Source organism: Humulus lupulus, chromosome X (assembly GCF_963169125.1).
Source record: "Humulus lupulus chromosome X, drHumLupu1.1, whole genome shotgun sequence".
In the NCBI taxonomy this organism is placed as follows: Eukaryota; Viridiplantae; Streptophyta; class Magnoliopsida; order Rosales; family Cannabaceae; genus Humulus; species Humulus lupulus.
This window is the reverse complement of record NC_084802.1, coordinates 15,366,491-15,427,438: the sequence shown is the minus strand read 5'-3', so window position 1 is coordinate 15,427,438 and position 60,948 is coordinate 15,366,491. Positions and strand designations below refer to the sequence as shown.

At 41.5% G+C, this 60,948-nt stretch overlaps 2 protein-coding genes across 2 annotated transcripts; both read right to left on the bottom strand.

Moving 5' to 3' along the window:
• Nucleotides 1-4,886: 4,886 nt before the first annotated feature.
• Nucleotides 4,887-9,485, bottom strand: LOC133807280 (abscisic acid 8'-hydroxylase 3-like). Its single transcript, XM_062245502.1, has 9 exons — nucleotides 9,271-9,485; nucleotides 7,938-8,256; nucleotides 7,365-7,517; nucleotides 7,036-7,293; nucleotides 6,653-6,739; nucleotides 6,356-6,434; nucleotides 6,104-6,210; nucleotides 5,879-5,997; nucleotides 4,887-4,977 (listed from the first exon to the last, which is right to left on the bottom strand). The coding sequence occupies exons 1-9, from the start codon at nucleotides 9,483-9,485 to the stop codon at nucleotides 4,887-4,889; spliced, it is 1,428 nt and encodes a 475-aa protein (XP_062101486.1).
• Nucleotides 9,486-38,386: 28,901 nt separating this feature from the next.
• LOC133805555 (uncharacterized mitochondrial protein AtMg00820-like) lies at nucleotides 38,387-38,782 on the bottom strand. Its single transcript, XM_062243737.1, has one exon. It carries the CDS (start codon nucleotides 38,780-38,782, stop codon nucleotides 38,387-38,389), a length of 396 nt encoding a protein of 131 aa, XP_062099721.1.
• Nucleotides 38,783-60,948: the final 22,166 nt, after the last annotated feature.

Here is a 60,948-nt window from a genome sequence, read left to right as displayed (position 1 = left end):
TTCGGCCTTTAAATGTGGAGTCCAATGTGGTCTTAGATGATTTTCCTAGGTTTAAAGAGTCTATGGTCTCGAGGGGTTGGGTTAATTCGGTCTCTAATATGCTCATGCCATCTCAAAATCTTGTTAGAGAAATTTATTCTAAAATTGACAAACATCTTTTAGAAACATCTAATCCTAATCAGTTTAAGGTGTTTTGATAAGGCAAGTGGTTTCATTTTTCTCCATCTGCTATTGCCAAAGCTCTAAATTTACCTGTGGTTCAGTATCCTATTTTTTGCTCTGACTATTCTCCTGACTTAAACTTGGTTGTTGCTAAATTATCTGGTATTCCTAAATTTAAATGGCTTGATAGTAAGGGTGTCATTCCTGCTACTGCACTAACTTCGTTTTATAGAGTGATTTTTCGAGTTACTCTTACAAATTGGTTGCCCAATACTCACAAGTCCACTATTGGTGCTTCTTTGGCTCGTTTCATGTTTGTTGTTGGCACTGGAGTTTCCATTGACTTGTCTACACTGATATTTGATCGAATTTATAATGAAGCTGTAGCTCGTGGCACTCGGTCATTCTTTCCATTTCCTTGTCTTCTTCATCGTCTGGCTGGGTCTATTTCACCTGAGTTTACTGCTCAAGAAGTATTTTTATCTGTTCCAGACATTGACAATACTCTTCATAGTCTTAAAGTTTCTCAGGTTTTACCTACTATTGACCCAGACTCTGAGAATGTGCTGCCTGGTTTTCCATCATCTGGTTGGCAGTTTATGTTGTTTGATTATCTGCATCAGTTTCATGGTGCTTTTAATGATTTTGTGGATTCTTACAAAAAGGATAGGCAAAGAACTTTGCAATTTGAGTGGAGGGTTATGGCACAGTTGGCTCAACTTCGTGCATCATCTCAGGGGGAGTGTCTTGCTCCAGGCTCATCTGCGTAGGGGGAGTTTGTTCCCTTAGTTCCGTCTCCTGTTCCTCCATTCATGTCTCAGGATCCGCCTTTGTCTCAGTAACTAGTGCTACAATTATGATCACTGAGGGGGGAGATGTCTACTGTTTTTCTGTCTTAGGCCTTTGGTTTGTTCTAGTTTACGTTGTAAGCTTTTGAAGGTTATGGTTGTGTTTGCACTTTTTGGATGTGGAATCTTCTATTTTGGGTACTTATCTTGTTTTTCGATTTACTGACTCTGTTTTCTAGAAGTTTTGTTTTGTCCATCTCTTATTGTTGTGTTTCTTTGGGGTTTATGTTGATCTTAATATGTTTTGCACTGATTATAATTTTTTCCAAAGGGGGAGATTATTAATGTCAGTTTTTAGATCCTGCTTTTGTTTGGAAAAAATTATACATCTTGTTTTGTCTGTGCTACGATATGTTTTATCTCAATATTATGAGTTGTTAATATTGAATTGACGGGGTAGTTGTTTAGTTTAACTAACAGTGCTTTCTTGAGCTAGAAGTTCACACGTGACTGTGTGATGTCACCTAGTCCTGTCATTCTTTCTATAAATAAAATATTGAGCAGAATAGAATCAACTAACTCTGATAGAAAAACCCAAGATCTCGTTTCTTGGTCTTAGCTTTTTGTTGCAGGTGCAAGTGAAAATTTTGAAGAAGAAGCTGAAGATCTCTGCTGGATTTTTGAAGATCAGAAGGGAAGCAAAAGCTTGGATCAGACAACAACTGAAGGGATTTTAGTCAAGTCTTTGAAGGGGGTTCAAAGAGTGTGCTCTGCCGAAGTTTTGCTTTTAGAATTGTTCTTTCACTGATTATTTTATATTTCTTGATTTTGTTGTACAATCAGAATATATACTTTACTTTAGATTGTACAAAGTTTTTGTTAACATTTCTTGAGTTTTTGAAATTGATGTTACTTTGTTTTAATGCTTACATTCATAGAGATTAAGATTCTTTCATTTCCACAAGTAATTTGAATTTGTCATTAGAGTAGCAAATCCATCTTCACTATATAACATATAAATATGTATTATATGAGTTAAAATGACTTGTTTGAACCTATTTATCATTTTTATTTTATTTATGTGGGTTAAATAGGTTATAAATAGGTCCAAAATATAAACATGTCATGTAAGGTTAACACGACCTGTTTAAATACCGTGTTAAATGTGTTGTATCACATTGTAACCTGTTTATAAACGTGTTGTGTTCGGGTTCACATTTAATGACACATTATTTAATCGTGTTTAGTATAATCGTATTATTTAACGCCCAAAATGTGACTACCACTAAGTGGTAGTTGTAGTAAGATCGGCGGTCGATCCACAAGGAGGTAACCTAAAATCAAAAAATTAGTAGAAAATAACACAAAAAGTTAGTAACAAGAAATAAATAAAAAGATGGAAAGAGGTTTAAGATTTTTGTATTGTCTTTTTGATAAAGTGATAAAATGAGGTAAGTGAAATAAATGTAAGATGTAATCAAGAGTTTGAGAAAAGGAAATGTTTCAAGAATCATCCATATGATTGTTTAGTTACTTGGTTACTTGGTTACTTGATTTGCAAAAATACACAAGTAAATAGTTCACATCCCAACATTTACTTGGAAAATCTAACATTAAAGTCCATATTCTTTTCTAACAAAAGTTCACTTGAGTTATAAAGTTATTTACTTTAAACGCACAATGTTAATCTTATGAAAAATCTAAAAATGACAAAATACCCAAATGCAATAAGGCAACAGAAGATTAGACATAAAATTAGGTATCAATATTACTTTTACTAATTAGAAGTACATAGAAAGAGTATGACTAATCCTATATACTATTATCATAAGTAAATAAAGATAACAAAATAAAGATGGAGATGAAAGAACATAAATAACTCAAAAAATTTACATTAAGAACATAGTAAATCAAAGTAGCAAAATAACATCACTAGCATATAGAATCATCCCTAACATTCCTAGGAAGATTAGGCCATTATGCTCATGATTCTCACAAAATTCTAAAAAGAAAATATGAGAAGAAAGTGAATAGAAATTTTGCTATAGTTTCTCTACTATAAAATTACATACATAGTGTGAAGAAGTAGTCCTTATTTATAGAGGGAGAACATGACTAAAAAGATTTTAAACAACAAAATGGGGTTTACAAAATAAATCTGAAATATTAATAATAAAATATGATTTTGAAAAATCACATCTTATTATTAATATTAACCTAGCTATTTTGGTGTATGGTCATTTTTCCCTTTTCTAAAATACCACAAAAACATGAGCTTTAAAACTCAAAATAACAATTTTGCAAAGCCCAATATCCATAAAATATGGGTTGAAAGTGGCTGGTGGCACTGAGTGAGGAGGAGAAGGACTGGGCCTTTGGTTTGGGCCTTCGGGACTGGGCCAAATTCCTCAGAAATGTCACTTTCTTCATTTTCTTTTTCAGTTTTAACCATTGTTTGTTTTATCTTTTTATTAATGTCCAAATGCAATTTGTTTCCTAAAAATTAAACACAAATTAAATTTAAAATTAATATTTTCAATTGTAAAATATATTACAATAAATTCATAAAAATATTAATTAAAACTTAATTTATTTTACACTTTAAAACTAATAAATTTACATTTTTGAGCACTAATCACGTATCATGTTAAAATTGTGTTGACCCGAATTAACGAACATATTTATATATAGGTTTAAGATGTAATTCTGCATTTTTATTAGTCCTGTTCCATTCTGGAATAATTTATAATTTAAGAATAATTTTATATTAATGATCTTGTACGTATTACTCTAAAATGGAACGAGTCCGGTCTCGGAGCGGGACTACATCGACCCCCTGTGTATAAACGATACAACACTCACATAAACTAGATAAAGAGGATGAGTTTAAAAATAAATAATAAAACATTATTTAAATTCATATGTGTTATATATTAATGATACATATGATGAACAATTAAAGAGTTCTAGAAAGAGGAACTACAATTTTTTTTTTTTTATCGTTTAGTCAAAGCATAAATTTTTTGTGACTAAAAATATTTTTACTATTTTTTCTAGTCAGAACAAATTGTAATTTCTATGAGTAATACATATAATGATGTTTTCTCAATCACATTTTTTTTTTCCAATTTTAGTCACAAATTTTATTGTGACTAAAAGATTTTTTGTAGTGAAATTATAAATGAACAAATGAGTATAACTACAAAAGTTGAATGTATGAGTGGCTTAAAACCAAAATATAAGAAATTTAAATTGTTCACTACTTTTGAAATGATGAGTCGTTGAAATTTAAATTGGTCTTTTCTTATGTACTGTTCATGCCTGTATTTGTGTCTATTATCTTAATGTTACTTAGTTTATGTTTAATAATAGTATTTATTACCTTCCTGTTTTGATAGTTCTTTTGACTATTGTCATTGATTGATTTAAGTCTTAATGTATCGTTTGCAAATAAGCTAATTAAGGTTCTTCCACAGGTTCATTTGTTTATGTTTTTTTTGTTGGTATTTTTTACTTTGTAACGGCTTAATTTGTCTGTGTCAAATTTGTAATTGTTCAATTGATTCATTCTTCTTGATATTTCCACACCATTTTAGCTTATATATATTTATATATTTTAATGGATTATTATATATATATATATATATATACTAGTTTAACGTGTACTCCTCTTTTTCTATATATTTGGAGAAAGTGTTTTATTAAACATGTATTAATCGATGATACATACATAATTGCAAACTTTTTTTTTTAATTTATAAATATAAGGATAGAATACATTTTATTTCCTATCATCGATGATTTGGAAGACTCTCATCGATTACGATTTCCCAATAAATACTTAAACCATATTCTTATTATTATGAGCAATATTACTCTGATCTGCACCAATTAATATTTTTCTGGTTTATTCATTTGATTTTTTTTCCCGACGACTCAAAGAGTTTCAACTATAATTGGGTACTTGTTTCTTGGCATTCTCACAAGTGTTGGCTGGACTGAGTCATCCTCATCAAGAGCTTTCCATCTGCAGTGATCACAGAAATCAAAAGTGTGCCATCAAAATTTACCCCAATACTACTACTCAATACAAATTGCTAGTCATTCTTTTTTTTTATATCCTAATAACCCCACATCATTCTTTTTTTTTTTATTTTATAAATATTTTGACGAAAAATTACCATTTTGGTCCCTTTAATTTAAGTTAAAAAAAAAACTAAAAATAACCCTCTATTATTTTAAATATACAAAAATGGCCCCTCCATATGGGATGTTATTTGTTAATCAAATTTCTAAATTAATTTCATATAAACAAAATTAAATATTAATGAATTTTAATTGAGAATATTTTTGTCTTTTTAAAAAAAAAAAATCGACCAAAAAACATACAAAGGGAGTCATTTTTGTCTATATAATATAACATATAGTTATTTTTAATTTTTTTAGAAATCCAGGTTAAACATGGTAATAGACTTAAATTGAAGGGACCAAAAATAGTAATTTTTCTATTTTAGTGAAGCTACAAATATTCCAAAGATGATGATTACGTACTGCCAAAATAAATAATATAGTTTTTAATTAAGGTAGTATATTTTTACTTGATTACATATATATATATATATTTAAATAAAACCAGTTTATAATATGTAAAATTGAAAATCACGCATTATATATTAATATAGATATGTTACTTTTTCCGGTGCTTTAGGTAGAATGTCCGAGAGTTTTTCCGCTCTCATTTTTTGTCATTGCGTTTCGTTAAAGGTATCAACAAAACTACTTTTTTTTTTTTTTTTGCGAAAATAGCAAAAATAAAAACAAATTATGTGACGCACTTTTCCTGATGCGTTTCATGAAAGGTGCCAGAAAATGTGTGTTTTCATGTAGTGAGTACATAATATATATGTTTTATTCTTGATTAATCTTACTTGTATTTGCAAACCAAGTGGTGGATGAATATAGAGATCTCAAGTTTGGCCAGGTTGATTCCAGGACACATACGAGGTCCATTGCCAAATCCAAGAAAGCTATAGGGTCTCAATGGTGTCTGCAGGTTTATTGATCATCACAACAAAACATTATATCTTAATTAATATATCTTCTTTGTACTTATAATTATTAATTGATGATGAGTTTAGTATATAAGAGCTTACATCAAATCTTGAAGGATCAAACTTTTCTGGATTTGGAAAAACTTTCTCGTCATGGTGGATTGAAACAACATCCAAGTTCACTGACCAACCTTTCTTTATTTTGTATCCTGAAAAAGTGAAGATATTGAATAATATATATCCTCTGTTTAATTAAACAAAATATATTTTGGTATATATAGACAGACAAAACAAAACTGGTTTAATTTAATTATGATATATATATATATATATATGTATAGCCTACATTAATACCATCTATTTCAAAATCTTGAGCTGCTTTTCTTGAATACCATGGTAGTATTGTGGCTCTTCGAAGAGTTTCACTAATTACCTGAAAAATAAAAAAATAAAACTCAGTAATATTCCAAGAATTTAGAAAATTATAATGCCACCAAAAAAGTGTCACCTTCGAATTCATAACATTATTAATTGTGAATAAAATCTCTCATGTGTAAAACAATTTGGTAACAAAAATATAATTGGTACAATTAATTTCATAAATATGTATTAGTGATAATTTGGGAATAAAATATTCTCATTAAAACTTACTTTAGCGGTATAAGGCATGTTGTTCACTTCAGCCCATGTGAGACTTGTGCCAGTCTCTCTCTTTGCTTGAATTTGTAAGTGTTCCTCCTAAAATTGAAGAAAAAAACATACATATGAGTCCAATTTTTAATATTTTTCTTGAAACTTTATATGTTAATGGGACATTGTAATCTAATGTATCCCGTGGCCATTTTTGTGCAATAATCTTAAACTGTTGATTCATAAATGATTTTTTTCTAAACAAGCTAATCGAAACTCAAGCGTTGATCGACTTTTGATATCATATTAAGAATATTGTGACGTTCTATCTTAAAATCAATGGATAGCAAGATTATACATTAATTATTAATATACAAAATCTATGAAAAAGAGAAAGATGTTACTCTGAGCTGGTCCAAAACGAGAGGATTTTGTCCAAGGAATTTGACGAGCCATGTAAGAGCAGCAGTTGTGGTATCATGGCCAGCAACAAGAAGAGTTAGTATATTGTCTTTGAGTTGTTTATCAGTGAGCTTATTATCATCTTCTACTAATTTGCTATGTTTTATAAGCAAAGATTCCAAGAAATCTTCTTGAAATCCTTCTCCATTTCTCCTCTTTGAAATGATTGAGTCCAACATTGCATACATCCTATCCCTAGCCTGAAAAAATATATTCACATTAATTGCAATAATATTATATAATTTATTTCTATATAAATATATATAAATACCTTGATGCCACGGTGAAAGGCAGTTCCAGGGATTTTAAAAGGCAAAGAAGCAAAAGAGGAAGAGATGAGCTTGAAATTGGCTCTGAACTTCTCTTGTTCTTCACCAAAGGGCTCCAAGCTCATTATCATATATCCAATCACTTGCAATGTGAACTGCAAAGCCAAATTTTGTGTGTTAACCATAATAACTTATATACTAGTGGATAGTATTAAAGAAGCTGTCATTATTTTTATTTATATGATTACTATACCTATCAGAATTTTTTGTCTGTTTTTGTATACACTAATATGTCTAACTAATAAAATTAAGAAAAATCAAATGTTTTTTCAAATACGCGATCGGTATACATTTATTTTCTTCCAAATATTATCCATCATTGATCACTTAATGAAACCTAACGAAAAAAAAAGCATGCACTAACATACACATAGTGGTTAAATAAGCCATGCAAATAAATTATATAAAAAAAAATCTAACACATGATCAAAATTTCTGATCCAAGCAAATAAAAAAAATAAAAAAATAATTATAATTGATTCATTTAGAGAGATGTGAAGTGTATGAAACTCAACTGTAGAAGCTTCATCAAGAACAAAAACAGTTCTTCCATGCCATTGGTCCAAAGTGGAAATGGTGAGAGTGTTGATGAACTGAAAGTACTTCTTGAGGCCATCAATGGATAAGGGCTCGGCGATAAGGCGGCGGAGACGCTTGTGAGCTTCTCCGGTGGTTTGGAGCAAGCTGGTGGGGCCAAGCACCTGCTGCCCTGTGTAGAATAGGTTCAAACTCACCATTCCATCTTTTCCACTCAATAATATTTTGCTTGCTTCTCTTCCCGTCATAAAAACTGTGAACCTTCCTAATACAAACGACTTGAATACTTTCCCATACCTATTTATCAACATAAAATATAACACCACATTAATTAATTAGGGTATCTTTGGTATTCCATATTATATCATACGGTATATTATTATATTATATATCATATTTTGTATTCACTCGGATTTATATATAAATACACAATATTTTAATAAAAAAGTCAATATCAAATATAATACTATATAAAAATATTTAGTTAATATAATAAAAATGAAAAATAATTTTGTTTTTTTTATATATATATATTGAGTAATTGATGAAAATTACTTCTAATATTTTGCACTATAACCTAATTTTGATAATTTTTTGTAAAATGATCTAAAATTTCAACCAGCTGTCTAGCTGTCGAAGATCATTTTGTAAAAATGATCAAAATTAGACAGAGTACAAAATGACTTTAAAAAATAAGTTATTTTGACAAAGAACCCATATATATATATATTATATACGGTTCATTACCTAATTAAAAACAAGTATCATAATTATGAGTTCTAGGGATGTTTTCTTAGGTTGTTTGGGAAATAAATGGTATTTTTTTGTAATTATTTTATACAACAGTTTTATTTTTTATAATTATTTGTAAAATAGTATTTCATTAATATGCTCAACATCCTACTTAACATACTCACTAATTACCATCTTGTCTGGAAGAGTTATTTTATAAAAAAATTATTAAAAGAATGGCATTTTGTAAAATATTATTACAAGAAAATACTAATTACTTTATTTTCTTTTATTGACACTTTGCACTCTATGATGCTGTTTGACACGTATATTACATTTGAATATTTCATATTTTAATAATATTATAAATAAGTAAGGAAATCTACATATTTAAAAAAAATGTAATAGAGAATGTGAAGAGTAAGAAAAAAAAATTGTATTTAGAAGGTTTTTGAGGAGTTTAAATCATTTAATGGATAATATCAAAGAAAGTAATTAAAAAAACTAATTAAAAGAGATGAGATTCTATGAATTAAAAGAAAAACTAAGAAATATAGTAGTTAAAATATAATTAATTACTTTTGTTGCCTCTTGTTCATGAAGCTGAAAATACCAGATGGACTTGAAAATTCAGATATAAATGAGAAGCTTTCTCCTACAATTGGCCAACCCAATCTACCAGGGATGTCCTCCATGGCTTTTGGAGTTGCCCAAAACAAAATCTGGAACACAAAGAAAACTGAAACCACAAGTGTGGAAACCACACCCATAATCATCAACATGCTTAGCTCCATTTTTGAATAATAAAACACTAAGCTCCTCACACTTTGGATATATATATATTTTTAATTAATTATTTTAGTTGTTCTTCCTAGTAAACAACGGTGTTATATGGATTAGAATAATCATCAAATGAATACAAACAAAAGGAGTATGTGATTCTTGTTTTTTGTTCTTGTGTATTCGATGGATCGATGTATACAAGATTGAAAAATATATAGCTTGGTTTTGTGTATTTGTTTTATTTGTAGATGCTGACTTGAACTGTTTACTTAAATTCTATGCTTGTGTTGTGGGAATGATTTAGTAAATAAAACAAATCTTTTTGGGACTTATTAAATGCTTTTATTTTGTTTCTGATAGTCATCATAATACGAAATTATAAATGTTCTTGCCGGCCCTCTCACCTTGTTTAGTTCTAATAATAATAATAATAATAATAATTTTTAGAAGAAGAATTGTGGTTTACCAAAAAAAAGAAGAAGAAGAAGTAGTTACATTAATACCATCTATATCTTGTGATAACTCTACAAAATAGAGTTATTTTATCACATTTTATATATTAATTGTTGTTTAGTTCTTAAGATTTTTAAGTAATTTATTAAGTTTTTAAGTAATTTTGAATTTATTAGTCTTATTGTAATTTTTTAAAGATTTTTATACGTTTTTCTAGATATTTTTTTTTATAATATGTTGTAGTTTAATTATTTGAAATTAATGTTGTTAAATTAAAAGTTAAAAATGTAATTTTATTGAGCTTAAATGTCAAAGTAAATTAAGTTTTAATTAATATTTTCATGAAACTTATATTGTATATTTTATTATTGAAAATATTTAGTTTTAATTTAGTTTATATCTATTATGTAGTAATTATGATCATTTTTGGGTTGAAAATTCAGAAAAAAAAAAGTAATCCCCAAAGAAAGGAAAAAAATGGCATTATTGAAATACCAAAAGAAAAGCCTGTAGGCCCAACCTGCCCAGCCCGCACCCGCCTGGGCCTGCCTACCCTCCAGATTTCGGCCCTGCCCGCCTCCTACTGCTCCCAGCCCCAAGGTCTGCCTGCTTCCAGCCCGTGTGTGCCCAAGCCAGCAGCAGCATGCAGCCACTAGCCCAGGCCTGCACCTGCCTTAGCCCAGGCTCTCACCTGTCCCAAGCCTTCCCATGCCTACCCAGCTGCCCCCAAGGCCCATACTCCCAGCTCCCAACCCTCCAAGCCCACGCCCTAGCCGCTTGAGCCCACAACTAGCAGATTTTTTCTTGAGCCCACGATTGCCCATTTGTCCCGTAAATTCCAAGTGCCATTTTTTTTACCAAACTTTTCTACATATTTCATCACAAAATTCATCGTTACATCTTAAAATTTACCTATACTTGATATATTTTTATTTATTTAAAATTTAAATTAATCAATTTAATTTATTTAAATTGATTATTTTAATTCTTACATTTGACTATAAATAAGTAGTTTCAAGATCAATTTTGGGGTGCTTAATTTTTTATTACTATCATCTTTTCTACACTTTATCTCTTCTTTTTGGAAGACCATTTTGTGCCAAGTATGTATTTCTTTTGTAATATATTTTGGATTCTAGTTATGTGCTTCTAAACTTTTTCATAAGATTATTAAGATCATGATGGAACAACTTGTAACTAGATCGTATTTATTGTTGTATATTGATTTCTCTTGCAATACAACAAAGTTTATGGATTTTTCTTCTTCATATATGTATTTCATCTTTAACATCTTGTATTTTGGATTGTTAGATGATATTACACTTTGTTCTTCATTTTGCATAACATAATATTCTTTGATTAAGATGTGTCATTAAATTGTACATATCTAATGCTTAGAAGAAAAATATTATGTTTTGCCTTATAAATAATGTTATGTGATTTTTTGTTGTTTCGTGAGGTTGATTCACATTAAAGACTTGAAGTTATGTTTTTTTGAAAAGTGGAAAAAAATCATATCTTTTTAGAAATAATTTGTACTTAAATTATAAATCTATTTGGAAAATGATAGTTTGATTTATTTTAACTATCATTAAAACTCGGGAATCAATATACTAATAAACACGATTAAACTTACATTTTGTGGATTCTAGTATCTTAATAATCTTTCTTTTACAACTTATTTACAAATCATAATTGGTTTATTTTTCTTCTCTTAAATAGCTTTATTTTCAATATTTTATTTTATTTTTTTGACATTAAATCTTATCAATTTTTGGAGCTAAGTTAGAATTTATTTAATTTTGATTTAAAATAGTTTCTTTTTTATTTTAGTCAACTCCTCTGGGTTTGACCTTGTGCTTACACAAACACTACTCCATATGCGATTCGTGCGCTTACAAATTATAAATATTTAAAACATATCCATTGTAGGTCTATCATCTTGCTTTTTATTTTTATTTTTTTTAAATGAAATCTAGCTATATTGCTTTCTTTTGGGTTGGGAAATCCAATATATATGAAAACAAATTAGACTAAATAAGCTTCAATTACTGCATCTCACAAATAAAAATTTAAAAATATTGTGAAATTGTTATTTATACATGTACTTTTATTTATTTATTTCTTATTATTAATTTTTGCATGTAGTATTTTTTTTGGGTCTAACCTAGAAGAGCAAATCTAGCATTACAATTATAATTATGCTTGATTAGCATAGTGATAAATATGTGTAACTTGTGCTTATAGGAAAAAAAAAAGGTAGTTACATGTTGTACACTCTTTTTTTTTAAAAAAGAAATAAGATATAATAAACGAATTTGTATACTCATCTATTATAATTAGGAATTAAAAAGTTTCTTAAATCATGAATTTGAACCTTTCTAATTAAAATAAATAATTAAATAAAAATTGAAGACTTATATTACAATCTTACACATATAAAAAAAATTAGTCAAAAAATATAATAAACTCATTTTTATATTAAAAGATTCTTCCACTGATATTGTTCATTGTTGTGTTCCAACCTACATCTCTTTATGAAGGTGTGTACTTACTAAAATTAAAAATTTGTACATAAATAAAAATTAAAAAACACTACTTTATAGTCTTTTTAGTTAAAGATGATTTTGTAGTGATCACTACAACAAAATACCCATTTTGTATCAGTCAAACGCGTTAGTCAACTGACGCCGTTGATCGAGATTGAGCATTTGTGTCAGTTGGGCACTGCCACAAATACAAGGGCATTTGCGTCAGTACTAACACTGATAGCGTTAATAGGAAAAATTTGCGTCAGTGGCAATATGACGCTGTTAATGGGGAAATTAGCGTCAGTGCCCCACTGACGCAAACCTTCCATTAGCGTCAGTTAGGCACTGACGCAAACACTGTTAGACCCCAATAATACACAACTTCGTCCCCAATTTCCATTTGATCAAAAACTTTCTAAAAAAATTCTCTACGCGAAAACCCTCCACACCAATGCCGCCTCTGACTTACTTGACGCATTTTGGTGAGTTTTTTTTTTCATATTTAAGATTAAATTGATGAATATAATATGTTTATGAAGCTTATACATGGTTTTTTTTTTTTTTGAATTTTTTGTGTAGATTTTTTATTCTTGATAGGGGTTGGGGTTTTTTTTTTTTTTTTTTCTCTGCTTGAGTTTCATTTTGTAGGAGGCACTTGGTGGTGGTTGTGGTGGTCGTCGGGGTCGTGGGGGTGGCTGGGGTCGTGGGAGTGGCTGGGGTTGCAGGGGTCGAGAGGGTGGCTGGGAGCAGGGGTAGCATACGGTGGCTGGCTAGAAGCTGGGTTAGTATTTGCGTAGCATTTTTTTTATTTTTTTTAATGTAGCATTTGTGTCAGTGCCTAACCGTCACAAATGCTAGATTTGTGGCAGTTCCTCACTGACGCAAATGCCTAGAATTTGCATCAGTGGGAAACTGCCACAAATCTAGCATTTGTGACAGTTAGGCACTGACACAAATGCCTAGCATTTGCGTCAATGGGGAACTGCCACAAATCTGGCATTTGTGATAGTTAGGCATTGATGCAAATGCCAGCCTGGTTTGCGTCATGAGATTCCACGTCATATATAAAACTGATGCAAAAACTCAACTGTGCCAGTTAGAAATTGACGCAAATTCCCTTTTTTGTAGTAGTGAATTTTTCTTCAAAAAAATAAAAACTGGGTATATATATATATGATGGGATGCAATAATATAATTTATTTATAATGACAAAAGGAGCAAAAGCATCTAGTAATAAATAAAAATATCAGTGTAAATCATGTTGTAAATGACGAGCAACAACAAGGACATTCGTCTTTGTAGAAAAATGAAATGAATCTCATTAATGAACATAAGGAGATTACAACCTTATATAGTGTAGTTTAACAAGAAGAGTAACTACACTAACACAACTAACAAACTCTAAACAGAAACAACTAACACAACTGAATATAGACAAATTTGTTAATATTGTTATATCTAATATCCCCTAAAACTGAAGTGGGTGATAAAGCCACTGCAAGTTTGCTCCTTAGTAGAAGAAACCAAGAAAAGGAGAAGGCCTTTGTGAAAATATCAACTGCCTGATCTAATGAAGGAACGTGCTTGACTTGAATACATTTTTTGATCATTTTTTCTCTGACAAAATGCAGATCCAATTCAACATGTGTTGTTTGAGCATGCTGAATTAGGTTAGCTGACATGAGTACAATACTAATATTGTCACACCACAGTGTAGGAATGCCATGAAGAGAAACAACTAACTCAGAATGAAGAGATTGCAGCCAAGTGATTTCAGCAGTGAGATTTGCCAAGCTTCTGTACTCAGCTTTAGTGCTGGAGCGTGATACTGTATGTTGCTTCTTGGAGGACCATGAAACAAGATTAGGACCAAAGTAAACACAGTATCCTAAGGCAGACCTACAATCATCAAGATTGGAAGCCCAATCGGTATCACAAAAACCAACTAGCCTGAACTCAAAACATTTGTGAAATTGAAGACCATGATTTAATGTCCCTTTTAAATACTTTAACAATCGTTTAACTGTTTTCCACTGAGCTTGAAAAGGATTTTGCATATATTGAGATACTTTATTCACTACAAATGATATCTCAGGTCTTGTTATAGTAGCATATTACAATGCACCCACAAGACTTCTGTAAAGTGTTGGGTCTTCAAAGGGATCACTACCAAAAACAGACAACTTTTCTCCTTCTGTCATCGATGTTGGTAGAGAATTTGCATATTGAAGCTTAGCCCTGCAAAGTAAATCAATGATATATTTCCTTTGAGGTAAATGAATGCCATAGTTAGTATGTGTAAGCTCAATTCCCAGAAAATAGGAAGCATCTCCCAAGTCCTTTAAAGAGAACGAATTATTGAGTTGAGCAACTAGTTTTTGCATCTCAGTAGTGTTACTTCCTGTCAAGAGTATATCACCCACATAAATGAGTATATAAGTCGTATGAGCAACAATATTTCTAACAAATAGAGAATGGTCTGACCGAGCACTAATGAAACCAAGAGCCAATAGAGTGGCTTTTAGTGTTTGAAACCAAGCCCGAAGAGCTTGTTTAAGACCATTGTTGACGCGGTTCTTCGCCAACGGGTAATTAAGAAAATAAGAGAAAGGGATTAGTGCTAAGTGATGAACTGAAACAGATGAATGATCTTAAAATGAACTGATGATACGACTACGTTTTTAGGTGGTTCAAAGGTTAAAATCCTTCTACTCCACCAGCCAATATTATTGCTATATTTCTTGTATTCTTTACAGGGTATTTCGTTACACAATAGAATCCAACCCTTTGCAACTCCTAGGGTCTCCATATTTATAGGAGAGGGCACCTAGGAGTTGGTAAGGGGGGTCATCCTGTGACCTTCTTACCCATCATGTCACTTCTGTGACATTCATGATTAATTCCAAAAACCTGACAAATGAAGTGTGGTCTAATCAATAGGTAAGGGGGATAATGGGCCACACGGCCCAACCCAGTCGTGGGTGCCTGAACACGCACGTTCATGCTGCGTGTCCGAGAATTCAGGGATATATCAGACACATGATGTCTGATATATGCACGTTTACATTGCATGATTGACTTTATAAAGGGTCACAGCTTCCAACTCCAGCTCGTGCCTCGAGCTGGATGCCTTCTTGACCCGCGGTCTTCATATTTCTGACTCGGCCCTTAAATAATCTTGATAAACCCTTGGCTACCTCGAGCTAAAGAGGTAGGACCTAACAACAGCAGCTCCGGCCATGTGGTATCCACGTGGCTGATATAATTATACCATATCTCAGCTCGCTAATAGCCCATGGATAATTAGGGCGTACATTTTCCCCCCAAGCCTCTGCTCGTGGCACATGACGTCATCTGGGGCCACAGTGGGGGCTTTTAGGCTTCTCCGTGGACTCTCCATACTCCACCCATTACGCAGGCACCGAATACGTGGAGCATCATGGTTGGTAACGGTACGTCTTCCGAGAACCGCATTAAATGGCCTAGCCTATACTCGGCCGTCGTTTTGCCTTTCAAGTGGAGAGCCTCGGATCCCACATCAGAGCAATCCAACGGCCCTCCTCACATGGCCTTTTACATATATAAAAAGGGTGGCCACCTTACGCATGGGCCACCCGTTTATTTGAAAATTTTCTAAATTTCCCATCTTCTTCTCTCTTCTCATCCTAAAATAACCCTCTTTTTCTCCCGGTCACCGCTCCCAACACTCCAGAAGTTCAGGTGCAAGGGATCCTTTGAGGCTTTGGTACCAGCTACTCCGACGAGTCCCCAACCCAGACGACCCCTTCATCCCCTCCACAGTAAAACACTCCGTAAGTTTTCTGACTGTGCACGCTTTGAATTTCTTCTTCACTGTAGCCTAGGTAAATAGTTCCTATAGCTGCATGCAACATACTGTTGGTTTTTTGTGGGTATGAAGGGTGTAGGTTTTTATTTTAGGGCATCGATTATAGAAGAAAACATTTAGGAGCATGGCTCACAGGGACTATTTCTGGGGAAACCTTCTGGGTAGGATTTTTTGGTATGCTTGTTTAAAATATCCAGCCTTTTGGGTGCAAAACCGGGTAGCTTAGGGGACACGCTTCACAGGCGGTTTTCTTCTATAATCGAGTAATTTCGAGTAATTGGGGATCCGTTGGGAGCACAGGCGCGTGTTCACAGAACCGCGTGGTCTCACTCTCCACGGGCTAAGATTACCTCAGCCCGTGCAAAGGAAAAACTTATCTTCAGATTCTTTCTTATGCTTAGGTCGCCCCTTCTAAAATTTCTTCTTTTGTTCGCTAGGTGACCATATGGGACCCAAGAAGAACGCCCCTAAAAAGACCGCAGGAAGCTCGTCCTCCCAACAATCCAAAGGAAAGGAGGTGGTGATAGACTCCTCAATCCCCGCTTTCGGGCCGGCCGTGGAGCGGGAGCTCAAGGTGGCGGCCGATGCTTTCTTCGAGGCTGAGAAGATCGTCTTGAAGATCATTGACCAGGGGAAAGTGAATAAAATATTCCTTTCCCACAATATCGAGCTGGGGAGGGGTGCCCTGATCGCTCGACCTCCCCTAAAAGGTGAGCGGAGCTGTGCGCCGTTCGACGAGGAATACGCGGCTTGGAGTGACGAGCACTTCAAGGCTGGGGCCTTCCTCCCGCTGGACCAATACTTTGTCGACTTCCTCAACTACGTGAAGTTGGCTCCTTTCCAGCTCCCCTCTAACTCGTACCGTTTGTTAGCGGGGCTGAGATATCTGTTCCTGAAGCAGGAATGGGAGATCCCCACCCTGGCGGATATCTTATATTTTTTCTGCCTCAAGGCCAGCCCGGAGCAGCGGGGGCGAGGTGACGGGTTCTACTATCTGACCCGTTTTCTAAACACGGCTGCAGTCATCGAGCTACCCAGCCACCCCAACAACTTCAAAGACCAGTTCTTTATATCCAAGGGTTTTCACAACTGCGAACTTCATTACTTCAACCGTCCTCGTAAGTACCTTTTACTCTTAGCTCGTAAGTTAGGTATTGATTAGCTCCCTTTAATCAGTTTCTGACTTAAAACAATTCTGCAGCCATTTTCGCGAGGACAGACAAGTTTGTGATCCTCGGGAGTCAGTACGAGACACTGACGGGTCTGCCCCCCAGTGAAAAGGACTATCGCCAGCTCATGACAGACGAGACGATGTTGGCATGCAAATTGATCTCTCCAGGCCAAACTTTGGCCCTGAGGAGACCCCGGGTGCCTCCCCCAGCTTGCGAGATGAGGTCCATCCCCGAGGAAGAGGCCGCGGGGGAAGGAGAGGACGAGGTGCCCCTCGTAAGGACGAGGAGGAAGTGGGCGCTGGAGGTCGCCCAAGAAACGGACGAGGAGAGGATCCGGTCCGGAGCAGTCGCAGGTCCCTCTGGGCAAGGTAATCCTTACACGTTCAGGGGCTTAGATAGGGCCACCGTCGATCCTCAGTTAGCTAGGTTTAATCCCAACCAGCCCGTACAACGCCATTGAAACGACCCAGACCTCGACATAACCCTACTCCAGTGTGTCGATCGGCTTGTGCTGGATTACGAGAGTAGCCGCCCTAGGGGTACTGTAGTCGTAGACAACACCTTAGCCTTTAGGTCAGCCTTCTTTGAGGAGTACGGGACTAATCTCCGGTCGTGGCCCTCTCTTCGGGAGGGTACTGTCGCTCCGGGCCTTAGGAAATATGTAGAAGAGTCTAGTCCCGAGCCAGATTCGGACCCATAACCTGTTCCAGCTCACGAGGTCATTGTCTTAGATTCCCCCGCAAGAGCTCCGGGGCCGATGGTCATGACCATAGATTCCTCTTCTAGCTCGAGGGGTAGGATCCCTTTTGATATATACTTAAGTTCCGATTTTTCCTCTTATTTTTGTTGTTCTTGCATAAATGCTAACTTGTATACTAACGTTGTCTTTGTTTTGCCAGAGGATATGTCTTAGCCTAGAAACAAAGACATGAGAGCTATGTTCACCGGAGGGAACTCTTCTGCCAGGGCTTCTAGGCCCATGGTGAAGAAGCTCCAGGTGGCGAAGAAATCCGTTGGGACAACATTCCAGTCCCCTGCAAAGGGGAAAGACCAGACCCCAACTACCCAGGCCAAGGTACCTCCACCTCCTGCAGCAGTGGAGAAGATGCCCCCGCCCCCTCCACAAGCTCCCGCCTTTGTTCGGGATATGGTGACAGAGCCCGGGACTTTGGCAACCGCAGTCCCCGAGGTGCGCATTCCGGTGGACCCCCAGGCCTTGGAGAAAATTCCTGACGTCTTTCGGGGGATGGTGTACGAGACAGCGACCTACACCGTCGACCATTACTACAACGCCACCAAAAGGGTCCTGCGGGCGATCAAAACAAGGTGCCCGGAGAGCGTGATGGAGTCTTCACTGGGAATGGCTCTAATGATAAGCTGGCTTTGCATTTTGTATTCTTTGGTTACCATGCATCGACGTTCTCTCTTTTTTTTTTCTAAGGCAGTTGCGTCTTTGTTTTGTAGGGTGCCTTGGCTCTTCACCGGAGCATATCCAGGTCCAAGGCTCGGCTCGAGGACATGAGGGGCGAGCATTCGGCTGTTTTGGCCGCCCAATAGACTACCTTGGCCGCTCTGAAGACTGCCCAAAAGCAGGAACAGGAGGCTAAGGATGCCTTGGCGGCCGCGCGGGCTGAGCTGGACGCGTCCTGCCCCAAGCTGCAAGAGACTGAGGCTACCAAGGCCGCCCTAGCCTCTGTAACGGCCAAACTCGAGGAGGCCAGGGCTGCCCGGGTCGCACTAGACTCTGCGAAAACTGAGGCCGAGGAGGCCAAGGCCGCCTTGGCAACGGAGAAGGCAGCTTCCAGCTCCGCCATGGAGGATATGCTATACCACTGCTGGGTCTTCAACCCGGATGGCGACTTCTCTTTTCTAGGAGCGGATGCCTGGGAGTCCTTCCGAGAGGGGTTTAAAGCTCGCCTTTAGCAAGAGGCGCCCTCTGAGACCGGGGAGACCTCCACAGCGGCCGAGCAGGAGGGCGAGACGACGACCTCAACGAAGCAGCCCGGTGGAGCCTAGGGCCTTCTTTCTTTTTCTTTTTTGAACACATTTTTTTTTGTAACTTTTGTATGAGGTTTTTTCACCTCGAGACAATTGGCTTTATCAATATATATTTTTAATTGGTTTATATCCTTTTGTCTCTATGCACTTCTATAATAGTCTTAGTTTGTTTTTCTTTTTGTTGGTGCTATGATTGATAATTTTATATTTTTCTAGGAAAAACATATTAACCAATCTTGACCCGACTTCTAAGATAAGTCCTGGTTGCTCCCCGGACATTGTCTTGAAAACTTAGTTCGTGTTAATTCTTGATATAATATCTCGTGCTCTTTAAGAAAAACAACGATCAATCAACTTGAATTAACTTCTAAGTTTTAGGACCTGGTTATGTCCAGGACGTTAGTTTGGAAACTTAGTTTGCGTTAATTTTTATCAATATCTCGTGCTTTTTAAGAAAAACATCGATCAATCGATTTGAATCAACTTCTAAGTTTTAGGACCTGGTTTCATCCAGGGCGTTAATTTGAAAACTTAGTTCGTGTTAATTCTTGACTAATATCCTGTGCTTTTTAAGAAAAACACCGATTAATCAATTTGAATTAACTTCTAAGTTTTAGGACGACCTGGTTACATCCAGGATAAGACTTAGTTCGCGTTAATCCTTTATCAATATCTCGTGTTTTTTAAGAAAAACATCGATCAATCGATTTGAATCAACTTCTAAGCCTTTAAGGCGACCTGGTTATATCCAGGAACCATATGGACCCCAAGTAACTAGGAAAACTTAGTTCGTGTTAATTCTTGACTAATATCTTGTGCTTTTTAAGAAAAACACCGATTAATCAATTTGAATCAACTTCTAAGTTTTGAGAGGACCTGGTTACATCCAGGATAGGACTTAGTTCGCGTTAATCCTTTATCAATATCTCGTGTTTTTTAAGAAAAACATCGATCAATCGATTTGAATCAACTTCTAAGCCTTTAAGGCGACCTGGTTATATCCAGGCACCATATGCCCCCAAAGTAACTAGGAAATCTTAGTTCGTGTTAATTTTTGACTAATATCTTGTGCTTTTTAAGAAAAACACCGATTAATCAATTTGAATCAACTTCTAAGTTTTGAGACGACCTGGTTACATCCAGGATAGGACTTAGTTCGCGTTAATCCTTTATCAATATCTCGTGTTTTTTAAGAAAAACATCGATCAATCGATTTGAATCAACTTCTAAGCCTTTAAGGTGACCTGGTTATATCCAGGCACCATATGCCCCCCAAGTAACTAGGAAAGGGTCTTTCGTGGTTACTTGAGATTACATCCGCAAATATACACAATAATAACCAAAGATTTAATTCTCATTGCTTAACAAACAAACAAAAGTGGCCTTTAAGCCTTATAAGGGTGTTACTGATAATATTTCTTCAAATGGATGGCGTTCCAAGTTCGTGGGACTGCTTCTCCATTGAGCCGAGCTAATTTGTAAGTTCCTTCCTTTATGACCTCGGTGATTTGATATGGCCCTTCCCAGTTCGGTCCCAATACTCCATCTTTGGGATCCTTACCAGCTAAGAAGACTATCCTGAGGACCAGGTTGCCAATGCTAAAGGCGCATTTTTTACCTTTGAGTTGAAATAACGAGTGATTTTTTGCTGGTAATCCGCAAGCTGAAGCTGCGAATTTCCTCGTCTTTCATCAATCAGGTCGAGGGACGCGCAAAGTAGTTCGTGGTTGTGGTCTTGGTCATACGCCTGGACTCTATGCAACGATACCTTAATCTCGACAGGGAGGACTACCTCACTCCCAAAAGTCAGGGAGAAAGGAGTATGACCTGTAGGAGTTCGATGTGAGGTCCGGTATGCCCACAGTACCTGGGGGAGCTGTTCTGGCCAGACCCCCTTGGCTTCGTCTAGCCTCTTCTTAAGGCTCGCCTTTAGCATCTTATAGACAGCCTCGACCTGGCCATTTGCTTGGGGATAGGCCACGGAAGAGAAGCTTTTCACAATGCCGCACCTTTCACAAAATTCAGTGAAGAGGTCACTGTCGAACTGAGTCCCATTGTTGGATACGATTTTCTTCGGCAGCCCGAACCGACAGATAATGCTCTTGACCACAAAGTCGAGGACTTTCTTGGAAGTGATTGTTGCCAAAGGTTCTACCTCAGCCCACTTTGTTAAGTAGTCGATAACCACCACGGCGTAGCGTACCCTGCTCTTTCCAGTAGGGAGGGCGCCAACCAGGTCGATTCCCCAGACCGCAAAGGGCCACGGGGACGAGATCATCTTCAGCTCGACTGGGGGAGCTCGGGCAACTGTGGCAAATCGCTGGCACTTGTCACATTTCTTGACGTACGAGATCGAGTCCTTTGATAGAGTGGGCCAATAATACCCTTGCCTTAAGACTTTTAGGGCCAAGCTTTGCCCCCCAGTGTGATCCTCGCAAAAACCCCCGTGCACTTCCTGCAAGATGGCATTTGCCTCGCCTAGCAAAACACATTGTAAGAGGGGTAGGGAATGCCCACGTCGGTACATCACCCCATCTACTATCGTATACCTTGGAGCCTAGTACATTACCCGCCGTGCGTCATTACGCCCCTCGGGTAACTTTCCTTCGGTGAGATACTCGAGGAGGGGGGTCATCCAGGTCGGTCTGGCGTCGATCATCTCGACCTCCGCCCCGACCTCTTCTATGCTTGGTTTCTCCAAGAACTCTACCGGTACTAACCCTAAGGCCTCCGTCTCCCCGGAGGTAGCGAGCTTAGCGAGGGCGTCTGCGTTAGCGTTCTGCTCTCGAGGTATCTGCTCGATTGAGCCTCGTTCAAATGCGGACAGTTCGACTTTTACCTTGGCCAGGTAAGCAGACATCTTGGCTCCCTGTGCTTGATATTCTCCTAGCACCTGGTTTACCACGAGCTGGGAATCGCTGAAGCATTGAACGGAGCTGGCCTTCAGCTCCTGGGCTACCCTTAGCCCGGCCAGCAAAGCTTCGTATCGGCCTCGTTGTTGGAGGCCTTGAATCCGAATCTCAGCACCGAGTGGAATCTATGCCCTTGTGGGGATATCAAAATGATTCCAGCCCCGGAGCTGTTCTCATTATATGAGCCATCCACGAAGATCTTCCATGACGCCTGGGTCGAGGTGACCTGGGGTGACCCTTCCACAGGATCCTCCCTCAATCCTGTGCACTCTGCCACAAAATCGGCCATGGCCTGACTCTTTATAGCAGTTCGGGGGGTGTACAAAATTTGGAACTGACTGAGTTCGATAGCCCATTTCAACAGGCGTCCCGATGCTTCAGGATTTTGCAAAACCTGCCTTAAAGGTTGATCGGTCATGACGTTTATTGAGTGGGACTGGAAATACGGCCTGAGCTTTCGGGAGGTCGTGATAAGACAGAACGCCAATTTTTCCATCAACGGGTATCGGGATTCGGCTCCGAGAAGTCTCTTGCTGATGTAGTAGACCGGTTTTCAAACCCGGTCTTCTTCACAGACCAATACGGCACTAGCTGCATCTTCTGTGACAGCTAGGTAAAGGAAAATAGGCTCTCCTGCCTTTGGTTTGGAAAATACGGGCGGCTCGGCCAGATGTGCCTTCAGGTCGAGGAAAGCACTCTCGCACTCCTCTGTCCATTCGAACTTCTTATTTCCTCGGAGTAGGTTGTAGAACGGTAGGCACTTGTCGATGGATTTTGAAATAAACCGATTAAGGGTTGCCACCCTTCCTGTCAGGCCTTGAACGTCCTTACGCGACCTAGGTGAGGGAAGCTCGAGCAATGACCTGATCTTGTCGGGGTTCGCCTCGATTCCTATAGTGTTGACAATGAAACCCAAGAATTTTCCAGATGCGACCCCAAAAGTGCACTTCAGTGGGTTAAGCCTCATGCCGTATTCTCTTAGTATCTTGAAGCATTCCTCTAGGTTGGAAACATGGTTATCGGCAGTCTTTGACTTGACCAACATGTCATCAACGTACACTTCCATGTTCTTCCCGATCTGGCTGGCAAACATTCTATTCACCAATCTCTGGTATGTAGCGCCAGTGTTCTTTAGTCCGAACGACATGACCTTGTAACAATAGACGTTAGTTGGGGTCATGAAGCTGGTGTGCTCCTGGTCCGCCGGATTCATGGCAATCTGATTATAGCCTGAGCACGCGTCCATAAAGGACATGAGCTTGTGCCCCGCCGTGGCGTCCACCAATTGGTCGATCCTTGGCAAGGGAAAATAATCTTTGGGGCAGGCTTTATTCAGATCGGAGAAATCGATGCAGGTTCGCCATTTCCCATTGGGCTTCGGGACCAGCACAGGATTGGTGACCCAAACCGAAAACTTGGCTTCACGGATAAAGCCGCATTTTTTGAGCCGGGCTACTTCTTCTTCTAGGGCCTCAGCCCGAGTTGTTCCCAGGGGCCTCTGTTTCTGGGACTTTGCAGGAACGCTCTTATCCAAATGAAGGGTGTGCATGATGAAATTTGGACTGATTCCCATCATGTCCTCATGTGACCATGCGAACACATCCAGATTCTCCTGCAGAAATTTGATCAGCTCCGCCTTCCTCTTGCCACAGAGGTTTTTTCCGAGCTTAACCATCCGTGAGGGATTTTGTGGATCAATATTTACTTCCTCGAGCTCTTCAATAGCTTGGAGCTCAGACTTATCCTCGCCTATTCGAGGGTCAATATCCTCACTTAGGACGATACTTTCCCCTTCGGCGCTCTGAGGTTTTTCAATCTGAGGATTAGGTAAAGGTTCCTGAGATTCCTCTTCCCCACCTTGGATGGCCATTGTCAACTGCCCGGGTTTCAATTTTCCCTTCATGGAAATGCTGTAGCATTCCCTGGCAGCAAGCTGATCGCCACGGACCATGCATATCCCTATGGAAGAAGGGAATTTTAGCGCGAGGTGGCAGACGGAGGTGATGGCTTCAAAAGCTATAAGTGTAGGTCAACCCAAAATGGCATTGTATGCAGCGGGGCAGTCGATGACCACGAACTCAAGGAGTTTTGAGACTGTCCGAAGTCCCTCTCCTAAGGTGATCACCAGCTCGATCGTCCCTATAGCCGCTGATCCTTCTCCCGAGAAACCATAAAGCATCATGGAGGTCGCCTTCAGCTCAGCGACAGTTAAACCTATCTTCTCCAACGTGGACCGGAATAGATGGTTTACCGAGCACCCATTATCGATCAGCACTCTCCTAACCCTCCGATTAGCGAGCTGCACTACTACGACCAGAGGGTCGTTATGGGGGAACTGAATGTGGCTGACATCTTCTTCAGTAAAAATGATTGGTTGCTGTAATGCCCCAAATTTCCTAATAAGGTTTAGGACCTTGATTAGGAGGCCGGGAGGGCCATAATTGATTTATTATGATATTTAATGATTATATGCATGTCTATGTGAATTATATTATTATATGATGGTGAATGCATGTATGGGCTCATATTTTAAATGCAAGGGCATCTTAATTTGGCCACGGTGGGCGTAATTGTATATTTTGAGTGCATGGTTGAGATTAATTATAATTGTACCACATTGTAAGTGGATTGGTTCGGGCTTTTCGACATGAGACGATCATGAGGTGTAAGTGTTCGGTCTAGTCATAACGGGCTTAAGTTCGGGTCTCGGGGTGATTTTAATGATTAGAGCATTACCGGGAATTAAAGGGTAATGGGATGTGATTTATTGGTATTTGAGAATATGGAGATTAGTGGGAATCGGGAAGCGTTAATTATGATTAACGGGATAGGCGAAAAGTACCAATTTTACCCTTGAAATGGTTTAGAGGGGTTTATTTGGCTTAGGGGTATTTTGGTCTTTTGACCCTAAGGATATATATGACATAAAGGGCTGGGGATTGATACTAAAACAGAGCCTATCCTCTCTTTCTCCCTTCCATCCCGTACAAGCTTCCTCCCTCACCTTTCTTTGAATTTTGAGAGCTCAAATGGAGGTGTTGAGCTAGGGGATTAAGAGTGGCAGCTAGGGAACCTGTAACAACCATCAAAGGGGATTCAAAGCTGTGTTTGAGGTGGGTTTTTGCCTTTGAACTCAGGTGATACTCTGTTTTCTTCTTTGTTTTTTTCAGCTTTGATTTCTTGTTAGAAGTTTGGATTCAAAGGGGTTTTGATGGATGATAAGATTGGGTTTTGATGAGGGGAGGTTATGAGTGTTGTCTAGGGGTTTAAATGAGTGTTTGGAAGAGGTTTTAAGCTAATTTGAGTGGCTGGTTCTAAGGGAAAACGCAGGGGAAATTCTGGTGTGCGTGCTGTGTTTTCTAGGCAAAAACAGGGTATTGAGCCGCGGCATGGCTGTGGTGCGCCGCGGCTCAAGGCGTCTGGCAGGGGAGGTAGCCTATGTCTGGGAGGCGCGCCGCGGCGCAGCTAGGGCAGGCCGCGACCCTTAAGGTCATTTTTGCCAGAATGGGGTTTTTAGCTTGGGGATTCAAGCCTTAGGCCTCGGGGTTGAACCTATTACCCGGTTGAGTAGTATTTGAGGTCCCGGAGGTTAGGTTTTGGTTTGGGGGCATTTTATTATTCATTTTATTAATGGTATCCCATATGTTTGGTTATGACTAGGTGACCGCTAAAGGACTAAAAGCTGATCGTTCTCAAAGGTCGTTTCTTTTATTAATTCACGCTCGGACCCAAGGTAAGAAAACTGCACCCTGTGTATATGTGACATGCATGGCTATTATGGATGCATGTTGGTTGATTATTGAGCATGACATGCATGGCTATTATGATGCATGTTGATTGGCTATTGAGTATGACATGCATGGCTATGATTGAAGCATGTTGGATGTTTAAATGTAAACATTGTTAGCATAATGAATGCTTGGCAATCTTGCCCATTTGCATATGATTATTGTTGAGGCATGCTGGATGATTAAGTGTGATGCATGTAATGCATGAGAAACATGTGATTGGGGCATGCCATGAACGATGAATATGAGATTGGTCAGAGCTTGAGTCTCTGAGTTTGTGCATGATCATGACTATGCTAGAAACTGTTTAGTAAGCATGCTGAATGCCCTATTCTTGGATAACTGGCATATGATATATATTGATAGCATTGCTTACTTGTGTATGGTACTGACTAACTAGTCAGATCGACAAAAGTGTTAGTATCAGCTGTGAAGCTGTGACTTACTTGTCAGGTTCGGCAGTGATACTGGACACAGGTCAGGAAGCGCTGACTTACTTGTCAGAACGGCCTTAGCGTGAATCACGCAAGCCAACAGAGATTAGATCTAATCGACTACTAGCATTGAATGACTCAAGGAGCATTAATGCCTGACCGACCCTGAGGGTCGATGAACAAAACAGAGCTTGGAGGCTGGTGGCTTACCTAATAGCCACTCTCCCGCTACAAAACAGAGCTTGAAGGCTAGTGGCTTACCTATCAGCCACTCTCTCGCTAGAAAACAGAGCCTGGAGGCTAGTGGCTTACCTATCAGCCACTCTCCCGCTAGAAAAGAGAGCTTGGAGGCTAATGGCTTAATTAACAGCCACTCTCCCACTAGAATCATGTGATGTGCACCCATTGGTCTGAAAGCTTTATATTCAATGTGATTATAATGATAATCATTTGATAATGTTTATGAAAAGTGTTATGTTTTCTTGCTGGGCTTCGGCTCATGGGTGCTATGTGGTGCAGGTAAAGGCAAGAGGAAGCTAGACCATCCTTGAGTTGGAGAGCTTAGGTGATGACGTGTACATATGCAGCTGCTCGTCCGTCACGGCCGAGGTTTAAAGTGGAACTAGGGTTGAACCCTGTTTTGCCGCTTAGAACGACCTGTTGTAAATATGTTCTGTAATAAACTCTGAAATTTATATTATTCGGGATCCCAATATATGTATTAAACGTTCTAGTGAAACGTTACATCCTAATCAGAGTTTTTAAATCCTAAACCGCTAATCATACTTAGATCACGATTTTGGCCAAATGTCTCGATTAGCGAGTTTAGCACTATTTACAAGGCACATCGTAACGGTCCCAGGAGTTGGGGCGTTACAACTTGGTATCAGAGCGAGCCAAGGTTTATGGTTCCTGAAGACAAGCTGGGCATGTACACTCATCACTGAAGATAGCTTCACTCAGGGAATGGTAACTATTTCTGTAGCTATGTGCATAGCTGTTTGAATAAAATGTGAATGATTTACCTGCACATTGTATTAGGGAGCATGAGATTCTAATAGAGCCTGGCTCTTGACTATGTGATTATATGCTCTGTGAATATTTATATGACTGTGATCATATGATTGCCTGCTCTGTGAATATATATAATTGTGTTATTTGCATGCTGGGGTTGAGGCATGGTTGAGTATTGGAAGAGCAGGGGTTATGAGTATGTATGACTGCCATGGGCATGTTTGTAGCACTGCAAGTGGGTTATGATTGTGGTGTGGTAAGATTTATCCTGTGGGAAAAGCCCTTGATATGGTTATTGTGACTAATGGGTCAAGTTATTGACTGCAGATTGAATCAACAGGTTTATATTCAAGGCAGATTATGAGGCCTGGTGATAGTAATACAGGGGCTGGGAGTTACAGCCAGGGTATCAGTTCTTCGTCTGCATCTTTGAATATTCAGCAGACGCTTGCAGATTTGCAATTAAGATTGCAGAGACAGGAGGAAGAGATCAGGTACTTGAAACAACAACGGGGTCTGTTGGGGAGTACCTCTTCCTTTACTATGCCAGAGGTGGCATCAGTTTCAGCTCAGCCTAGGGTTGAGAACAGATGGGAATTACTCTGTGGAAGATTCCTGAAGTTTTATCCTTCAATCTTTGAGGGAGGCCTAGATCCATTCAGAGCTGAGCAATGGATGGGCATGATCAACTCCATTCTTGATAGTATGGGGCTGGTAGGTCATGATAGAATGATCTGTGCTACATGTGTACTGCTGGACGATGCCCGGACATGGTGGGAGGTAGTATCCCAGACACGAGACACAGCTGTGATGGACTGGAAAGAGTTTGGGCAGCTGTTTAATGAGAAGTATTATTGTGATGTAGCTAAGACTGCCAAGATGAATGAGTTTCTGAATCTTGTTCAGGGTAATGCGTTGGTGACCGAGTATGCTACTCACTTTGGTGAGTTGGCCAAGTTTGCCTTAGACATGGTACCCACAGAAGTGGCTCGGAAGGAAAGATTTATTCAGGGGTTAAATCTTGGAATAGCTCAGGGCATTAGAGTTGTCCCAGTGTATGAAGTATCTACCTATGCTCAGGTGGTAGAGAAGGCTCTTGCTGTTGAGAGCATTAGAGATGAGGAAAAGAGTGCCATGAGGCATGGAGCTCAGATAGTGGTAACTCCACTTGGTGGAGCAAGCAAGAAGAAAAGCTGGAAGACTGATATAGTATGCAACCGGTGCAAGAGACGTCATCTGGGAGAATGCCGAGCAAAGGCATGTTTTGCATGTGGCATGGTTGGACATTTCAAGAAGGATTGCCCAAGTCGAGGGACAGAATGTGAGCAAAGGGGGGATAGGCAGCTTGATTCCAACTCGAGTGTTTATTCCAGGGCAATCAGAGTCCGAGACTGAGACTAGCTCCTCAGGAGTGGTAGGTCAGTTTTCTAGTTCTGACTTGTGAGTTATGCTGATTGGCCTTGGTGCCATGCTGTTCTTTTGTTTGCTGCTTATAGAGAGGTATAAAATTGATATGATGATCACATGTTTATGTTGTGGTGGGAACATAGTATGGTATTGGAAATTTAAGAGTTAAGTTGGGTTTTGGAAAGGACTCATCAGGGATTGTGGTAAAGCTGGTTATGACAGGCTTTGGTTTGATCCAGGGATTGGATTGGTTAAGTAATTAAAGAGCAGTCTTGAATGGCAAGGAAAGTGTAGTAATTCTTGAGCTTGTGAGCGGAAAGTCTTGTGACAACTGGCATTGTGCATGGATTTGATATGTTTATGATACCGGGTGTAAGGGCTGGAGTTTGTGCAGGGAGGTGCATGGAACTCTTAGCCAGTGTGGTGGATACCACTTAGATTGTGTTAGTGAGATCAGGACAGACTGGCCTAGTCTGTGAGTTCTGAATGTGTTCTCGAGTGGTTTGTCAGGCCTTCTTTCTACTAAGAGAAGATTGGAATGGTGATTGATTTAGTGTCAGAGATGGAATTAGATGTAAACACTGTTTCGAGCGGCTCGGTGGAGTTATAAGAATTAAAGAGTTGGTTGCTGAGTAAGATAGAACCCTTTAAGGTGGATCTTGGATCTGGTTAAGACCAGTTAGAGATCAGAGTGAGAAAAATTATGTAAAGGATTGTGCTTGTATCAAATTAGAGCCCGGATGTTTCGAGAAGATGCCCAGATTTGGTGGGAAGTGGTTGGTCAGACCAAGGATGTTAATCTCCTGAGCTGGGAGGAATTTCAGACCTTGTTTAATGAAAAGTACTACAATGACGCCATTAGAGCGGCGAAGGCTGATGAATTTATGAGGCTACTTCAGGGAAACTTATCAGTAACTGAGTATGCCTTAAGGTTTGATCGTTTGGCAAAGTTTGCCAAGGAGTTGGTGCCCACTGATGGGACTAGGAGAGAGCGTTTCTTACAGGGGCTACAGCCTAGGTTAGCCCGAGATGTGCGCATCACCACTGTGGCAGGAGTGACTACTTATGCACAGGTGGTGGAAAAGGCACTTACAGCTGAAACTGCAGAGATTAAGATCTGGCGTGAAAATGCAGCCAGAAGGGATTTCAGGAGGCCAGGTCCTCCATTTGTGGGTTCTGGTAGGGGTGTTGGCCCCAGTGCTCAGAAGAGGAAGGTTCCTGATACCTTCCCAGTTCCAGGTCCTGACAGGAGACCTCGTGGTGTTACAATAGGTCGTCATGGGGGCAGTGAGGCCTGGAAGTCCTATCCTGAGTGTCCTAGATGCAAGAGGCATCACTTGGGAGAGTGTAAGGTAAGGGCCTGCTTCTCTTGTGGAGCAGTGGGTCATCTCAAGAAGGATTGCCCTAAGGCAAGAAAGGAAGAGCCCAGGAAGGCAGACAGCTCGGCCCCAGCGCGAGTGTTTGCATTGACTCAGGCAGAAGCTGAGGCTTCCCCCTCAGTTGTTACAGGTCAGCTTCTTAGTGCAGGAACTGCTTATAATGTATTGATTGACTCAGGTGCTACACATTCCTTTGTTGCTAGTAGTGTTATTGATAGATTGTGTAGACCTTGTGATTTCCATGCTGTGGGGTTTGGTACTTTGTTACCCACTGGGGAGCTGGTTGTATCCAGGAGGTGGGTCAGATCTTTGCCAGTGTTAGTAGAGGGCAGAGAGTTGTCAGTGGATCTTATAGAGTTGGTTATGACTGACTTCGATATGATACTGGGTATGGACTGGTTAGCCAAGTATGGGGCAACCATTGATTGTAGAAGGAAGATGGTCACCTTTGAACCTGAAGGTGAGGATCCTTTTGTATTTGTTGGTACTGTGCATGGACCCCGTATTCCTATGATTTCTGCATTGGGGGCTAGGGATTTATTGCAAGGGGGTTGCATTAGATTCTTAGCCAGTGTGGTTGATACCACCAAGGTCGTGCCAGTGAGACCAGAGGATACTAGACTGGTGTGTGAGTTTCTGGACGTGTTTCCAGAAGATCTGCCAGGGTTGCCACCACTTAGAGAGATTGAGTTCGTTATAGAACTGGCCCCAGGGACGGAGCCAGTGTCTAGAGCACCATACAGAATGGCCCCAGTCGAGTTGAAAGAATTAAAGGTACAGCTGCAAGAGCTGTTGGATTTGGGTTTTATCAGACCTAGCTTTTCACCTTGGGGTGCGCCAGTTGTGTTTGTGAAGAAGAAAGATGGTTCTCTGAGGATGTGTATAGATTACAGGGAACTGAATAAGCTGACAATTAAGAACCGGTATCCTTTGCCAAGGATAGACGATTTGTTTGATCAATTGCAGGGTAAGACGGTATTCTCTAAGATTGACCTTCGTTCTGGTTATCATCAGTTGAGGGTTAAGGAGGGAGACATACCGAAGACCGCTTTTCGCACTAGGTATGGGCATTATCTAGTTATGTCATTTGGATTAACTAATGCCCCTGCCGCTTTCATGGATATGATGAACAGGGTGTTCAAGGATTACTTAGACCAGTTTGTGATCGTCTTTATCGATGATATTCTAGTGTATTCTCAGACTGAGTCAGAGCATGAGCATCATTTGAGGTTGTTCTGCAGAGGTTGAGAGAACACAGATTGTTTGCAAAGTTCAAGAAGTGTGAGTTCTGGTTGTCTCAGGTGTCCTTCCTTGGGCACATTGTCAGTAAGGAGGGGATTAAAGTAGATCCATCAAAGATTGAAGCGGTCAGAGACTGGCCAAGGCCAAAGAATGCTTCTGAGGTTATAAGTTTCCTTGGATTGGCAGGATATTACAGGCGTTTTGTGGAAGGGTTCTCAAAGATTACTACTTCGTTGACTGAGCTGACACGCAAAGGTCAGAAGTTTGTGTGGTCAGAAAAGTGTGAGAACAACTTCCAAGAGTTGAAACAGAGGTTGATTACAGCTCCAGTTCTGAGTCTTCCTACAGACCAGGAGAAGTTTGTGATATACTGTGATGCTTCTCATCAGGGTTTGGGCTGTGTTTTGATGCAATCAGAGAGAGTTATAGCTTATGCTTCTCGTCAGCTGAAGGAGTACGAGAAGAGGTATCCTACTCATGACTTAGAGTTGGCAGCAGTGGTTTTTGCTTTAAATATATGGAGGCACTATCTCTATGGAGAGAAGTGTGAGATTTATACAGACCACAAGAGCCTGAAGTACTTCTTCACCCAAAAGGACTTGAACATGAGACAAAGGCGTTGGCTAGACTTAGTGAAAGATTATGATTGTGAGATTCTGTATCACCCAGGGAAAGCCAATGTGGTAGCTGATGCTTTAAGCCGGAAGGGTCCGGGACAGATTCATGGTATTAGGCTGATAGCCAGAGAGTTAGCTGATGATATGACCAGAGCTGGTATAGAGTTGCTGGTGGGCCAGTTGGCCAATATTACGCTACAGTCTACGCTGCTAGAGAGGATTAAAGAGGGTCAGTTGGGTGATCCACGGCTGATCAAGATTAGAGAGGATGTCTTGACTGGAGCATCCAGGGATTATACAGTGTCTGATTTGTGGTTGCTGAGGTATAAGGGGCGGATATGTGTTCCATTAGACACTGCATTGAGGCGGGAGATTCTGGATGAATCTCATACTACACCTTACTCTTTGCATCCAGGCACCACGAAGATGTACCAGGATGTAAGATCATTGTACTGGTGGCCAGGGATGAAGAGAGATGTAGTGGAATATGTGGCTAAGTGCTTGACATGTCAACAGGTCAAGGCTGAACATCAGAGGCCGGCAGGGTTATTGCAGCCTCTAGATATCCCAGAATGGAAGTGGGAAGACATCACAATGGACTTTGTGGTGGGCTTGCCCAGGACAGTTGGTCAGCATGATTCCATTTGGGTGATAGTGGATCGCTATACCAAGTCAGCTCACTTTCTACCAGTGAGGACTACTTATACTGTTGACCAGTATGTAGATCTCTATGTGAGAGAGATCGTGCGCCTCCATGGAGCTCCTAGGTCGATCGTGTCAGATCGGGACCCTACGTTCACTTCCAAGTTTTGGAAGAGTTTACAGACAGCCATGGGTACACGACTGAAGTTCAGTACAACTTATCATCCTCAGACAGATGGGCAATCTGAGAGGACGATCCAGATATTAGAAGACATGCTACGGGCATGTGTGCTGGACTTTGGTGGTTCATGGAGTAAGTATCTGCCTTTGATAGAGTTCTCCTATAATAATAGTTATCAGTCTACCATTGGTGTTGCACCTTATGAGATGCTGTATGGTAGGAAGTGTAGATCTCCCATTCATTGGGATGAGACAGGTGAAAGGAGATACTTAGGTCCTGAGGCGGTTCAGAGGACCAGTGAGGCTATTGAAAAGATTAGAGCTCGGATGCTTACTTCTCAGAGTAGACAGAAGAGCTATGCAGATCCCAAACGCAGGAACGTAGAGTTCCAGGTAGGAGACTATGTCTTCCTTAGAGTCTCGCCATGGAAAGGGGTGAGAAGGTTTGGGAAGAAAGGCAAGCTGAGTCCCAGGTTTGTAGGTCCATTTGAGATTCTGGAGAGAATTGGTCAAGTGGCTTACAGGCTAGCTTTTCCTCCGGCGCTGTCGGCCGTGCATAATGTGTTCCATGTATCCGCTCTTCGGAGGTATGTATCTGATGAGAGCCATGTTTTGAGTTATGAAGATCTGGAACTTGAGCCGGATCTCTCCTTTGAGGAGCAGCCTGTTCAGATACTTGATCGGAAGGATAAAGTCCTCAGGAACAAGACAATACCTTTGGTTAAGGTGTTGTGGAGGAACAGCAAGGTCGAGGAGGCGACCTGGGAGCTGGAGTCTGATATGCGGAGTCAGTTTCCCGAGCTGTTCAGGTAAATTTCGAGGACGAAATTTCTGTAAGGAGGGGATAGTTGTAATGCCCCGGATTCCCTATTATGGTTAATGGCTGGATTAGTAGGCCGGGAGGGCCATAACTGTTTAATTATGCCATTAAATGTGTTTATGCATGTTTATGAGAATTATACTATAATATGATGTTAAATGCGTGCATGTGAGTCCACACTTGTTTACAGGGGTATTATGGTAATTTGGCCCGTTGAGGGTGTAATTGAATATTTGTTGTATGTTAATGATATATTGTGAGACCACATTATAATGTGGGTTGGTTCGAGTATTTCGACATGAGACGATCCTTAAACATGATTTAACGGTTTGGTCATAGCAGGTTTGAGCCCGGGGCTCGGGGTGAGTCTCGGGGTGATATTAATGGCTATAGCGTTACCGGGGATTTTAGGGTAACGGGATATGAATTATTGGTGTTTGAGGATATTGAGATTAGCGGGAATTGGGAAGCGTTAATTATAATTAACGGGTTAAGCGGGAAGTACCAATTTTGCCCTTGAGGTGGATTTAGAGGCTTAAGATGAGACAATGGTATTTTGGTCTTTTTGGGAGGATATATGTGACTTAAGTGGCTTAGAAGGCTGTAGAATAAACAGAGAAAAAGCAGAGACTTGTATCTTCTCTCTTCCCGTACAATTTCCTCCATTGCCTTCTTTGGTGTTTTGAGCTCTAGTTGTGGATTCAACCAAGGGAAAACTTAAGGCTGGGTTGGAGCACCTATGTTAGCTTGTGTGGAAGGTTCAAGACAAGTTTCAAGGTGAGTTTTGGTTATTTATCACAGTTGGTGCTCTGTTTTGCTTATAGTTTTCAATTCATGTTTTTGATGTGGGAAGTATGAATCAAATGAGGTTTTTGTGTTAGTTTGATTGGGGTTTGGTGAGAGTGAGCTAAGGGTGTTGTAAGGGGGTTTAATTGTGTGTTAGGAAGAGGTTTTATGAAGGTTTGAAGGATTGGTTTGAGAGAAAATCGCACAGGGGAAAGTCTGGTTCGTGTGTGGCCGACTTAGCTGGTCTGGGCTGAGCATCGCGGCGTAGCAGGGGTGCGCCGCGACCCTTGGAGTCTGTCAGAAGGGAGCCCTTCTGTCTGAAGGGCGCGCCGCGGCGCATCAGGGGAGGGTCGCGGCCCTTAAGGCCAATTTTGCTAAAATGTGATTTTTAGCTTAGGGATTTAAACCATAGGCCTCGGGGTTGGACCTAGTACCCGGTTGAGTGGTATTTGAGGTCTCGGGGGCTGGGATTTGGTTTGGGAACCCTCAGTTATCATTTTTATTGATGAATCCTAAAATTTGGTTATGACCAGGTGACCGTCGAGGAATTTAAAGGTTGATCGTTCTCAGGGGTCGTTTGTATAACTACTCTCACTCGAACCAGAGGTAAGAAAATAGTGTATGAACACAGTTGCACCCTGTATAGATATATGGCATGTATGGTTTGATATTTGAGGCATGCTGGTTGATATATGTGGACATGGATTGCATATTAAATGCTGTTGAACGCTGATTACCTGCTTGAGACACTGACTAGTCAGGGACCGATTCTAAAGTCGAGAATCATGCATTGAATGGCTCTATAGCATTAATTCCAGACCGACCCTAGGGTCGAGGAACTTACAAGCGGTTGCCTGGTCTATGACCAGATGATTATAGCCAAGGTATATGACCCCGGTGACTGTTTGTCACAAGGCTAAGGGACGTTGTCCATAGTTTCGACTCTAGAGTCGTGAGGAAGGTTATGTTGGTGACCAATCACCATGCACCTGCCCTGAACAAACTTATGAAAGAATCACTTATCAGTTAAGCCTGGTGACCCTATCGTCACATGGCTAGAGGGAGCGATGCTCATTACTGTGACTTTTGGCTATTGTCACCTGTTTGTTGGACTCATAGTCCTGAATGGTTATTATGATCGTTGTTGATATTATATCATGCTTTATTGTGTTTTCTTGCTGGGCCTTGGCTCATGGGTGCTATGTGGTGCAGGTAAAGGGAAGGAAAAGCTTGGCGAACCCTGAGTGGAGAGCTTGGGCGATGTGATGTACATACAGGGCCGCTTGACCGCCTCGGTCAAGGAGTTCTCAGAGGGACTAGGGGTTTACCCTATTTTTGCCGCTTAGGTCGGCGGGGATTGTAAATTTGGAACTGTAGCAACTCTTTTGTATTGCGAACATCTTGTAAATATTTTAAAAGGCTCATGAGCAGTTTATTTACTTAATGAAATGTACCCTTTCCTTTTTACTGGTTTTCACCTTAACCTGACAAAGATACTTAGATCACGTTTTTAACCAAAGGACTCGGGTAGCGGGTCAAATTTTCGGTTCACTATTCACCGTAACTGTTCTGGGGTAACCAGGGCGTTACAGTTCCCCTTTCTCTTGCCTCCACCAAACTGGTTATTCTGCGTAACGTTCTGGGTCGCTGTCACGACCTCCGTTCCTACTCCAGCGGGTTGCTCAGGGACCTAGCTGGTTCCTGCAGCTGAGGCTTGGGCCTCCTCCAAGTTGATCCACCCCTGGGCCCTATTTAGGAATTCATTTACTGAGCTGACTCCCTTCCTTTGTATCTCATTCCAGAGTCCCCCTCCGACGAAGATTCCAGTCCTCAAGGCCATGAGTTTGGAGCTGTCATCTGCGTCTCTGGCCCGAGCAGCGATGTTCACGAACCTGCTCAGGTAAGCCTTCAGAGGCTCATCGAGTTGTTGCCTCACGTTAGCGAGGGAGTCGGCCTTGACGCTGGTAGCCTAGGAGGCTCGTAATGCTCTTTTGAAGTCAGCAGAGAAAGTCTTCCAGGAGCTGATTGACTGTTTCTTGCTTTGTTTGAACCACTGCCTGGCCGACCTAATCAGTGTGGAGGGAAATATTAAACACCTCAGCTCGGGGCCAATGTTGTGGGCCATCATCAGGGTATTGAACATACACAGATCTCTGTCTCCGTTGAAGGAGGAGACAGATATCTTATCGGTGAAGGAGGATGCCTGACCGGTGATGCAGTCCTGGTTCCGTCAGGGCGGATCAGGTTAGGTAGGGGCCTTTCGGCCCTGTCAACTTGCGGGCCTTGTGCCTGGCGATCTGAGCTGGTTGTAGGACAGCTGGCCGGGACGGGATGTCGTTGTGAGCCCTCCCCGGATCTCCTTCTAGAATTCCCTCGAGCCCTCCTGGGCGCGCTCGAGGCTGGCTGTGAGCTGGGTGTTGAAGTTCGGACCTAGCGGCTATACTGTTGCTCGGCCCTGGGTAGTTCTTCGAAGATTGCCTCTCGGCGGTGCGATGAGGGAGTAAAGTTGAATGTCAAAGGTCTGGCCGAGCGGCTAGCCCTGGACCGATTACCCCGGCGGGACTTGTGCGTCTTGCCTTGCCTCTTTCTGACATTAGCGTTGGTTGTAAGAGGGGGTAGTCAGGCCAACACCTCCTTAATCTGTTGATTAGCTTTCGCTAGCTGACTCCTCAGTTGAGCATTCTCCATCTCTACCGCCGTATAAAAGTCCGGGTTTGGATTAGGTGGCCGGGGTGCCGAACTTCCGGTGTCATCCTGGCCTATTGGCTGCTTGCCCGGCCGCTGCTGAACTTCGAGGTTTTGCTCACCGGAGATGGCGGCATGATGGGCCTCATGCCCATCATGTTGGTCTGCCTCATTACCGTGTCTTGATCTAGTGATCACCATAGTTGAATATTTGCGATAGCACCAATCTAACAAGCTCTCAATGAGAGCACCAAATTGTTGACGCAGTTCTTCGCCAACAGGTTATTAAGAAAATAAGATAAATGGATTAGTGCTAAGTGATGAACCGAAACAGATGAATGATCTTAAAATGAACTGATGATACGACTACATTTTTAGGTGGTTCAAAGGTTAAAATCATTCTACTCCACCAGCCAATATTATTGCTATATTTCTGGTATTCTTTACAGGGTATTTCGTTACACAATATAATCCAACCCTTTGCAACTCCCAGGGTCTCCATATTTATAGGAGAGGGCACCTGGGAGTTGGTAAGGGGGGTCATCCCGTGACCTTCTTACCCATCATGTCACTTCTGTGACATTCATGATTAATTCCTAAAACCTGACAAATGAAGTGTGGTCTAATCAATAGGTAAGGGGGATAATGGGCCGCACGGCCCAACCCAGTCGTGGGTGCCTGAACACGCACGTTCACGCTGGATGCCTTCTTGACCTGCGGTCTTCATATTTCTGACTCAGCCCTTAAATAATCTTGATAAACCCTTGGCTACCTCGAGCTAAAGAGGTAGGACCTGACAACAGCAGCTCCGGCCATGTGGTATCCACGTGGCTGATATAATTATACCATATCTCAGCTCGCTAATAGCCCGTGGACAATTAGGGCATACAACCATAAATGGCCTTATGTAGCTTACATACTTTCTATGAATGATTGGAATCCTAAAATCCAGGAGGTTGCCTCATATAAACCTCTTCCTCAAGCATACAATTGAGAAAAACATTGTTAACATCTAGATGCTTTATAGGCCAACCCCGAGAAATAGCTATATAAAGTGAGAATAACTCTGATTATTGAAGACTTTATAACAGGGATAAAAGTCTCAGTATAGTCAAGACCAGACTTTTGCTTGAATCCTTGAGCAGCTAATCGGGCCTTACGCTTAAGTATGCTGCCATTAGGATTTTCCTTTGTTTTAAACAGCCACCAACTGCCAATTGGTTTCCTGTTTTGTGGAAGATCTACCAGAGTCCATGTTCCGATTTTGTGTAAAGTCTTAAGCTCATCTTGCATAGCAACTTTCCAACAATCATCTTGCAGAGCATCATGGACTGAAATTGGTTCTTTAGAAGCAATATTCACTTTCAATTTGTATGTGCCCACTGTTGATCTAGTTGCCATGGGATGATTATTGATAGGTGGCTGTATTGGCTCCTCAATATGAACTACAACTGTATTATTAGTGATTTGTAGGAGATGAATGAGAAGGGACAGACACTGATGCACTAGTGATAGGAGAATTTGTGGACGCAGAAAAGATTGGGTTGACACTCACATGGTGGACATGTGACACGTGTTGGACAGGTTGCATATGGTGGACATGTTGTATATTTTGGACAAGTTGCACATGTTGAGTTGGATGAGGAGAGTGGGCAGACAACACAGGAATACAGTTTGTGATTTTAGAGACATGTGATGGGTGAGTTTGGACAAACACAGAGGACATGTGAGTGGCACGTGGGAAGCTATATTTATTAAAGGTGACATCTCTTGAGATGTATAGACAACCAGTAGGAGCAAGCCACTTATAACCTTTGTGTTTAAGGCTGTTGATGCGGTTCTTCGGCAACAGATAATTATATGAATAAATGGGATGGATTAATGCTAAATGATGAACCGTAATATGTGAATAATCTCAAAGGAAGGTTATAACTCTGTACGCCTTAATTGTCCACGGGCTATTAGCGAGCTGAGATATGGTATAATTATGCTGTTGTCAGGTCCTACCTCTTTAGCTCGAGGTAGCCAAGGGTTTATCAAGATTATTTAAGGGCCGAGTCAGAAATATGAAGACCGCGGGTCAAGAAGGCATCCAGCTCGAGGCACGAGCTGGAGTTGGAAGCTGTGACCCTTTATAAAGTCAACCACGCAATGTAAACGTGCATATATCAGACATCATGTGTCTGATATATCCCTGAATTCTCGGACACGCAACATGAATGTGCGTGTTCAGGCACCCACGACTGGGTTAGGCCGTGCGACCCATTATCCCCCTTACCTATTGATTAGACCACACTTCATTTGTCAGGTTTTAGGAATTAATCATGAATGTCACAGAAGTGACATGATGGGTAAGAAGGTCACGGGATGACCCCCCTTACCAACTCCCAGGTGCCCTCTCCTATAAATATGGAGACCCTGGGAGTTGCAAAGGGTTGGATTCTATTGTGTAACGAAATACCCTGTAAAGAATACCATAAATATAGCAATAATATTGTCTGGTGGAGTAGAAGGATTTTAACCTTTGAACCACCTAAAAACGTAGTCGTATCATCAGTTCATTTTAAGATCATTCATCTGTTTTGGTTCATCACTTAGCACTAATCTCTTTCTCTTATTTTCTTAATTACCTGTTGGCGAAGAACCGCGCCAACAAACTCGTTTACTCTTTCTAGGTGGTTCGAAGGTTAAAATCCCTCTAGTCCACCAGTAATATTATTGATATATCTCTGGTATTCCTTACAAGGTGTTTCTTTTCAAATTAGAAGCCCACCCTTTGCAACACCCAAGGTCTCCATATTTATAGGGAGAGGACACCTGGGTATTGGAAAATAAGGTCATCTCCTAGACTAGTACTTCCCGGATTTCCTGAATTTCGTGAAGCTATCCCTCTTCCAACTCCCCCTAACTCCTACCGTCTGTTAGCGGGGTTGAAGTACTTGTTCCTGAAGCAGGAATGGGAGGTCCCCACACCGGCGGACATCCTTTACTTTTTTTGCCTCAAAGCCAGCCCGGACCAATGGGGGCGAGGTGACGGGTTCAACTACCTGACCCGTTTTCCCAACTCGGCCGCGGTCATTGAGCTGCCCAGCCACCCCAATGACTTCAAGGATCAATTCTTCATGTCAATGGGGTTTCACAACTGCGAATACCATTACTTCAACCGTCCTCGTAAGTTCCTTCTAACTTTAGCGCGCAAGATCGTCGCTGGTTAGTGTCTTTCCATTCGTTATTGACTTGAAAACTATTGTGCAACTAGTTTTGCGAGGACGGCTAAGTCGATGACCCTTGGGGGTCAGTACGAAACCTTGGCGGGGCTCCCCCTAAGTGAAAAAGACTACCGCCAGCTCGTGTCTGATGAGACGATGCTGGCGTGTAAGTTAATTTCTCCAGGCCAGCTCGCGAGATGGTGCCCATCCCTGAGGAGGAGGCCGCGGATGAGGACGAGGACGAGGTGCCCCTCGTGCACCGGAAACGGGCTCTTGAGGTCACCCAGGAGGTCAACGCAGAGCGGACCCAGTTCGGGGCTACAGCCAGCCCCTCTGGCCAAGGTAACCCTTAGTTGTTTAGGGATTTAGACAGGGTCGCCGCAGACCTACGACTTGCTAGGTTTAACCCCAGCCAACTTGTTCACCGCCACCAAAACAACCTAGATCGCAACATCACTCTACTCCAGTGTGTTGACCAGCTAGTGTTGCGTTATGACATGGGCCGCCCTAGGGGTACTGTAGTAGTAGATAATACATTGGCCTTTAGGTCGGCCTTTTTTGAGGAGTATGGGACCAACCTTAGGTCGTGGCCCTCCCTTCTGGAGGGTGTAGTAGCTCCGGGTCTTAGGCAGTATGTAGAGGAGTCCAGTCCTGAGGTGGATCTGGACCCAGAGCCTCCTCTCACTCGTGAAGTCATTATCTTAGACTCCCCCGTAGAAGCTCCGGGGCCGGAGGTCTTGACAATAGATTCCTCCTCTAGCTCGGAGGGTAGGACCTTTTTCAATACATACTTTAGCTTTTTTTTGTTGTAATCAAAATGTTTTTTCATGCATACTAATGATTCGTTGTCTTTGTTTCAGACGAGGAGATGTCGCAGCCTGGGGACAATGTTCTGCGATCTATGTTCCAGGGGGGAAATCCTTCCTCTGGGTCGTCCGGGCCCTTGGTGAAGAGGCTCCAGTTGGCCAAGAAAACCCATGGGGCTTCTTCCCAGTCTCCTGCCAAGGGGAAAAACCAAGGTCCTGCTGCCATAGAGAAGGTGCCTCCACCCCCTCCTGCAGTGGAGAAGATGGCTCCACCTCCCCCGCGACCTCCTGTCCCTAATCGGGAACAGGAGGTACCAACCGGGACCTTGTCATCCCCGACTCCCGGCGTGCGCGTCCTGGTCAATCCTCAGGCCTTGGAAAAAATCCCCGAGGTCTGTAGGGGGATGGTTTACGAAACCGCGACCTACATGGTGGACCACTGCTACAACGCCACCTCGAGGGACTTGCGAGAGATCGAGACGAGGAGCCTCGAGCATGTGATGGAGTCTTCACTGGGGATGACCCTCACAGTAAGTTTGCTTTACCACTGGTTCTTTATGTTGTTGTTTTTCTAAGGCGCTTGCCTTATTATCTTTTTGTCTTGTAGGCGGCTTTGGCTCTCCACCAGAGCATATCTCGATCCAGGGCCAGGATTGACGAGATCCGGGGCGAGCACCAGGCTGCCCAGGCCGCCCTCACGTCCGCTCGACAACAGGAGCAGGATGCCAAAGCTGCCTTGGCGACTGCCTAGGAAAGCGAGAAGGTCGCGCGGGTCACCTCGGTTGCTGCAAAAGCTGACCTGGAGGCATCTCAGGCCAAGCTGCTGGAGGCCGAGGCTACTAAGGTCGCTCTGGATGCCGCGAAGGTTGAACTTGAAGAGGCCAAGGCCGCCCTTGTGGCGGAGAGGGCATCTTCCAGCTCCTCCATGGAGGCCATGCTGTACCATTGATGGGCCTTCAACCAAGGATGGTGACTTTTCCTTCCTGGGGCCGAACATGTGGGAGTCCTTCTTGGAGAAGTTCAAAGCTCGCCTTCAACAAGAGGCGCCCTCTGAGACCGGGGAGACTTCCATTGCAACCGAGCAGGATGCCGATGGGGTAACTTCATCAGAGCGGCCTGGCGGGGCTTAGGATTTTTGCTCCTTTCTCTTTTATTTTTATTTGTAACTTTATATTACGAGGTTTTTTATCCTCGAGACAATTGATTTCCTTAGATTTATTTAATCTATTTATATATATTTGTGGTTTAACTTAGTTTCTGTTGGTTTTATGATTGACATCTTATGCTTTTTAGGAAAAAAACATCTGTTAATCAATTTGAACCAACTTTTAAGTCTCAGGATCTGGTTGTACCCAGGACATTAATTTTAAAAATTTAGTTCGCCTTAATCTTTTATTGATATCTCGTGCTTTTTAAGAAAAACATCGATCAATCAATTTAAATCAACTTCTAAGTTTTAGGACCTGGTTGTATCCAGGACATTAATTTTTAAAAACTTAGTTCGTGTTAATCCTTTATCGATATCTCGTGCATTTTAAGAAAAACACCAATCAATCAATTTGAATCAACTTCTAAGTTTTAGGACCTGGTTGTATCCAGGACATTAATTTTTTAAAAACTTAGTTCGTGTTAATCCTTTATCGATATCTCGTGCTTTTTAAGAAAAACATCGATCAATCAATTTGAATCAACTTCTAAGTTTTCGGACTTGGTTATATCCAAGATATATGCCCCTCAAGTAATCAGGAAAGAGTCTTTCGTGGTTACTTGACGTTACATCCATAAACATATACGATAATGCAAAAATATTAACTCTTATTACTTAATAAACAAAAGATGGCTTTTCTAACTAAGCCTTACAAAGATATTATTGATAATATTTATTTAAGTGTATAGCATTCCAAGTCCGTGGGACTGCTTCTCCGTTAAGCTGAGCTAGCTTGAAGGTTCCTTCTTTCACGACCTCAGTTATTTGATAGGGCCCTTCCCAGTTTGGTCCCAACACTCCGTCATTGGGATCCTTACCGGCTAGGAAGACTCTTCTGAGTACCAGGTCGCCAACGCTAAAGACGCATTTCTTGACCTTTGAGTTGAAATAACGAGTGATCTTTTGCTGATAATGCGCGAGCTGAAGCTGTGAAGCTTCTCGTTTTTTGTCAATTAGGTCGAGGGACGCGCAGAGCAATTCGTCATTCTGGTCTTGGTCAAATGTCTAGACTCTATGCGAGGCTACCTTTACTTCGATAGGAAGGACTGCCTCACTCCCGAAAGCTAGGGAGAAAGGAGTATGACCCGTCGACGTTCGATGTGAGGTCAGGTATGCCCACAGTACCTGGGGGAGTTGTTCGGGCCAGACTCCCTTGGCTTCATCCAGTCTTTTCTTAAGGCTCGCCTTTAGCGTCTTGTTGACAGCCTCGACCTGCCCATTGGCCTGGGGATAGGCCACGGAGGAGAAGCTTTTAACATTATCGTGCCTCTCACAGAATTCGGTGAAGAGGTCACTATCGAACTACGTTCCGTTATCCGACACGATCTTCTTTGGCAGCCCAAATCGGTAGATAATACTCTTGACCACGAAGTCGAGGACTCTCTTTGAATTGATCGTCGCCAGGGGCTCTGCTTCTGCACACTTGGTGAAATAGTCGATAGCCACCACCACGTAGTGAACTCCTCCCTTTCCAGTAGGGAGGGCACCAACCAGGTCAATACCCCAGACACCCGAACGGCCATGGGGACGAGATCATCTTCAGCTCGACCGGGGGAGCCTGGGAAATTGTGGCGAATCGCTAGCACTTGTCACACTTCTTGATGTAGGAGATCGAGTCCTTTGACAAAGTGGGCCAATAATACCCTTGCCTTAGTATCTTCAGGGCCAGGCTTTGCCCCCCAGTGTGATCTCCGCAAAAACCCTCGTGCACCTCCTGCAAAATGGTCTTCACCTTACTTGGTAGAACACACCGTAGGAGAGGTAAAGATTGTCCACGCCAGTATAATATCCCATCTATCACTGTATACCTCGGAGCCTGGTAAAGTACCCGCCTTGCGTCATTTCGTCCCTCGGGTAACTTTTCTGCTGTGAGATACTCAAGGATGGGAGTCATCCAAGTCGGTCTGGCGTTAATCATCTCGACCTCCGCCCTGACTTCCTCTATGCTTGGTCTTTCCAAGAACTCTATCGGCACCAGCCTCAGAGTCTCTGCCTCGCCAGAGGTAGCGAGCTTTGCCAGGGCGTCTGCGTTGGCATTCTGCTCTTGAGGTATCTGCTCGATTGAGCCGCGCTCAAATGCGGATAGTTCTTTCTTTACATTGGCCAGGTAAGCAACCATCTTGGTTCCCCATGCTTGGTATTCCCCTAACACTTGGTTTACCACGAGCTAGGAATCGCTGTAACACTGGACGGAGCTGGCCCTCAGCTCCTGGGCCACCCTTAGCCCAGCCAGTAAAGCTTCGTATTCGGCCTCGTTGTTGGAAGCTTTGAATCCGAATCATAACGCTGAGTGGAATTGATGTCCCTCTGGGGATATCAATATGATTCCAGCCCCGGAGCCGTTCTCGTTAGACGAGCCATCTACGAAGACCTTCCATGAGGCCTGAGCTGACTCTTCTACAAGATCTTCTCGAAACCCTGTGCACTTTGCCACAAAATGAACCAGGGCCTGGCTTTTTATTGCAGTTCACAGTATGTACAGTATCTTAAATTGGCTGAGCTCGATAGCCCACTTCAACAGACGCCCAGATGCTTCAGGTTTCTGCAAAACCTGCCTTAAAGGGTGATCGGTCTTCTTCTCGGACTAATACGGCGCTAGCTGCATCTTCCGTGACAGCTAGGAAAAGGCAAAGAGACTCCCCTGCCGTTGGTTTGGAAAATATGGGCGACTCGGCCAAATGTGCTTTCAGGTCGAGGAAGGCGCGTTCGCATTCCTCGGTCCACTCGAATTTTTTATTTCCCCGGAGCAAGTTGTAGAATGGAAAACACTTGTCAGTAGATTTAGAAATAAACCGATTAAGGGCCGCCACCTTTCCTGTCAGACTCTGAACGTCTTTTCGCGACCGGGGTGAGGGCATCTCGAGCAGCGACCTAATTTTATCAGGGTTCGCTTCTATTCCTCTGGTATTGACAATGAAACCCAGGAATTTTCCCGACGCGACCCCGAAAGTACACTTTTGGGGGTTTAGCCTCATGCCGTATTCTCTCAATATCTTAAAGCATTCCTCCAGATCGGAGACATGGTTATCGGTAGTTTTCGACTTGACCAGCATGTCTTCTACATACACTTCCATATTTTTCCTGATCTGATTAGTAAACATCCTATTTACCAATCTCTGGTACGTAGCTCCTGTGTTTTTCAGCCCGAAGGGCATGAACTTGTAACAATAAAAATTGTTTGGGATCATGAAGCTAGTGTGTTCCTGATCTGTTGGATTCATGGTGATCTGGTTATAGCCCGAGTATGCATCCATAAAAGACATAAGCTCGTGCCCCGCCGTGGTATCTACCAATTGGTCAATCCTTGGCAAGGGGAAGCAATCTTTGGGGCAGGCTTTGTTCAGATCGGAGAAGTTGATGCAGGTCCGCCATTTCCCATTGGGCTTTGGGACCAACACAGGATTGGCGACCCAGATCGGTAACTTTGCTTCGCGGATAAAGTCGCACTTTAAGAGCTAGGCTACTTCCTCCTCTAGTGCCTCAGCTCGGATTGTTCCTAGGCGCCTTTGTTTCTGGGATTTTGCAGGCATACTTTTATCCAAGTGGAGGGTGTGCATGATGATGCTCGAACTGATCCCTATCATGTCTCCATGAGACTAGGCAAACACATCTAGATTTTCTTGCAGAAACTTAATCAGCTCTGCCTTCCTTTTGCTACCTAGATTTTTCCTGAGCTTTACCACCTTCGAGGGGTCTTGTGGGTCGATGTTTACCTCCTCGAGCTCTTCGATGGCCTAGAGCTCAGATCTATCATCGCCTACTCTGGGGTCGATATCATTATCTAAGATGATATTCTCCCCTTTGGCATTCTGAGGTTTTTCAATCTCAAGACTAGGCACAAGTTCCTGAGATTCCTCATTCCCGCCCTGGATGGTCATCGTCTGCTGCCCGGGTTTTGATTTTCCCTTCATAGAAATGCTATAGCATTCCCTGGCAGTGAGCTGATCACCTCGGACCATGCATATCCCCGAGGAAGAGGGGAATTTTAGCGCGAGGTGGCAGGTGGAGGTTATTGCTTCGAACGCTATCAAAGTAGGTCGCCCCAAAATAACATTGTACGCGGTGGGACAATCGATGACCACAAACACGAGGAGTTTTGAGACAGTCTGGGGTCCTTCTCCCAAGGTAATTACCAGCTCGATCGTTCCTATTGCTGCCGACCCTTCTCCAGAAAATCCATTTAGCATCATGGAGGTGGCTTTCAACTCGATGATAGATAAACCCATCTTTTCCAGCGTAGACCGGAACAGCAGGTTCACCGAGCTCCCATTATCGACCAGTATCTTCCTAACTCTCCGGTTAGCGAGCTGAGCGGTTATGACAAGAGGGTCGTTATGAGGGAACTGGACGTGACTGGCATCTTCCTCGGTGAATATGATTGGTTGCCTCTCCAACCGTTGCTGTTTGGGTAGATGTTGCTCTGGGACGAACTCCACTCCATTATGAGCTTTCAGTTCGTTGACATATCTCTTCTGGGCAACTCTGCTCGTGCCCGCCAGATGGGGGCCTCTGGAGATCGTGGAGATCTCTCCTCCTATCACAGGAGGATGGGTGTCCTGATTTATGCGAGACCCGGGCTGACCTATCGGATCTTCTGGAGCTAGTTGACCGGCGGGAACTCTATTCCGTGCATACTGAGCCAAGGGTCCGGCTCTGATGAGAGTCTCGATCTCATCCTTCAGATGCCTACAATCGTCAGTGTTGTGGCCGATGTCATTGTGGAATCAACAAAACTTGGAGGGATCTCGCTTAGCCTTCTGATGCTTCAAAGGCTCTGGCTTCTTTCAGGGGAGGCGAGCAGAGTTCACTGGGAAAATGTTCTCTCTAGTGTTGGTGAGCTCGGTGTAAGTCGCGTAGATTGGCTTAAACTTTTCTATGGACTTGTTCTTCTTCGGGCCGTGCTGGCCGTTTTCGCTACTCCCTTTTTTCTTGCCTCCACCCAACTGGTTATTCTTTGTAACGGTTTGGGTCGCTGTTATGACATCCGTTCCCACTCCAGCGGGCTGATCAGGGGCTTGGCTGGTTTCTGCAGCCGATGCTCGCGCTTCCTCCAGGTTTATCCATCCCTGGGCCCTATTTAGGAATTCGTTCACGGTGCTGACTCCTTTTCTCTGTATCTCTTCCCAGATTCTGCCTCCAACGAGGATCCCTGTCCTCAAGGCCATAAGTTTGGAACTATCATCTGCGTTCCTGGCTTAAGCCGCGACATTTGCGAATCTGCTCAGGTAAGCTTTCAAAGGTTCCTCGGGCTGTTGTCTTACGTTTGCCAGGGTTTCAGCTTTGACGCGGGCGGCCTGAGAAGCTCGGAATGCCCTCTTGAAGTCGACAGAAAAGGTTTTCCATGAGTTGATGGATTGGTTTTTATTCTGTTTGAACCATTGCCTGGCCGGCCCAGTCAAGGTGGAAGGAAATATTAAACACCTCAGCTCGGGACCGATGTTGTGGGCCATCATCAGGGTGTTGAACATACCCCAGTGATCTTTCGGGTCCCCGTCTCCATTGAATTTGGACAAGTGAGGCATATGGAAACCAGGTGGATATGCCATGGCTGCTATGCTGGGAGCGAAGAGCTCAAGTTCGTCCCCCGAGTCGTACTCATATTTTTCTTTTTCCGATGGGAGCTTCCTCATCAGCTCTTCCATCTGAGTCAGCCACTCCAAGGATTGGTCCTTGCTTCCTTGGTTGTTCTGGGGCTGTTCAACAGCTCAAATTCCATTGTACGTGTTAGGCGGGTTATAGTCCCTCCTATCTTGAGATAGGTTATGTGGGACATTCCCGCTGTCACGTACTTCAGATAGGCCCTCCCCTTGGTCAGCACGACTACCATTTCTAGCTGGGTCTCCTCTCTGAGAGTTGAGGTGATCTTGGAGGTCGGCCCGAGGGGTGGCCCGAGGGCTTTGAGCCGAACTCAAACGATGGCGCAGGTCTTCGCCGGACCTGCCACTTCGATTACTCCCAGTCCAGTAACTTCCATTTGAAAAACTCGGAGTCAGCCGCTGAGAGTGAGGATCCGGGATTTCCCTGGGCGCCCGACTGCAATGGGAAGATCTGACGAAAGGAGGATTTCTCCTGCTGCTCCCATGAGCCAGAATGTCTCGGACTGGACGAGGAGGAGATGGGTATCTTATTAGTGACAGAGGATGTCTAACTGGTGACGCGATCCTAGTCCCGTCAGGGCGAATTGAGCTAGGTCGCGGCCTCTTCGCTCTACCATCCCACATCTAAATTCAAAAAATTTCCCAACGGGAGTCCCGCGTCCTACACTCGACGGTCTGATCGTGGTGCAGGATGGCTGGCCGGGGCGGGCTGTCATCACGAGCCCTCCCCGGATCTTCTTCGCGAGCTGCCTCAGGCCCTCCTGGGTGCGCTCGAGGGTGGAACTAAGCTAGGAGTTGAGGTCCGGACCGATCGGCTGAATTGTTGATCGCCCCTAGTAAGTTCCTCAGATACAGTTTCCTGGTGGTGTGACGTGGGAGTAGAATTCAGTGTCGAGGTTCTGGCCGACTGACTAGGCCTGGATCGGTTACCTCGGCGGGACTTATGAGTCCTACCATGCCTCTTTCCGACATTAGTGTCGGTTATAAGAGGGGGTAATCGGGCTAAAACCTCTTCGATCTGCTTGTTTGCTTTCGCCAGCTGTCTCCTCAACCGTGCATTTTCCATTTCTACCACCGTGTAGAAATTCGGGTTGGGATTGGGCGGCCGGGGAGCCGAACTTCCAATGTCGTCTTGGCCCATTGGCTGCTTTCCCGGTCGCTGTTGAACCTCAAGGTTTTGCTCATCGGATATGGCGGCATGGTGGGCCTCCTGCCCATCACATTGATCCGCTTCGTTACCATGCCTTGAGCGAGTAACCACCATGGTTGGATTTTTTGCAATAGCACCAATCTAAAATCCTCTCAATGAAAGCACCAGACTGTTGACGCGGTTCTTCGGCAACAGATAATTATATGAATAAATGGGATGGATTAGTGCTAAATGATGAACCGTAATATGTGAATAATCTCAAAGGAAGGTTATAACTCGTTTACTCTTTTTAGGTGGTTCGAAGGTTAAAATCCCTCTAGTCTACCAGTCAATATTATTGATATATCTCTGGTATTCCTTATAGGGTGTTTCTTTTCAAATTAGAAGCCCACCCTTTGCAACACCCAGGGTCTCCATATTTATAGGGAGAGGACACCTGGGTGTTGGCAAAGGGGGTCATCCTGTGACCTTCTTACCCATCATGTTCACTTCTGTGACATTCATGATTAATTCCTAAAACCTGACAATGAAGTGTGGTCTAATCAATAGGTAAGGGGGATAATGGGCTGCATGGCCCAAACCAGTCGTGGGGTGCCTGAACACGCACGTTTATGCTGTGTGTCTGAGATTTCAGGAATGGAGTAGACACGTGATGTCTGATATGCGCATGTTTACATTGCGTGGTTGACTTTATAAAGGGTTGGATGTGTCAGCTCCAGGTCTTACCTCGAGCTTAATGTAGTCTCAGCTCGTGGTGTCCACACTGCTGACCCGATGCCTTTGAGTGTTCTTACTAAACCTTTGGCTACCCAAAGCTAAAGAGGTAGAGACTCATAACAGCAGGTCCGAGTAGGTGGTTTCCACGTGGCTGGTAGGATTATGCCCTTTTCCAGCTCGCTAATAACCCGTGGATATTTAGGGCGTACAAAGGATATAACCCAGAAAGATGCACTCTATAGACCTATATGCTAACTTATTAGCATTACAAGGTCTGGTATTAGGAAAACACGAGCAACCAAACACCTTCAACTTGATATAATCAAGTGGCTTATGAAATAACACCTGATATGGGGTCTGCCTAGAAAGCACAACATAAGGTAAGCAGTTTTAATGATATGACGGTGTTTCCTTTCGGCAACACCATTTTTTTCATGTGTTGTGGGACATGATAACCTATGTGAAATACCATGAGTGAGAAGAACTTGTGAGAATGCTCAAAATTCACCCCACCCCCCCCCCCTAAACCGATTGTAAAGCTTTTATTTTACAATTAAACTCATTCTCAACTTGAGCTTTGAAATTAAGAAAAGTTTGTAAAGCTTATGATTTGTCTCTTAAAAGATAGACCCATGTATGCCATGAATAAGCATTAATAAAATGGATATAATATTTATATCCATTTGTAGAAGTGGTAGAGGTCAAGACCCCATAAATCAGAATGAATCAATTGAAGATGGTAAGAGTATTTAGTAGTTGAAGAAGGGAAAGGAAATTCGTGAATTTTCCCTTGATAGCAAGCATTACAAAAATCACTCACAGTTTTATTCACAATAGGAAGATTACATTGTTTCAGTACATCTTTTACAATTTTGGCAGATAGGTCTCCCAGTCTAGAATGCCACAAATGAAAAATTGAATGAATACAAGACACAAATGAGTTACTAATGCTAGAAATAAGATTACACTAAGAATTTGAAACAACAAAATGGATAGAATTTGAAGACAATGATTGAGTTGAAGAGTGTTGAGCAGAAGACTTGATGAGTTTGATATCTGTGGAAGGGAGAGCATAAAAACCATTAACGATCTGACCGCACATCAACACCTTCTTGGTTACCTAATGCTTAACAACACAATGATCAGAAAAGAATTCAAAAGAAATGTTATTATCTTTGGTGAACTAGGAGACAATAATTAAATTCTCGGCTATGGCTGGGACATGAAGAACATTACTGAGAAAAAACAAGTTTGGGGAGAATGAACTATGAAAGAAAGACTTACAAACGTTTGAAATGGGTAGACCTGTACCATCTCCTACATGAAGCTGCTTATTACCACAGTGTTTGTAACGTCCTCCTAATTCAGGCCTGTTACACTGTGTACTTTAAATAGTTCCATACTTGCTAATCAAGTCGTTTGGTTATAAACGTGTAACTAAGGTTAATGTCAAGGGTTAGGGTTAAAAATTTTGGTCAAAGAACATTGACTTTCATTTAAAAGTTTCATACATACATGGGAACCCAAAGTGTTACAAACAAATATTTAAAAGGGTATATATAAGTCAAAAGTTACAACCAGCCAGCCTAAGTAGAAAAACAAAGGATACGACCCAAGTTCCTCTAAGATATCCGCAGTCGTGGTGGACGAGTAGCTGCACATGTACACGCTGCCACCGAAGCTCTCTAACTTATGGTTGGTCAAACTTTCCTTTTCCCTTACCTGCACCACATAGCACCCGTGAGCCAATGCTCAGCAAGAAAAATTAAACATGTGCATGAACAGTAAATACAAATTCCAATAACAAACCTAGAATGCCCAACAGTAATAAACTATTCATGCATGCATACAATTACAAATAAATGATCATTGGATCATTTTGGGGTCCGTTGCCTTGAATAGTTGACCATAGAGTCAATCTGGGGCCCTATGCCCGAGCAATGTGACCATAGAGTCACCTGGGGCTCTTTCCCTTAGGTTTGAGTAACTAACCATAGAGCTAGCCAAGCGATTTTTTTTCCAACAACCATAAGTTTGGTCAACGTAATAGTACATCCCTGATTAGGCCTAAGCCTCTCGACTAGTGAGCAACACATTATTGCCGCCTTTGACTAATAAGTCAAGGCTTTAATCAGACAATCAGATACAGATACAAATAAGCATACTCCAGACAATACAAGCATGCATACATATAAAATATGGTTATCTTAACCAATCACACACAATCAGAATAATAACCATGTTCCTTAATCGGGTTGAGCCCTACCTATGTAAACAAGGCAAGCATTCATTAAACAATTATCTAGATATAGAGCATTCAAGCATAACCTAGTTTATGTTCATTCTCAGGGGACAAGTCATATTCATAATTATAATCAACAATCGGGCCAAGCCCTAATCATATATATCACGTATTGGGTGCAGTTTTCTTACCTTAGGTCTGAGTGCAAAGTGTATTAAGAACGACCCTCGAGCACGATCGTGATTCCGAGCCCCTAGCGATAATCTAGTCACAACCAATAGAGAATCTCGTCAAAGCGAGCAAATAAAGGCTTCCGGACTGAGTCCTAGCCTCTGGGACGTTGAATTCTACCAAACAAGGTAGTAGGATCGATCCTGAGCCCTTAGGCTTGAGTTTCCGCACTCAAAAACCCTCTCGGGGCTCAAAACCCTTTAAGCATCGCGGTTCAAAACAAAGGAGCCGCGACCCTTTCCAAGTCAGAGAGCCAAAGATCTCCTCTGCTTCAACCCACATTGTGACACTCCCTAGCAAGCGCCGCGGCTCAAATGGCCCAAAGGAACCTCCTTCTCCCAACATTCAAGAGAGTCGCAACGCCCCAAGAACAGGGCCGCTGTAATGTCTCAAATTCCCTAATGTGGCTTAGTGCCTGGATTAGGGGGCCAGGAGGCCCATAATTGATTTAATAATATATTATCTGATTATATGCATGATTATGTAAATTATATTATTATATGATGATAATTGCATGCATGTGGGCCCACTTTTATTAGAAGGGCATTTTCATAATTTTGGCCCGTTAAGAGCATAATTGTATATTTATATACATGTATGTGATATATGGGTGAGGTCAGATTGTTATGTGGATATGTTTGAGTTATTCGGCATGAGATGATCCTAGGAAGCAAGTTAGCAGTTTGGTCATAACGGAGTTAATTACCGAGCTCGGGGCGAGCCTAGGGATAATTTGATGCTTAGTACATTACCGGGAATGAGCGGGTAATGGGATATGATATATTAATTAATTGAGGATATTGGGAGTAACGGGAATTGGAGGACGTTAATTATGATTAACGGGATAAGTGGGAAATGACAGTTATACCCTTGGGTGACTTTGAGGAATTAAAATGGCCCTAGGGGAATTTTGGTCATTTTGACCATTAGATATGCTTACGTTAAGAAGGTTGTGGAGTGAAATAGGAAGAAAAAACAGAGTTGTGTTCTTTCTCTCTCTCTCTCGATTACTTCTTTCTCTCTCTTGGTTGGGATTTTGAAGCAAGCTATGAAGCGTAAGGATTTGAGGATCGAGGGTTTAGGATCATGATCAACAACTGAAGGTGTTAATTCAGGGATTGGGGAAAGGATTCTAAGCTTTAATTTTGAGTTATAGTATGTTTTTAAGGCTATTTATAAGCTTGATATTTGATCTTAGGTTTGGGTGTTTGGAGGTGTTTTTGAATGTTACAAAGCTTGGGTTTTTCTGTTAAACTAGTGATAATGTTGTATAAATGTTTGGTTGTGATATTGCGATTATTTGGTGGAAGATTTGGCTGAGTTAGAATTGAGAAAAATGCAGGGGAGCTGGGTTCGCGGGGTCAAGTCGCGACCGAGTTCATTCAAGTTGCGACTTGAATGAACCCCAAAGACTCCCCTAGGCTCTTCTAGCAGGTGCGCCGCGACCCTCGGGGTCAAGTCGCGGTCCGCCCTGGCACCCAGACAGGGGGCTCTCTATCTTGGGGGTGCACCGCGACCCTTGGGGGGCAGGTCGCGGCCCGCCTGTCCTCTTTGTGCCAGGTTGGTTTTTTGTTTAGTTTTAGGCGCGAGTTTCGAATTTCATGGCTTAGGATCGAATCTACTAACCATTTTAGTATGATCCGAGGTCTCGAGAGCTGGGTTTTAGTTCATGAACCTTTTATTACTTATTTTATTGATGGGATTCCATATTTTGTTATGATTAGGTGGCCGCTAAGGGCTTAAGGACATGATCATTCTCAAAGGTCGTTCTTTATTTATTTTATGCTCGAACCTGAGGTAAGAAAACTGCACCCAGTATGTAACATACATGATTATTGATGAGGCATGTTGAATGCTCTATATATGGACATTGCTTATATTGTGAATGTCTGGCAGGGTTGCTTACTTGTGTATGATACTGACTTATTAGTAAGAAATGGCAATGGCATTTAGTACTGGTCAGGAAGTTCTACTTATCAGTCATGATCGGCAATAGTACTGAGCATTGGTCGTATAAAATTAACTTATGAGTCAAGAACGGCATTAGCATTCTGACCGCAGGCTGAAATCATTATATCTAATCAACACGAGCATTAAATGCTTCACCGACCTATTGGTCGAAGAAAACCAAAGCGCTTGGCTAGTCTATGACTAGTTATTTAGAGCTAGGACCAAAAAGGTTCAGGTGACTTGATAGTCACTTGGCTTAGGGCGCAGGACCCCAGAGACACTCATTAGTCATCTATTCAGCGCACAGGACCCCAGAAAGACTCATTAGTCATCTATTCAGGGTGCAGGGCCCCATAATAATTCATTATTTATCTATTTAGGGTGCAGGACCCCAGGATTGACTTGCTAGTCATCATCTGATTAGGGCTAAATCCCCAGAATGATTACATGATCATTTATTTATATTGAATACATGCAGTAATAAGTTTTCTTGCTTAGCCTTGGTTCACGGGTGCTATGTGGTGCAGGTAAAGGGAAAGAAAAGCTCACCCAATCTTGAGTGGAGAGCTTAGGTGGTGACGTGTACTTATGTGGCCACTTGACCACCACGACCAAGGTGTTTCTCAGGGGAACTAGGGTTTAACCCTATTTTTGTCGCTTAATTCGGTGGATTATAATTTTTGAACAGCAATGACCATTTTGGATTGTAAATAACTTTGTAAACCCTTTTATGGGATCCCATGTACAGTTTAATGTTTTAAGAAAAATATATCCATTCATTTTGACTGAGATTTTCACCATGGCTCATTAATAAAACTTAGATGCACGTTTATGACCTAATGACTCGTTTAGTGAGTTAAGCACTATTTAAAGTAAACAATGTGACGGTCTTGGCTAACCAGGGCGTTACAACCGCGACTCGACATAAAAACCCTATTTTTTTCTTCGTTTTCTTCAATCCAAATCTCTCCAAAATCCTATCCCAACATAGCTAAAAATAAAAAGTAAAGCCCCCAATCAATTCAGTAGCTCCAACCCAACAAAAACCAAGCAAAAGCTTGGCCAAAAACCCTTCAAATCCCAAAAATCAGAGCTGAGTTTTCTAAACTCCAAAAACTCAACTGAAAATGAGAAAACACAAAGATTTAGGGCTAAAAATCATTACCTCTATTGCCCCAATTGATGGTGAGTCTTTCCCCAAGCAATCCTAAGCCTAAACTAGCCTCGATTCTCCTTAAACTACAAAATTCTCAAGAAATTTGAGAGAGGAACTGTGTAGATGAGAGAGAGAAAAGGGAACGTGTTTTTCCTCTATTTTTGGTGCTTTGTGTAATTGTGAGGTTACTTAGGCTATAAGTAACTCTAAGTAAATCCCAAGGCTCGGGGTACCAAAAACGTCCCCAAGGGAAAAATGGTCAAACTCCCAAAATTCCCTCCTAATCTCGCTAATACCAAATATATCATCAAATATTCATTCTTGTTACCCGATAATCCGGTAATGAACTAGATACCCAAAATACCCCTTGACTCACCCCAAGTTTGGTATTAGGTCTCGTTGTGACTTTCCTGCTAACTTGCTCCCTAGGATCTTCTCGTGCCGAGTAACCCAAATATATCCACATAATAATGTAGTCTCACACATATATCACATATATGCCAAATATACCCATAACAGGCTAAATTACGAAAATTATCCTTCTAATAAGAAACGAGCCCACATGCATATTTAATACACCTAAACATGCATATCTAGTCATATTATCATATACTCACATTATCACATAACATATAATTTCCATAAATTGTCATCCCAACCCCCTAATCAAGGCCCTAAGCCTTATTAGGTAATTTGGGACGTTACAACTATCCCCTCCTAAAGGTATATTCTTGTTCCTCACGACCTTTTCCTTCCTGTCTAAAATCTGGACTGGCTGCTCCTCATAATACAAATCTGTCTCCATTTCCAGATCCTCGTAATTCAATACATGAGTCCCATCTAATACATACTTCCTTAGCATGTAAATATGAAACACGTTGTGCACACTAAACAGTGCAGGGGTAAGGCCAACCTGTAGGCCATCTGACTGATCCTTTCCAGGATCTCAAATGGTCCAACAAACCTAGGGCTCAACTTTCCCTTTTTCCCATATCTCTTCACCCCTCTTAGTGGTGAAACCTTAAGGAAGACATAGTCTCCCACCTAGAACTCCAGGTTCCTCCGTTTTGGGTCTGAATAACTCTTCTGTCTACTCTAAGACGCGAGCATCTGAGCTCTAATCTTTTTAATAGCCTCAGTGGTCCTCTGAACTGCCTCAGGACCCAAATATTTCCTTTCACTCATCTCATCCCAGTGAATGGGCGATCTTCACTTCCTACCATACAACATCTCATAAGGTGCCACTCCAATAGTCGACTGGTAGTTGTTATTACAGGAAAACTCTATCAAAGGAAAAATTTTACTCCAAGACCCGTCAAAGTCCAATAAACATGCTCTTGGCATGTCTTCCAATATCTGGATAGTCCTCTCAGACTGACCATCGGTCTGAGGATGATAAGTTGTAATGAACTTCAGTTGTGTACCCATCGTCCTCTACAAACTTCCCCAAAACTTGGAAATAAAGATAAGGTCCCTATCAGACACGATAGACCTCAGAGTCCCATGAAGGTGAACTATCTCTCTCACATAAAGATCTGCATACTAGTGAACCATATAATTCATCCTCACTGGCAGAAAGTGAGCTGATTTCGTATACCGATCCACGATGACCCAGGATGAATCATCCTGGCCCGCTGTCCTGGGAAATCCTACCATGAAATCCATCATGATTTCCTCCCACTTCCACTTAGGGATATCTAGAGGCTACATTAGCCCTGCTGGTCTCTAATGCTTTGCCTTGACCTGCTGATAGGTCAGGCCCCTTGCCACGTACTCAGTCACGTCTCTCTTCATCCTAGGTGTTGGACCCAAAACGGGTATGTTTTAATATTTAAACTCGCAAGTGCACGAATCGTTTCGGAATATAATGTTTATGTAAGTACGAGGTCGAACCCATGGGAGTTGACTAACATCAAAATAAACTATTTCAAACAAAGCAAGAATATTCTAACCTAGTTCCAAATATTTGATGAGATTTTGTTTTAGAAAAATAAAAGACAAGTAATAAAAATATTAATGATAAAAATGGTTTTCAAATGAGATATGTAAAATAAGATTATTAAGATTTTAGAATCCACAAAATGCAAGTTCAATAGTATTTATAAGTATATTGATTCCCAAGTTTTAATATAGTTGAAATAAATCACACTATATATTTTTTCAAAATATATTTTCTATTCAAGCACAAGTTACTCTTTCAAAAAGGTAGGATTTTTCTTCACTTATATAAGATATAATTTCTAAGCATTAGTTGTGTTACAACCTAATGAAACTACAAGAAATCAAAGAGATTATGTTTAGGCAAAATATGATACTTATGCTCTAAGAATTAGATGTGAACAATTTAATGAAAAACATTTAATCAAAGAATATCATATTTTTGCATAATGAAGAACTAAGTGTAATATGCTTTAACACTCAATAATAGATGAAAAATGCATATCTTTGATAGAAAAATCCATAAACAATGTTACACAAATGGGAAATCAACATACAATAAAAAAATACTATCTAGTTACATTTTGCTTCATCATCATCTTAATAACCTTTGAAAAAGATTAGAAGCTCATAACTAGATTGAAATAAAAATTACAAAATAACATACTTGACATGCTCTTCAAAAGATGAAAATGGTAGAGAAAAGAGAGAAAAATATGTGTAGAAGATGTTGAAAAGATGAAGAAGAAGAGCCCCCCAAATGGTCTTACAAGACTCTATTTATAGGCAAAATGTGGAGATTAAATTAATCAAATTAAAATAAATAAATTGATTAATTTAATTGTGTTGGGAAGTGGTAGGATAAATAGAGTAAGTGTAAGAGTTTTTGGAAAGATGAAATGTTTGGTTGGGTAAAAGATTAGTGAAAAGCTAGGGTAAAAAATAAATTAGGAATGTTTATTTAGGTAAAAAAAATAGGGAAAAGTGAATTGATATTTGAGTGAAAAATATTGGGAATGAAAATGTGATTTTTTTTGGGTCTTTTTGGTGGTTGTTTGGTGCTTGGTCTAGGCTAGATTAGGCCAAATGTTAGAGTGGTTCGGCATATATGCAAGCTGGGAAGAGGTAGCTTCGGAATGGGCCTGGGCTGGCAGAATGCTATGGGAGGCCCACGGTGGGCTTGGAGCAATAAACCAAATGGCTGCTGAACTTTAGATTGATGCAAATGGGATGGAGATATACGGCTGGCGTTGGAGCTGCTTTGGAGGTTGGTGCATCACGTGAGGCTGGCTCCTTGCTGAAGACTTCGGGCTGAAGGATGCATATGAAGAGCTGCTTCTTGGAGGCGACAGCTGGCGAGGCAAGGGGCTGGAGGTGGTGCATCAAGAGGCAACTGGGCCTTCGGCTGGGCTTGGCATTTGGGCCTGGGGAAGCTTGCTTCACAAAATTGCCATTTTTTTCATTTCTTTCTTGAAAATTGCCATAGTTCCTTCACCATAAAAAAATTAAATTAAATAACAATCAAATATTTTCAATTATAAATAAATCATATTAATTATTTGAAAATACTTAATTAAAACTTAATTTAATTTATCAATAAAGATCAATAAAATTGCACTTTTATTTTACTTCTAACTAAACTATATTAATTACACATAATTTAAACTTCAACATATTATAATAAAATATCTATAAAAACACACAAAAATATCTATAAAATTAAAATAAAGCTAATAAATTCAAAAAGTAATTAAAACTTAATAATTTAATTAAAAACTTAAGAACTAAATCATTTTTAGCCTAAAAAGTGTGGTAAAATAACTCTAATTTCTAGAGTTATCACTAGGCCACCAATATAAAACTTTCAGATCCTGGTACATATTTGTGGTGCCTGGATGTAGAGAATAAGGGGTAGTATGAGATTAATCCAGAATCTCCCGTCTGATCTCAGTTTCCATCGGAACACATATCTGATCCTTACATCTCAATAAGCCTATGCCTGACACTGTGTAGTCCTTACCTACTCCAACTAGGACATCCCATTTGATCTTTCCCAACTGTGGTCACTGAATTGCTTCTCCTTAATTCTGTCCAAAAGAGTAGACTATAGGGTGATGTTGGATAACTGGCCCACCACAAGCTCAATTCCTGCCCTAGTCATATTGTCAGTCAATTCCATGGAAATCCGCCTTAAGGCATCTGCTAGCCTTTCCTAGGTGGTAGAGGATTTCACAATCATAATCCTTCACCATCTTTAACCAATTCCTTTGCCTCATGTTCAAATCCTTCTGGATGAAGAAGTATTTCAAACTCTTGTGATCAGTGTATATCTCACACTTCTCACCATATAAGTAGTGCCTCCGCACCTTCAGTGCAAAAACTACTGCTGCAAGTTCAAGATCATGTGTGGGGTACCTCTACTCATACTCATTCAGTTGACATGATGCATAGGCTATCACATTCCCTGTCTACATAAGGACATAACCTAAGCCCTGCCTTGAGGCGTCACAATAAACCACAAACTTGTCCTGATCTATAGGAAGACTCAGAACTGGCACGGTGATCAAACTCTTCTTCAGTCTCTAGAAATTGTCCTCACACTTGTCTGACCATATGAACCTCTGATTCTTGTGTGTCAACTCTGGCAGCGGTGACACAATCTTGGAAAACCCTTCCACAAAGCGTCTGTAATAACCTGCCAATCCCAAGAAACTTCTAATCTCAAAAGCATTCTTTGGCCATGGACAATCTCTGACTGGATCCACCATAATCCCATCCTTACTGACTATGTGACCTAAGAAAGTCACTTGTGGCAACCAGAACTCGCACTTTTTGAATTTTAAATACAGCCTATGTTCTCTCAGCCTCTGTAGTACCAATCTGAGGTGCTACTCGTGTTGTGCCTCTAACTAGGAGTATACCAATATATCGTCGATAAAGACGATCACAAACCGATCCAGGTAGTCTTTGAACACCCTATACATTAAATCCATATATGTTGCTGAGGCATTAGTTAGTCCAAATGACATCACCAAAAACTCATAATTCTCGTACCTAGTGCGAAAAGCTGTCTTTGGTATATCCTTCTCCCTGATCCTCAGCTGGTGATAACCAGATCGAAGATCTATCTTGGAGAATACTGTCCTACCCTGTAACTGGTCAAACAGATCATAAATCCTTGGAAGAGGATACCTGTTCTTGATATTCAACTTGTTCAGTTCTCTATAATCGATACACATCCTCAGAGAATCAAGTCTAGTAACTCTTATAGTTGAACATTTAGTTCCTTCAGCTCTATTGGAGCCATCCTATAAGGTTCCCTAGACATTGGCTCTGGCACTGGCGCCAATTCAATCACAAACTC

What these genes read in the sequence shown, in the direction of transcription:
- LOC133807280 (XM_062245502.1), bottom strand. Translation starts at nt 9,485, where the DNA reads ATGGAGCTAAGCATGTTGATGATTATGGGTGTGGTTTCCACACTTGTG. An exon ending in ATGAACAAGAGGCAACAAAA is followed by an intron (nt 8,257 to 9,270) that starts GTAATTAATTAT and finishes GTTGATAAATAG; the next exon opens with GTATGGGAAAGTATTCAAGT. An exon ending in TTGATCCTTCAAGATTTGAT is followed by an intron (nt 5,998 to 6,103) that starts GTAAGCTCTTAT and finishes ATAAACCTGCAG; the next exon opens with ACACCATTGAGACCCTATAG.
- LOC133805555 (XM_062243737.1), bottom strand. Translation starts at nt 38,782, where the DNA reads ATGGCAACTAGATCAACAGTGGGCACATACAAATTGAAAGTGAATATT.